Genomic DNA, 72,089 nt, shown 5'->3' with positions numbered 1-72,089 from the left:
CGTTTAAATGTCGGGTTATATAAAGGGTATAAAAACGTTTTAATAACATTCCAAAAACATTTTTGAAAACGTGATACAAAACATTCTAAACCGAATGTTATTTTGGGGTTGAAAAAATATTTTGCGAAAAATGTTTGCCCAAAATATTTGCAATAACGTTTTAAAAACGTTTTCATGACCTTTATATAACCCGACATTTAAATGTTATTAAAACGTTTTGAATATAACATTTTAAGAACATTTCTGTGTTTGCTGAGTGCAAATATTTTAACATAATGTTATTTAAGTGTTGACAAAATATTTGGCAAAAAATGTTTGCGAAAATAGTTTACAATAACATTTTTAAAAACATTTTTAAAATATTGTTGTAGTGTGTTTTCATATAAAACGTTTTAAAACGTTTTCATGACCTTTATATAACCCGACATTTTAATGTTATTAAAACGTTTTTACCTAAACCAAAAGCCAAAATATAACTTATTGAAAACGTTTTTAAAACGTTTTTGTGTTTGCTGGGATATTACTTGGCATGAAAAGTATCCGAACACTTAAAAACAAAAGCAATTTTAAAGACACCGAACCTAAATTACCAAATGAAATGTCAATCTGATGGATACTATTATTCTGCGTATTTAGATACCTCATTCAGTACGGTACGACTTTATTTTCCATCCAAACTTATACCAATTTGAATTTTTAAAAAAGAGATCATTTCAAAAGTAACAAAGATTCGCATATACTGTTTTATCAAAACGGACCGTTATGCGCACAACGAGTGAGTGTTGATCTGGCACGCTGCTGTAACGAACCCGTTGTATTAAACAGCCGCTGGGAATCGCCTTGAAGGAAGAAATATCCCAAATATAGACTTCTGAAATGCTCTCTTCCATTCAAATTGGGATAACTTGCATCGTGCCGAATGAGGTATCAAAATACGCGGAACAAAATCATCCATCTAATGTCGATTACTTTATTTGGTCATTTATGTTGTGATGTGCCCCGAGTAATTTAAGTTGATTATTTATCTCTGTTTACAAAATTAAGAGACACTTTGGATTGTTGGAAAATCCCCTGCTCTCTACAATGGGCAGTGTATTACACCATTAGGGGAATCCCCGATATTGTAGTGGATATGACATCATATGGGAATACCCATAGGAAGTGTTGTAATGTGACAGAATGGTCTATTAATATATTATAGGTTTTTTGATGAGTACAAAAGTGCAAAGCAAGTGAGTTTACTCTTGGCAGATATGAAGAGAGATTATAGACTCTCTACATACGAGTATGTTGGTCGTTGTTGTGCTTCAAATAATGTGTCAATAAAGTGGGGCAGTGCAGAATGAAGCATGTTTCCTGGAGAAAGAGAGTGATTGGTGAAAGAAACACCATTTTTGGAGATTGTCAGCTGTGCAAGTGTTTGAAGAAGTGCGCAAGGAGTTAAGTGTTTGGAGAAATGAGCAAGGAGTTAAAAGTGTTTGGAGAAAGCAGCACCATTTCTGCGCAAGGATTTTATATGCAAAGGATATATAAATGCAAGTGTACAATGGACTTTTTTGAACAGTGATTTTCGCAGGACAAGTAAATAAGGATACATCAGCCGTCCAGAGCATTGCAATGTAACTCTATGATCACCGAGAAGAAGACTGCCGGCTAAGTAGTAATTAGTTAAAAGAGTGATTATATTTGTGCATTTGTTGTCACGTATCAAGCATATTTTACTTTCAATTCAAGACTTAGATTTTGTTAACTTAATCAAACAGTGTATTATTATTGTGCATTGGAGTGAATTTTGGTAAAAGGTGATTTTGGCCTTGAGTCATTGCGGCTCGTGACAGTGTCTTTAACATGTTACTTTTGTTTTAAGTGTACTGATATTTTGTGCGCAGCATAAAGCACAAATAAATGTGATTTGGTAGGCTATCCCAGTTTAGGATCACGCAAGTGTGTAGTATCCCAGTTTAGGATCATGCAAGAGTGTAGTATCCCAGTTTAGGATCACGCAAGAATATCTTATTTTCAACCGAATAAACAACATTGTTTAGGCCTATATGTGATGCTCTACTAAATTTATTAAGTAGAATAACATGGTCAACAGTATCGAAAACTTTATATATATCTATCAATACAATACCAGTAAAAGATCCCAACGGCGGATATTTGCTTATGCATATAGGTGGTCAGAATAATGAACATCCCTGCAGCATTTGGTCATGACTCAACATATCACTGATTTTATTGTTTTCACACTCTTCCAGACACCCCCGCACACGGACAGGCCAAACACCTATAATACATCCCCTCAACGCACTCACACAAACCCCCAGCACACATTCGCAGACCTCACACACCCAACACCCTCACCTCAATGTACATCGAACAGCTGACACCTACCCCCCCCCACACACACACCCCCCACCCACACATTAAGGAATGCTATTGATGCGTGGACAAGTTTGCAAACAGCGTAGTCTTACCGCACACTGAAACACCACTGAAAAAGTCTCTCATTTTAATATCCTGATCTACAGAGATACTTACAAAAAGCCGGTTTACAAACATACCACCACACACCCCACCAAAACGTCTTCGGACAAGCACACCCACCTGCTCTCTTCAAAAACACCCCAACAACAGTGCACATCACCTCAACGTACCATTTGTTTTTACAACGGTGACGTTCACACCAACAGCCAGGAGAACTGGAAGTAGATCATAGTTTGAACCAGCCGCCATGATGTGACCACCTATGGTCTGGAGAATCAGAAAGCTTTTATATAGATAACGTATTATATTGATATGAGTTTCAAATGGGCTTACACACTGAGTGTAATCAATCGGTTTATGCATATTGAAATGTCCCCGCTCTAATGGCATTTGCACCAGAAACATACGCATTATGTCAGCAACGTAGCAAAAGATGAGATATTTTCCAGATCGGTCGATTTTCTCTTAAAGCCATATTATAACATTTTCAAACAAAATAGATTAGCATTTCTTTGCCATAAAATGTTAGCTTTTACTGTCAGATATATCCCCTTTTATTTTTGAGCCGAACAACTACGTCAAAGCAAAGAAAATTGGAATTTACTACCAGCGCACATGTCGCCAATACGTACCACTCCTTCGGTCATGTTGTGGTACGACCCTTTGTTGTGTATATCACCGTCCCGCACGCCGTGTACGTACTGTGTGTTATGAACATCGTGTATGCGTTCGACTAATAATTCCATCGTAATAATAAAGCGCCGAATCCGGCGTTTTATTCAAAATCTCGGATTTTGACAAAACTACAGCACCTAGAGTCTTGATTTTTGCAGGGTATATTGGTTTAATAAAGTACAATTTAATCGTGTAAAAAACGAATTTTAAAAATTCCGTGAGGGCGTCTTCCTCAGCAAATGTTATAATATGGCTTTAAGTCCTTCTAGACAGTTATACTTACAGCAACATTTCGTATTTGTTGCGATCCATATCTGTGCAATATACTGCTAATTTCACTCATTGTCTTTGTTTTTTCGGCTGAAAGGATACAAGTTTAAAGAAAAGAATGCATTTTTATAACCCTCGGGTTGGATAAATACCGGTAATATAATGTGGAGTATATAATAGCTCTAACACGGAAAAGTCACTTCTTGGTGATTTTTTGTTTGTTTGTTTTGTAAGTCATCTTACTCCGTAAAACTCAGGTATCCAGTAAAAATAAACAAGGAAATACATGTATATATTGTGGATAAATGTAAACTCACTTCACAAACCAAAAACAAGTCGATCGAGTTCAAATCAAGATACTAATTTTGCAGAATTGAAACGCCAACTCCGAATTGACATTTGTTAATCCCTAATTAACAGATTGAGATGTTTCAAGATTTTTACCTAGACTCAATAGCTAGGCACGTATTCTGCTCATAAACTTATAGAAATCAACAAAAAAAGCTTCAGAGAGTCGCTTCCTTATAACCTATTAGCAGGATAATGTACTTTATAGCATAATATTTTTTACTAAAACTTCAAGTTGAACAAATTATTCATCGATGTTCCTATTAAATTTTACGAGAGCATGTTTTACCTGGCAGGACTTTCATTATATCTTGGATTTCTTCTCTCAGTTGGCTCATTGTCACACACGCACCGATATCTAATCCTGTGTCCGTTGGAGTGATCTTACAAAGCTCCTCAACATCTGATATGTTCAGAATTGTTCCGGCTTGTTTCAGCAAACCTGTTTCTCAAACGAAAAATACTAATTAGTCCATCAGCATGAAATAGCATTACAGAAACATGTCGGAAAATTAATAACAATTTGAATTACCGATTTTAAAACTAAATCCAGAAGTCACATTTTATTATAACTTTCAGTATATAGTTTTATTGCATAAACTAAAAGTCTATATCCCCAATATAATACGTGCAATTAGACATGTGAAATTTTATGTATAATAATGCTGTTATATCAAAACTCATTAAAAAAAACCGAACCAAATGTAGTGCTTCCGGCTGCTATCTGCGCTGAGGGGCAACTGCCTTTGAGTTTCAGAGTATCTTCAAAACTATAAAGGTTGATCCATGTAAGTTGGTCTGTCGAGAACTTCGTGGTTCGACGCAATGATGCACGATTTGTCTGATAGATAAAAAAAACACCATGTTAATGTTGCTTTTAAGTACATTGAATGCAGTGTAAGACATTTTTTTAATTGTTGCTCAAGTGTGATTTGTTTTCATTCCTGGGCCACCTTGAAAAGGAAAGAATAATTTTAATGACATTTTTAAAAATTACAATGACACCACGCTGACAGATTTCAAAACCGTAATAGTAAATAACAGTGAGAGTAAGTAAGTTTAAAACTCACAAGTAACTCAGGAGGAAAGATGATATCTTGCGTCTGGTCGTATGGTGTAAAGTCAGATGCGTCGAAGGTACTGGTGCACTATGGAATGATTTTATACAACATTGTTATAACACGATTCAGATTCAGATTCAACTTTATTTAACCACGGAGGGCCCAAATCAACCCAAAGGTTGTTCTTCCTTGGGGCCGTGGACATAAATACAATACATGCATAGAATATACACATTTTTACAGAAACTTACTTAAATACAGATACACATATGTGAGGACTTAATTATTTACATTATTTTCAGAGAAAAACTAAATTTATATAATATATAAATTTAAACTAAAATAATAAATTAGAACAAAACCTCCTTCAGCTTATTTTTGACAATATTTAAATTTGGAGAATTCCTGACATTGTTATCAAGGTTATTCCAAATGATTGCACCTCTGTAGGATAAGCTTCGTTTCTTAAAGTCAGTACGAGGTTGTGGAATAAAGATGTTGTGAGCACTTTGCCAAAAATTGTATTTTTTATTTGAAAAAGCTGACACAGTAAGAAGGTAAGGAGGTGCAAGGTTGTTTAAAATTTTGAAAATCCAAATTGAGATGTTATATTGATGCCTATACGAAAGTGGCTTCCAATTAAGCTGATCAAGAACAATTGCACTGGGGGTATCCCAGGGGGCTCTACAGATAATGACATTTAGCGATGAATTGTTTTTTTTTTTGTGTAGTCTATATACTGTGTGGTAGTGGATCACTCATCAGTGGTCTGGTTATGGCACTGCCCATGATCAATAGACGAATTAATCAATTCGTATGGATATGTTATTGACTGACAACTCATGCAACAATTAAGAGACAATATCAATCACTTCAAATCACTTCAAGACATTTCCCACTACTAAACATATAAAATAGATATTAACATCTAAGAATCATGCTCAGTGTTTGTTTTAAGTAATAAATACACATATCCGTGCAAAATATTTTCTTAGTTACTTGTATTTTTTCATTAATGTGTATTCACTTTGTAGATATTAATTTATTACCATGTTTTACCCACCATATCCGAATCGTCAGTTCTACAGCAAGTATTTCCCTGTTGTCTTCCACAACAACCTTCCTGTTAACAAAAAAAAAAAAATTTCAACAATTTGTACCTACATCAATTCTGTACCGAGGATCATGATTAACTTGAAATCAACTTGCCCGTTGGGCCGATTACTGTGGCACAAATGGACGGACGCAAATAGTTGGACTAGTTTAGTTACTGTATTGGCTAATTATTTCACTAAACTGGGCTAAAAAAGAAAATTATAATTTTTCACAGGGTCATATCTTAAAATCCTGTCCATCAAAATGAACCACAATTACACACAGGATTACTTCAATACTCTACTTTTAACACATATTAGTAACAAAGTAGATGCCCAACTGAGACAAAAGCGAATGTCAATGACATATACATTTACATATACATATACATTGACATGAAACATCTTCCTGGACCACATGTTATAGCCCATTTGATGTGTGTGTAAACTGTAAAAGCAATTGTAACAACAATGTGGACTTTCCTGTCTCAGGATTGCCTCACAAAAATAACACTATTCGTTATGTCAACGAAAATAAACACATCCCGACTGATATTGGCTAATACGGACACATACGCCCCCCCCCCCCCCGATCCCCAACACTCTCTTACGAATACCTTTGACTTCTTCATGTGCCTTAAACTCTATAAGGTTATGAATGTTTTAAAAGGTTATGAATTTTTTAAACTCTATGTTGGCGAAATTTCCAGGCTGTGACATGTAAAACAGCAAGCGGTTCCATGCCAGTAGCCTACATTTTTCAGTTGTGTCAGTGAGGTAAACGTTTGGATATTAATGTATCATTAGAGTAGAGTATTGAAGTAATCCTGGGTGTAATTTTGGTTCATTTTGTTTGATGGACAGATTTTAAAGATATAACCAAGTAAAAAATTACGAGTTTCTTTTTGAGCCCAGTTTGCATTATAGGGTAAATTGTATCATTTTGTTGAGTAATATATTGCCTTTACCCAATTCAACATCCAACACTTCTATATGAAGTCATTTCGATATATATACACCAACAAAATTGCATTATTTTTTACCTGTGTAAATGTATTGAATGCATTTAAAATAGACCGATATCCGGCACAGCGGCACAAATTTCCCTCCGTAACTTGTAGTACTTCTTCACTGGTTGGTTTCGGGTTATTTCGCAGCAGTGTGTACATGGACATTACCATGCCTGGAGTGCAAAATCCACACTGGGAACCATGGCATTTTGCTAGACGTTCCTGGTAAATAATTTTGAATGTTTATTTTGATAGCTTATACTAAATTAATTTTTTCACTTTATGATCACACATTTAGACGAAAGAAGGCACAAGATAACATGTCTATAACTGAAACTGAAATACTTACGCTTGTGTTCTTTTGACTAGGCCTAAATACCATTCATTCTATAATTTTTCGTCGTGGCGAAATTCGTTACAAAATTATAATATAGGCCTAATATAATTCGCCCGGATAATTCGTGAGGTAAAAGTGATGCAAGAAGAGTTGAAATTTGTTTTGAAATCTCGAATGCGTGTTACAAACTCACTTGAACTGGATGCAATTTAGTCTTGGTGCTGCCTATCCCCTCTACAGTTGTTACCGCCTTACCGTAAATATCACACAATGGATACAAACAAGCATTTACAGCAATGTGCCTGGGGACGAAATTTAGTTGATTGTAAATTGGTGATGTATGTGTGATATATCATATCATACAGGTTGGGGTGTGTGTGGATTTCCCAGCTACCTATGCACCCCCCCACCCACATACACATGAACATTGAACAAACACATACACCTAAATATATAAAGGTGATAAGATGTGTGATCATGGTGATTATATTAATAGAAAGTAGGCCTAAAGTGCATAATTTTCAAGCTGACGTAAAGGGCAAGTCTACTACTAATGTAGTTTTACCGCACCCGGCAACACCACTGAAAAAGATTCTTCCGACTTCTTACTAGTTTAAAATGACTATGAACATATCCATGTATGATATCGCCCGGGAAATGTGTTTAGGGATATACTTTAAAGTGCATGTGAGTTATTTCAAGTCAATTGCACTTACTTTTACAGTTGGAATCAAAGCTAATACGTGGGGTGATGTGGTGTGCGTTTGTGTCCCCTCTCATAACACACACAAATGCGCCCCCACATATCCCTAGATCTCAAATATGCTGGGATTATTTCAATATAGTGCAGTTAAAATCTGAGATGAGCTTTTATCATGTTTATGTCAAGCAAACTAAGCTACACTATATAGCCTACGGACTCTTCATATTATGTAACGTTAGGAAATCTGCAAAACCACATTTACGCACACACCCCTATACACCCCTCTCTCACGCACCCCTATATATTACAAAATGTACCTTATTAGTTCGTGCTGTGTTACCCATGATACCATGACTGTACATGTTCCACAGAAACCATTATTGCAACCAATCTTACAACCAGTGAGTCCAGCTGTAGACAAAGCAGATCAAACCGAATAGATTGGGTTCTTATAAAAAAAAAACCGGGCCCGGGGTAACGCAACGCCTTACCCCCTCCCTCTGTCGGCGGTGCGCGGGTTCGATTCCTATGTCGGCGCATTCTCCGATTTTTTTTTTATCTTGAGTTTTTACGGCGACGTTTTTTAATTCGTTTGCCCTGGTTCGTTTGCCTTAGTTTTAATTGTATGTAATACATTACGTGGTTTTAAACCGTATTTACATTCTTGTTTCCCAATGTATTTGTTTGTTCCAGTACACGATTACAAAAATACCTTACTAATGATATTCTTATTTTTAAATTGGAACATCCTTGAATTATTTATTATCATTTATATACAATAAAATAATAGAGGTCCAAGAATTTACCCTTGGGGTACACCACAACTAGTTTTAAACTTTAACTTTGAAAATTTAATATTATAGTTATTATCTGTATAATTCTCATTAACAATTTTTCATAATGTTGGCGTATTAGGACTTCTTGTTGTTAAGAATATAGCAAATAATAAGCATGTTAACCAAACGGTTCGTTAGTCCACCATTCTCATTATTTTGTTATGTGACGTTTTTTTCTGCCACAAATAGCTACATAACATATATAGACTTTTAAAGTGCATATGATTGATTTTTTGTTATTTTTTTAACCTAGCTAAAGTTCGATGAAAGTACACACCTTCACTAATATAATGTCAAGTTAAGGGGTGGGGTATGAACGTTTGGACAGTATTTATTTTGGGACATTAGAACACATCAGACATATCGAATTGCATTCTGAATACGAAGAATATCATTCTGATATCAAATAATTTTGATTTTTTGAAATTCGCAATTTAATACACATTTTATGGCAAATCATTAAAAATTGATATTTTTGATATTTAACAGTATTCGAAGTAAACTTTATAAATCTGATGATTTATACTTAAAGTGTATGTAGGTGGGATGAAAAGCCGACGATCAATTGAAAATTTGGACCTTTCGTATTAAATGTATGGATTTTTTTCCAAAAACACCCAAAAAAATTAGGTCTTTTTGGGAAAAAAATCCATATCTTCAATATGAAAGGTCAAAATGTTCAATTGACCGTCGGCTTTTCCTCCCAGCTACATACACTTTAAGAATATATCATTAGATTTATATAATTTACTTCGAGGACTGTTATATATTGTTGTGGCGATATATTATTTTATAGCCCGTGCCTTCTATTTTAATTTATTTATTTATTCAAAACTATGGTGTCATTCACCTCGAGTGAGATCACTCTCTCGTATCATTTCGAATTAGACTATCGTTAAACGTCACAATGGTCTTTTGTGAACGAATGTCTTGTGTACGACGCAAACTGAGAATGAATTGTAGTCTGTGGCATTCACTCAGATGGTTAACATCTCTCCATAAACTCTCCGTGTGCGTCAAGATTTGAACACAACTTCTTAGTTTAGAGCGAGTACAATTCTCGCTAATTATTACTTGATAATGGAGTTTGTTCTACTCCTAGTTCACGTGTTAGTTTTAATATAAAGTTTCATACCGAATGAAGAAGATGTAGTAAGTAATAAATATAACTTAATTAACAGTAAATTGGGTTTTGATTGTCTTCATGTTTGTGTGTTAATACTCGTGCTTGGCTGATTCTAAAAGCCTAAATAAGTCCCTGGTTGAACCTCTGGTTCTATGAAGAACTTTATTTTAGCGCCCCTACTCAGGCCAAATCTATGATGAAGAGACGATGAACCGAATACCAATCTGAGGGACTAGAAGAGACGAGTGAACTAAGACGCATCTACCAAGCCGTGTGATTATTCCCTGGTACCTACCTCGCCGGTTAAAAGATTTAGCGAGTCCTATTCCCAAAGTTCTTTATTAGAAATGGTGGAGAAAGCCAAGGCGTTTTGATATTTTTATATCAATGTTATTTTAAAGATCACACTTACAAGAGACAATTTTTGCCCAATATATTAATACATCTTGTTCATCGCCGGCCGAAGACGTCAGCGGAGTTTCTGAGTGATGCTACGGGCTACCCTTACCATTTTTGTTTCAAAATTTATTTTTGGTAAGTTAATATGATGGTGGTAAGTTTTGTTTTGGTGGCATCAACATAATTGTATGTTTTATCTAGGCACGTAGTAGGTAGGCCTATATCATTTCAAAATTTGGCGTGTTGAGTAATTTTGCGCTAAACATGGGCGTTGGCTGCCAATCGATACCAGCTGTGTATGTGACGGGTTTGCATTTATGTGTAATCAATGGAGTGTACAATTGTATTCATTGAATTGAAGCTTGCTTTCTTTAGTCAGTCCTTATAAGCTTGGCTTTGTATTGTGTCTGATTGTTCATTCAGCCGTCATAAACTGTGGCGTGGCATGTATTTAAAATTCGCGCACAGTATACTCATTCAATTGAATTGGCTTTCTTTGTCAGTCAACCGGGTTCATTGATGGTCATCATGTTTGTAGTTTACTATGATTGCTAATATGAATTATTTGATCAATGAATTAATGGTATGTAAATAGATAGTGGAAAACTTGTATGTATGTAGGTTATTTGCAAAACTTTGATGTAAATTAATAGGTTGACTTTGAAAATATTCTAAATAATTTTGCTTTATTAAAGCGAGTCAATTTATCAACTTATTTTGATGACAAATATTGTGATGGATTTAATTTTTGTAAGCATCCATGGCTTCTGGTGATGATGAAATTAAATTAGAAGAAAAGTTGAATGATAGCTCTGAAGAAATTTCTAATACATCTGATAGTAGTTCTGATGATGAAATATTAGATTTTGATTTAAACATGGCTACTAAATACGACATGTACGATTTAAAAATCAAATATTCAGGAGATCCTGAAGATGATTTAGATTCTTTTATTACCAAATTTTCAAATTATGCTGCACTTCGAGATTATACTGCGCCAAAAGCAGCATTGGCTCTGACAATTAAAATTGAGGGCAATGCTAGCGTCTTTCTTGAGTCAATACCCGAAAGCGATAAGGACACGGTTGATAAGATTAAGGCTCTTCTTAAGGAGAATTTTGAGGGTGATTCGTGGCGTTGGGGAATTGAATCAAAATTGCTGTCGCGTAAACAACTCATCAATGAAACTTTGGATGTGTACGCGTCAGATATTATGCGCTGGTGCAGACAAGTTGGTAAAACAGATTCCGAGCAAATGTCAATTTTTGTCAGAGGTCTATTGCCTCCTTTGCGTGGATTTGTGTTTTCCAAAGAACCTAAGACATTCCGTAATGCCTTAGACGCGGCACGATTAGGTATCGCAGTGCAGCAAACCGCTGAAAGTGACACATCTAGTACTAAAACTGTAGAAAACTCTAGTAATTCAGTGGATGAAGTAAATGTAACATTGGATTCTGTAGCAAACATGGTTTCTAATATAAGTACTAGACTGGAAAAGTTAGAAAGTGACAAAGATAGTAAAAAGGTTTCCTTTACAAACTCAAATCAAGATCATGTGCCCATCAATAGGTCTACCAAACGAAACATAACATGTTATAGATGTGGACGAATAGGCCATGGGTGGAGAAAATGTTATGCAAAACAGGGAATTGACGGTAAACCTTTAAACTAATGTACCCATCTGCGAGGGATCGTAAGAGAAACAAGCATGTTCAAAAACATGCAGGTGGGAGTGAGTATAGTCGTAAGAATGAACATGTATTTGCCAATTGTGACAAAAAGGGAGGACATAGCCCTTTACCACCTTATGGACAGAGTGATATGAACAATTCCGATTTATTTGTTGAAATTAATTTGTCTGATTCAAATACCATTTCGGCTTCCATAAATTGTAATCCAGTTGAATGTTTGGTTGACACAGGCGCTTCAATTAATTTAATAAACCATGATTGGTTGAATTCAAACCTGCATTCTGTTCATCATATGATACAAAAACCTCGTATTAAATCTGCTCGAGTAGCAAATGGTAGTGATTTAGAGGTAACAGGATTTATTGTTTTGGTCATATCTGTCAATAGTGTACTTTTTCCGGTGCCTTTGAATATTGCACGCAATCTTAGTTCTTGCATCATTTTAGGCAAGAAGTTTTTGAAGAAACATTGTGCCATTATTGATTGTGGTGATAGTAAGTTGAAGCTCAAAAAGCGTAGTCAGATTAGAGTGCTAGAGAAACAAGAAATTCCTCCTCACACTCAGTCTGTAGTTTGTGCAAAAATAAACAATAGGCTACCAGTACAAACCATTGGTCTCTGTCAAGGTGGTAGGCGTGTTACTGCCCTGGGAATTTTAGTTGCCAATACGGTGTCAAGTGTAATTGATCAATGTGCTCATTTAGTTGTAATGAATACAACTGATGAACCAATCATTTTGTATCCTAGGACTAAATTAGGCACTTTTACACTGATTGAATCTGAGAAAATAGTTCCATTTCCTAACTTGAAGGAAGAATTTGTCAATGAAATTCACTCATCACCAATAGATAGTAAGGATGAGGATCCTAGGCTTCAAGAAGTACTTTCAAAAGTATCTGTAAACACTGATCATTTGTCATCTTCAGAAATGTCAGAAATTACTAATTTGTTCAACGAATACATTGATATATTTAAAGTGGAAGGAGGTCCGCATGGAGATTATTCTGGTGTAAAACATGAAATAAAAACAAATGGACATCCACCAATTAGATCTCGACCATATAGATATACTCCACATATTCAAGCGGAAATCAAGAAACAAGTCAATGAAATGTTAGATCAAGGAATTATTAAAGAGTCAACTAGTCCATGGTGTTTTCCTGTATGTATGGTACCCAAGGCTGGTTCTCCAGGTTCTTATAGATTTGCGATAAATTTCAAGAAATTGAATGATATTTGTCCACGTGACAATTTTCCTTTGCCAAACATTAACGACGCACTAGATAGCTTAGGCGCTGCCAAACCCAAATACTTCTCAACTTTAGACCTTGCTTCAGGTTATTGGCAAATAGGCTTAGAAGAGAGTTCAAAACCTCTCACCGCTTTTGTGACACAAGATGGTCTATTTGAATTCCAAAGAATGCCATTTGGCCTTCATAACGCTCCTGCGACATTTCAACGCGCAATGCAAGAAGTTTTGAGAGGTCTTAACTGGCAGTTTGTTCTATGTTATCTTGATGACGTCATCATTTTCAGTAATTCATTTTCTGAGCATTTATGTCATCTAAAACAAGTGTTTGACCGTTTTCGTCAAGCTGGTCTAAAACTACAGCCAAAGAAATGTTCATTTGGTCAGAAAGAAGTGAAATACTTAGGTCATATAGTGAGTGAAAATGGTGTTGCGACAGATCCTGACAAAGTCAAAATTGTAAAGGAGTATCCCCCACCTACCAAGGTCTCTGAGGTCAGGTCATTTTTGGGTTTTGTAGGGTACTACAGAAAATACATCAAAGATTTTTGTAAGATTGCAGAACCCTCACCAATTTAACAAGAAAAGAAGTGCACTTCGTTTGGGATGAAAAGTGCAAAACTGCTTTTGAAACACTCAAACAAAAGTTGCAAGAACCACCAATTTTGGCCTATCCTAGATTTGATGGCACGGAATTCATTTTACAAACCGATGCCAGTGGCGTAGGGTTAGGATTCATTTTGGCTCAGAATCAAGATGGAAAAGAACGAGTCATATCTTATGGTGGTAGAGCTTTGCACAAAGGTGAGAAGAATTACACGACCACAGAATTAGAGGCCTTGGCAGTTGTTGAAGGAGTCAAAAAATATGCCCCATATCTACAACATGGTGTAAAATTTACAGTAGTCACAGATCATTGTGCACTGAAATGGCTTTTCAGCAAGAAACAAACAATTGGTCATTTAGCTAGGTGGGCAATTAAACTTCAAGCATATACATTTGATGTAGTACATGTCAGGGGACGCAATAATGGTAACGCTGATGCACTTAGTAGGTTAAACTATGACTCTCTAAACACTTGTATCGATTGTAACCATTGTAAGTCTGATTCACAAAATTCTGAAGAATTAAACAATGTATGGATAAGTTCAGACTTAGACAAGATTTCGGAGGACGTCTTGTCTGAGCTGCCTAATGACAATGTAGATAGTGATGTTAGAAGTGACACAAAACCTGAAGTGAATGTTGTCAAAAATATACGTTATCAATATGGTAAACGTGTTGGGAATGACAAAAAGGTGGAAAACAAAGATGTACCGACTCTTCCAGCTGAAATCAATTTACAAGGGTTTAAAGAAGCACTGCTGACCGATACTTTTGCTAGTTCTATGTTGAATTTTCTAGAGCACGACAAATTGCCAGATGATGCTCTCAAAGCTAGAAATCTGTTGTTGCAGGCTGATCAATATTATGTCCATGAAGGATTATTATATCACATTTGGCATACTCCAGCAAAGAGGCACATGCCAGAAAGGAATACTTATCAGTTGTATATTCCAATCACTTTTGTTGATACAGTTCTGAACAACTGCCATGATCACGTGTTAGCTGCACATTTTGGATTTCAAAGAACTTACAGCAAAATTCGTCAGCGGTACTTCTGGAAAGGGATGTATCGTGATGTAGATAACTGGGTTAGATCTTGCATATCCTGTTCTCAACGCAAAACGCATAGGCACAAAGTTATCGCCCCAATGCAAATCATGAAAGTACCAGGTGCTTTCCAACGCGTTAGTGTTGATATTTTAGGACCTTTACCAATTACAACCTCTGGCAACCGTTATGTTCTTTTTGCTTTACGGATCACTGCACCAGGTGGCCCATTTTGGTACCTTTGAAAGTAACAAATGCTTCAACAATAGCAAGAGCATTTTCGATAATGTCATATGTGTCCACGGTTGTCCAGAAACGTTATTAAGCGATAGAGGAACAAATTTTCTGAGCAAGATCGTTTTGGAAGTGTGTCGAATCATGCGAACACAGAAATTGAATACTTCAAGTTATCACCCACAATGCAACGCGATACAAGAGCGGTACAATGCTGTAATTTTAGACACCATTTCACACTATGTAAATGAATTCCATACTGATTGGGATCAATATATCACAGCCATACAGTTTGCATACCGTACAACTCCTGCTGAAAACTCCGTTGGATTCAGTCCGTTCTTTCTTTTGTATGGTAGAGAAGCGAGACTTCCTTTAGATGTAACGCTCACGTCAGACTGCAATTATGCAGAACAGAATCTCAGAGAGCACATTCATCATCTAATCTCTCAATTAGAAATTGTAAGGAAGATCTCACAACGTCACGCAGAGCAAAATCAAAAAAAGATGAAAGAACGTTTCGATGAGAGTGCAACGGAAGTTCCTTATCAAGTTGGAGACTCAGTATGGGTATATATTCCTGCATTGCAGCAAGGACTTTCACGCAAACTTCAGAAATTCTGGTCGGGTCCATACCTGCTTGTTGAACAAACAGGTCAGTCAATTTCCGTGTACGTAATCTAGAAAACAACAAATAGAGTACTACACCAATCCACGTCAATCGTATGAAATTTGCATATGATAGGTATGTCCGACCAAGCAATGATACTGAACCAACAGATTTAGAACAAAGAGATCCAATTCCAGGACTTGTTCCGGACGATTGTCCTGAGGACTCTTTTCTTCCTCTTTTAGCCACACAAGAATCTGAGAAAACAAAGGTTCCAATCATTCCAGGTCTGCGACCAGTTCAGGATAAAACTCCTGAATACGTAATTGAGCATATTATCAGAGGACGCTATAGAAATGGGCGTCTAGAATATCTCATAAAGTGGCGAGATTTTCCAAAATCAAGAAACACTTGGGAACCAGAGACAAACTTGAACGCAGCTGCTCTTGAGTCTCTGAAGACCAACCCTGTCAAAATTACTGGTAAACTGTAAAGGCCAGACTATGGAAGCAGTATCATTGTTAGATCAGTTGTAAACAACTTGATCAAAAGGCTGTATAAAAAATATAATGTCTTAAAAATGTGAAATTAGGCATATTATAATTATTATGTGATTTGTAATTATCAAAGAATACTTATATTTTGTGCATTTACAAATTTATGAATGACTAATATAAAAGTCAAAGGACGTCAAAATGAAAACAAATATATTTGACATGTGATAAATGTAGAAAGTTATGTTGAAGTGATTTTGAATTGTAATTTGAAAGTTTGTCACAATTGTACTATTTGTAATTGTGTGGAATTGGATTATCACAAAATAATGTATTTTGAATTATAATGACAATGAACCCGAATGTATATTTGGTTGGCGCGTATGTTGTGGATTTGTACAATATTGGAACAAATTGTTTGTAGGTAATAAAGTAATGAAACATTTAAGAAATTAAGAAATGTAGAATTGTAAGGTTGATGCCACCATCATTTTATTTTGATTCAATTAAAGTAAGGTATATTATTGTATTTCGCAAAATGTACTACAGCGTGTTACAATGTATTGCGATATTGAAGGAAATCAGTCAGAAAATCCTCAAAAGAAACATTCCCATCTCGATGTAATCATTTTGGAACCCCGGAGAAGAGTTTTGCCTAAGAATGTGAGAATATGTAAGGGATATGTTTGTGTAATGTAAATACAATGTAGTCTTGACTTTTTCCGTGAAACCGAAATTACCTGAAAATTAGGCCTTTAAAATTAAATTTTCGGGTCAATTCGGTATCAGGAGTTCCACAGATGCAGATACGACAAGGCATTGATGAATTACATTTCGTAACAAGGAAACAATTTAAGCGAAGAAGAACTTACAATTATGATGAAGAACGATTTTCTACGCTAATTTGATGAACTACGATAATTATTATTATGTTGAACATTTAAACATTGTATTTCAAACAGCAAAACTAAGCTGTACGCTGCTTTTTATAAAGAACTTTATATTATCTTCGCATATTGAAATCGTCACACAACGAGGATACACTGACGAGGATAAGAGGATTTATATCGCATGGATTTACCTTCATAAAATTTTGTTTAATAATCAATGAATTATAAAAATGTCCTGAATTGTATCAGAGACAGTCAATGATTGTATAAACATAAATGAGATTTGCAATTTAATTATGAACTGGAAAGTAGAACAAATTTGGTGTTCAAGAAATTTACTTTTGTCAGGCGCCAAAACTTTTAGGGAGGGCGTATGTTGTGGCGATATATTATTTTATAGCCCGTGCCTTCTATTTTAATTTATTTATTTATTCAAAACTATGGTGTCATTCACCTCGAGTGAGATCACTCTCTCGTATCATTTCGAATTAGACTATCGTTAAACGTCACAATGGTCTTTTGTGAACGAATGTCTTGTGTACGACGCAAACTGAGAATGAATTGTAGTCTGTGGCATTCACTCAGATGGTTAACATCTCTCCATAAACTCTCCGTGTGCGTCAAGATTTGAACACAACTTCTTAGTTTAGAGCGAGTACAATTCTCGCTAATTATTACTTGATAATGGAGTTTGTTCTACTCCTAGTTCACGTGTTAGTTTTAATATAAAGTTTCATACCGAATGAAGAAGATGTAGTAAGTAATAAATATAACTTAATTAACAGTAAATTGGGTTTTGATTGTCTTCATGTTTGTGTGTTAATACTCGTGCTTGGCTGATTCTAAAAGCCTAAATAAGTCCCTGGTTGAACCTCTGGTTCTATGAAGAACTTTATTTTAGCGCCCCTACTCAGGCCAAATCTATGATGAAGAGACGATGAACCGAATACCAATCTGAGGGACTAGAAGAGACGAGTGAACTAAGACGCATCTACCAAGCCGTGTGATTATTCCCTGGTACCTACCTCGCCGGTTAAAAGATTTAGCGAGTCCTATTCCCAAAGTTCTTTATTAGAATATCAAAAATTTGAAAAATATCAAATTTTTATAATTTGTCATAAAATTTGTATTATATCGTGATTTTCAAAAAATTAAAATTATTTGATATCAGAAAGACATGCTTCGTATTCAGAATGCAATTCGATAGGTTTGAGGTGCTCTCATGTCCCACAAATAATACTGTCGAAACGCAATAAACGCTCATTAATGGTATTACCGTATGTTTTATAAAATGTTAATGCAGAAAAGATTGGTTGAAGTTAAAAGTTATTCATGTTATGAGGGTAGATTTCAAGTAAAATGTAAATCATTTAATTGGCATGTTATTATTTTTTAATTAGCTACAGCTCGATGGAAGTACACACCTGGCTCACTATTTAAATGTCACGTTAACTATACTATGTTTAAAAAATGTTTAAAAAAACGGGATTATGTTTTATACAATGTTAAGCAGAAAAGAAATTGGTTGGGTGGTGTTATTTAGAAGGGTAGGTATTTTCATTTAAAACATACTGCAGTTACTGTCCGTTTTCCTATACACAATACACAGTGCTCCCACCGTTGACGCGCGACCTTTACAAATAGTGTATGTTAGAAGTATAGGCATTTGCCTAGTTAACATCACTGTGTGAAAAATAACCGGCCAATATTTAAAGTATTCTCCAAACTTCTAGCAAATATATTTCTCTAACATGACCTAGAATTATAGTTAGGTTAGATGTTCAGAAATATTCGCACTTTGGTAAAACATGAGTGAGGGCAAGGCATAGCTAGCTCATAGCTAGCCAACTCCCCGTGTTAATTGAATGGAGATTTGACCGAAAATATTGGTAACGGACCGCTCACTTCTGAAGGATGCCACAAAAAACACGGTACAAGTTACATTTAAGTATTCTCTGAAATTCTAGAAAATATAGTTTTGTAACATGTCCTAAATTTTTAGCTAATTTAGGTGTTTGGAAGTATTCGCACTTTTGTGTTTTAGGAAGGATATGTAAACGACAGATAACACCAACAAATATGAAGAAATTATTTCCAAACCGTGTTAAGTCAACAATCATTATGTTGCTCATTTGTTGAACAAAGGCCCACATACCATTGTTACCTTGCGTTTCCTTTATAATCGGTTACCCAACTGAAACTATAATACCAGCTCATTGCGATACCGCACAGGTAAAACAGACACATGTGCACAACCAGAGAAGATCTGATTGAGCTGTTTTCAATGAGTGTTATCTTGGTTTAATAGCTTTTAATGGGGTTTAAGCCCTGCAAAGGTCGTGGTGAATTCTACTGTAGACATGACTGCATCATGATATAGGCCTAAATTCAAACTGCAAAAACGCATACAAACTCTGCCAATGTATACAATTTCTTAAAATTTCGCACAGCCGCATAAAATTATCAAAATGTGATAAGATTTCCGTAAATTTCGCAACTTTAGGGACACAAAGGTGCATATCTGCAAATTGTATATACACGTATTATTACGAGAGATTAAACATACTGTATATATACGAACTAAATATCTGTATATACCCAGCAAACACAAAAACGTTTTAAAAACGTTTTAAATAAGTTATATTTTGGCTTTTGGTTTAGGTAAAAACGTTTTAATAACATTAAAATGTCGGGTTATATAAAGGTCATGATAACGTTTTAAAACGTTTTGTATGAAAACACACTACAACAATATATTTTTAATGTTTTCAAAAAATGTTATTGTAAACTATTTTTGCAAACATTTTTGCCAAATATTTTGTCAATATTTAAATAACATTATGTTAAAATATTTGAACCCAGCAATCACAGAAATGTTCTTAAAATGTTTTCTTCAAAACCTTTTAATAACATTTAAATGTCGGGTTATATAAAGGTCATGAAAACGTTTTTAAAACGTTATTGCAAATATTATGGGCAAACATTTTTCGCAAAATATTTTTTCAACCCCAAAATAACATTCTGTTTAGAATGTTTTGTATCAAGTGTTCAAGAATGTTTTTGGAATGTTATTAAAACGTTTTTATACCCTTTATATAACCCGACATTTAAACATTTTCTGTGAAACATTTTTGTTTGCTGAGCAGTAGATTATCAAAAAATGTTTTTTAAGGTTGTGAAAACGTTTTATACTCTTAATATACCCTTTAAATAACCCGACATTTAAACGTTTTCTGACAACCTTTTATAACCTTTTGCGAATGATGTCGAAAACGTTTTGTGTTTGCTGGGTAGTGCTTGAATTTAAACACTAAGATGTCATCGGCAAACAAGATTGTATTTGTTTAGCAAATTGTTCATATATAGAATCAAGAGCAATGGTCCAAGAGTAAAGCCCTGTGGAACTCCATAGCTCACCTGCTCAGTTTCAGAGTTAAACCGTGTTATACGATACAAATTGCTTAATTATAATTATTAGAAAGATAATTGCTAAACCATTCATATTATACCCCTCTAAACCATAGTGATATGCAGTAAAATGCCATGATCAATCGTATCAAAGGCTTTAGATAAATCCATGAAAATACCAAAGGTATTCATGCCTTCGTCAATCGCTTTACTGATATTATTAAGGGGTACTACACCCCTGTGGTAAATGTGTGACTATTTTTGCATTTTTCTCAAAAAATAGTAACACACTGGTAACAAAAGTTATGTATGTTATTGGGGCAAGGAATCCAATTACTACACTGAAATGTCAGTGACTCAAGACAAGCGGTTCAGTATATATGATAGGAAACGAGGTACATCCTAGCGGTACCTTATTTCTTATCATAAATAACAAACCGCTTGACTTGGGTGACTGAAATTCCAGTGTAGTAATTGGATTCCTTGCCCTATAATATACATAACTTTTGTTACCACTGTGTTATTAGTTTTTGAGAAAATGCAAAAATAGACACAATTTATCGAGGGGTGTAGTACCCCTAAAAAAATCCATCAAAGTTAAGTGATTTGATCTGATACCATACTGTTTCTTAAAAAGTATATTGTTTTTACATATTGAATATTTCGTAAAATTCATGTTTGACTGATTATCACAACCAATACCTTCTTGCACTGGATTTTTCGATTAGTCCTAGGACTCGATTAGTCCTACTTTGTAAAGCAACTTTTTTAATTTCTTGATCATTTGTCGGGTTGAAACCTGTATTGTATAAAAAATATTTTAAGCACGGATTTTAAATTCTCATTGCACGGATTTTTATTCCCACTGCACGAACGTGCCCGTGCTAAGAGAGACGTTGAAATAGCCCTGAATACATACCTTTAGTACGAAGATATACAGCTAAGCTCATCCGAGGATCAGGGTTTGGTTCAATAATCTATATAATTATAAACCATATTTAATATGAACAAATGAGTTCATCTGTCAACTTGAACACAAAACACGAGTGCTTTCATATTCATCACTTTACAAACATTTAGGTTAAATCATAATATTATTATGATAAAAAAAAAGATCACAATTTTAATCCGAAATGGATTTTGCAATTTAACCCACTCCCCCCTGCCATTTATGTGACGATAGCGTATGTTGCACTTACCTTTTGGCCATTGCAAAAGAACATCAAAGCATCCGATTCACCCATTTTAGGTATATGGGACGTCTGTAGATCATAAAAATAAGACGAAAATGCCATATATCTTAGGGGTGGTGCAATAATTATGTGTACCCCGGGTGGTGAATTATAGGGGAGGCAAAGATTTTTGGCAGGCCAAAAGGGGGGCAAGCATTTTTGGCAAGTCAAAAGGGGGCTCAAGCGATTTTGGCAGGTCGAAGGGGGGGACAAACGATTTTTGGCACAGATATTTTGGGCACCGTTTCTATATTACGCTCTAAAAAGGTGTAGGAATACGTTACGAATACGTTCAAATATGCAAAATTTCTTGCTCGCTGCATGCGCTCGCATTATATGGTTTTAAAGGTTTTAAATTCGGGTTCCCCTAAATCTTGCATGTGTATAGGGGGGGGGGGGCAAAGATTTGTTGCCACATCAAAAGGGGGGCAAAGGTTTTTTTGGCACGTCAAAAGGGGGACAAAGATTTTTTTGGCACGGCTAAAGGGGTGGGGGCAAGCGATTTTTGGCAAACCATTTTGGAAATTCACCACCCCGGGGTAGGCCTGACAGTGCATAATTATTGCACAGCCCCTTATTAAAAGAATAAATCAGGGCCAAAATGTATTTTAACTTGGGTAAATATTAAACATGTAGGCCCTATATACCTGTACTGTATATGCCTACGCTACTCCAAGTGGTCAGATTCTATGGAGCTGACATGCAGCTTGAGTATTTTACTGAATGTGATTAAAAGCTGTCGCGGGTGTCGAACAAGTTTAACATTTTCTTCATTTTTTCTACATAACCATAATTTGGAATTAGCATGAAAAAGCTGTTGATATTCCGTTGAGAAAATATTTTAAAACTTTTTATTTTTTATGTTGAGGCCTATGGCTAGCACGCAGAGCGTTAAGGGATCTAGAATGAGCGTTTATGGCGTTTCGACAGTGTTTTTGTGGGACATGAGAGCACCTCAGACGTATCGAATTGCATTCTGAATACGAAGCATGTCTTTCTGATATCAAATAATTTTCATTTTTGAAATTCACGATATAATACAAATTTTATGACAAATTATTAAAATTTGATATTTTTCAAATTTTTGATCCTATATAACAGTCCTCGAAATAAATTTTATAAATCTAATGATATATTCTTAAAGTGTATGTAGCTGGGAGGAAAAGCCGACGATCAATTGAAAATTTTGACTTTTTATATTGAAGATATGGATTTTTTCCGCAAAAGACCTATTTTTTTTTGGTGTTTTGGGAAAAAAATCCATATCTTCAATACGAAAGATCAAAATTTTCAATTGATCGTCGGCTTTTCATCCCACCTACAAACACTTTAAGTATAAATCATCAGATTTATAAAGTTTACTTCAAGTACTGTTAAATATCAAAAATATCAATTTTTAATGATTTGCCATAAAATGTGTATTATTACATTGCGAATTTCAAAAAATCAAAATTATTTGATATCAGAAGGACATTCTTCGTATTCAGAATGCAATTCGACATGTCTGATGCCCGGGTCTGATGTACGTGCTCTAATGTCCCACAATAAATACTGTCCAAACGTTCATACCCCTTCCCTTAACCAGTTCAAAAAATGATAATAAATAAGTGTAGGGTTATATGATCTATAGGCTAGGTCTACGCTATATCATGTAGGCCCTACAGGAAGCAGTCAACTTGGAGACCTACAATAGCCTGTATGAAGCTGTATGACCCTGCATGTCGTTTTACAAGTTTCATATGGGCCTATAATATGCCTTTAGGCCTATAGGCCTACTGCTGCTAAAATAAAATAAAAGTAATATTTAGGTTTACCTTTAATATGCAATGATACGTTGGTCTTAATAGTTGGTGCATATATGGATAATACAATCTAGCCTACTAGTATTTTGAAGATACGGATCTAGGTCAAGTTTATATATTGCAGCTGATATCAATAGACAAACACACAATTCCAATGCCAGCCAATCTTTCCTGTCCGCCTGCGTGGATGTACTATCCCCGAGCATGCACTATCCCTGCTATTTATTTGCTGTTACGTCTACATGGCCTATATGACCTGGCACGTCACGAAAAATCTTTGACTTGTCGCATAAAAAAGTCACAATATAACTGATCCCTTACTTATGTTTATTTATAGTTGAAGAAAAGTTTGAACCAATTTACCACTGAGCCACAATGTGTGATTTGTTCCACAGCGACGCCCACGTTCTTAATTTTACTCGAATTTCTACTTTTTGTATGATTGTAACTCAGTTGCAATGGTGTACTAAAATAGCATGCGACTGACTCAAGTGCTGAAGTTTTAATATTTTATAAAACCGGGATCCTCAGATTTATTCGCCAATTCTCCCATAACTCCACGGTTGAGCGGCTGTGTTTTTTTTGTTTTTTTTTCATTTTGCCTCATTATTTTGGTTTAAAATGATCAGAAAACTTCCTTGACAGTTGATTCTATTATGCGATAATTTTTGGAAATGAATAACAAAATTAAAATATGATCGAATCATACATTATGGCTTCAATTACATCAGTGATGCAGTGACTTTTTTTTTTCATTACTGAATAGTCGACCAATAGGCCTATAATAGTGTTATGGTGCTCTTTTCTTTCTATATTTCCTCATACACAAGATACAACATATAAAAATACAGAAGGAACAATAATATACACAGTAAAAAACTAGCAACCAAATTTAAAAAGGTAATCGGCAAAAAGAGTGGATCAGGGTCAGGCGGGACAGCCGGAGTAGACCCCAGCCACATGCAGGCCGCAGGACCCGGCCGACCAAGGCACTAGTAGGGTCCCAGGCTGGTCAGGGAGCAGGGAGACAACAAAAGTAATAGAGAGTTCCCGTGTTTTGGGTTACCCGCCATCTTGGAGGGAAACCTAAACTCCGTTTACAATTTTCAGAATACCAACACTCGCGCAATAATTAGCAAATGTTATTTTGTAGAATGTAGCACCAATAGGGTCATTGACCAAATCAAAGGAATGAGGAATACGGCGGTGCGAATCACGTTATAAACACTATTGTAGTCCGTTCCGCTTGAAAACACGGGAACTCTCTATTGATCCTCTCCGAGCCCCTAACCAGTCACAGTCCCCAACAGCACCCCATCCAAGGAGAAAGGTCCAGTGATCCACATGCTCCCAGGACACCACCCGGCTGTCCGTCCATACCCGAACACTCATGCCCTGAGAAAGACACTATAAAAATACACATTAAAATACACTGCTATAAGACAATATTGCACTAGTGCCGAACTATGGGCAAGTCCATTCGTGTTAGCGGAAGGACCATACTTCCACCCACCGGGAATGCCGGTGTCGAGTTGGGGGGTCCCCGGTCCCCGCCCGGTCGGGCAAACGCCTATGGTCCAGTAACCATCGCCCCAGGTAAGCCATATTGGAAAACTAGGCCTCCAGGGCGAAAAGCGACAACGCCAAGACCTTCGGCCACCCGGGCAAGAACCGCAAACCCCCGCAACAACATCGACACCCCAGCAGACTGTAGCAAGGGCCTTAAGTCAACACAAATGGGCACACCCGTAGTAAGGCCACATAAGCATGATAAGACGGAAGTATGTTGAAGAACAGTTGCATATAAACACAGCCAAAAAAGAAAGTCTCCAGTAGTTCCATCCCCATTTAATCAGATTCTGATGAGTTTATGGCAAAATAATTTATATAATAATTTTCTATACACTCTCCTTCGAAGATTGATACCAAATTTGATATCAAAAGTTTAATCATCGTGAGCATAGAAACATTTGTTTGGAAATTCGTGCAATTTTAAAAATGACATAGGGAATTGTATCACGTAGCAGAGCTAGCGTGAGTGCCAAGAATTACGTCGCCTGAATAGGCCGGCAGGTTAAAGGTTTGCCCATGCATGTCAAAATGCAAATCAAATACCCCGCTCTTTCAATTGTGCGCAGGCAAGAGTACAATGATTCATGTACGGGCATGCTTCAGGCCACATAATAAGCTGATACCATGCATTGATTTTTGCGTGGTCAATTCGTAATTTGTCATTTTTGAAATTGCACGAATTTCCAAACAACGGCTCCTTTGCTCATGATGATTAAACTTTTGATATCAAATTTGGTATCAATCTTCGCAGGAAAGTGTATAGAAAATTATTATATAAATTATTTTGCCATAAACTCATCCGAATCTGATTAGATGGGGACGGAACTACTGGAGACTTTCTTTTTTGGCTGTGTTTAGTACATAATCACATAATTAAGTCAAGTTTTTCATTGCACCTTTTTACGCAAGTCGGTTTTAAAATTTGCTCAATGTGTTTTCACACAGGGATGATTTTACTTCTAAAATTACTTATTTTTAACTATTTTTGGTGTTTATAAATAAAACTATATACCCACGGGGGGGGGGGGGGCACTCCCACTTTGGAGGTGACGAGTATGTAGGGCTGTTAAGACCCCCTTTTCAGCGCCGCTGTCACCCAAAGACCCCATATTTTTTCACGAACACGGTCACTCGAAAAGCCCCTATTTTTCCATTTGATCTGAAGACCCAAAGACCCTTACAAGTTCAATTTAAAAACTTTCATTTCATATATCACTGATTTTGCCGGGTGATTTTGTTACTTATTTTGAAAAAACAAAGAAATTTGAAGCCAGAACTTCAATGTTCGAGGTTTCTGTGGAGCTATTTCGGCTCAAGTCTCATCCAAAGTTAATTCCATTTAAAAAAGGTCATGTTCTCACCCAATGACCCCATATTTTTTACATTTTGCTCTCAAACTACTGCGAAAGTGCCAGCCGATCCCTATACCTTCTCTATAAGTGAGGCTTTTGTAATATTCCGTGGAAACTTTGGTTTCGTTCTGGTTTTATATTAATAGGCCTACTTTTTAACATGTTTAAGCGGTATACTATCATTGTATACATACATCATTATTATTAATAAATATTATTGAGAGTTTTAAATATGCATGACATTTGAAGTTGTCTTTCTCTGGCTATTTCACTACCGGTACCTATTTTTCTTCCTTATAAGTGCCTCCCTCATATGTATGAGTATTGTCGCACTGCGTACAGACAAGCTGTACTTATTTTTTTACTCTGGAACCTAGAGTAGATGAGTGTATTTTGAAGTACAGTCAACATGACCGGGATGATCCCCTGCTCTTTTCGAATAGCCTGTGACGTTCGTTAACGTGCACACTACATTAATGTGAGAAAATATGCATGTACACGGGACCGACAGCTTAAAGTGCCCTCCGAAGCACTGAGCAAGTAGAGTGAAGTGTCTTGCTCAAGGACACAAAGAGCCGGACCTGGGATTCGAACCCTTGACCCTTGGGTTCACAGATATGCCTTAACCGCTAGGCCACGCTCTCCTCTTACCTATTGGTAAGTTGTTTCAATATACATTGTACCGGGACAGCCTTTGATCAGTTTCTCTTACTCATGATTGGGAAGAGTCATAAAACAAAACAAACATTACAAGAAATGTCTTTAAAAAAGACAATGCCTCCAAGATACCAGTGGGCACCTTTTGTTATTAGTTAAGGAGACACTTATAATGCTAGCTTTAAGGTAACGCTATTGGATATAGATTTTTGTCTGATTGAAATATGTGAGTCCATTCTCTCCTGATTACAAGACTGAAAATTTTATTTTAATCGGATATTCGGTTACCAAAATATATGGCCTGTCAAAATGGCGCGAAACCAAGAAGTTGGCAACAAATTTCTTTTATTTTTGATATGCAATGATGTCAGGTAGGCCTTATTTTCTATGCAAGAATTGTACAAAGTAGAATGTTCAGATCGGCTACAAAATAAGATATAAAACCCATGAATGCCTTTTTCCATGCAAATTTCCATTTGCATAATTAATTAGGGCCCTAATCAACTTTTCTAATAAGTGGCCCAAATTAATTATGCAAATTGAAATTTGCCAAAACGCAACCGTAATTTCGTAGTAGGTCTACAGTGTGTGTTCTACCCATGTACCATGCCTCAGTAGGCCTACTATAGCTCTTTTAATTGTATCTGAAATCTTTACTTTGCATAATTCATACATGTAATTAGAAAATCATCTGGCAACTGGACTTGTCAAAAATATAGAAAATAAAAAGAAAGTTGTTGCCAATTTTTTGTTTTGGGTTCGCACCATTTTGACAGGCCATATCTCAAGAACCGAATGTAATCTACAGGGCATAAGCTTTAACATATTATTTAAATAGAAAGAAAATCTAAATTTGTGCATTAGCCAATAGGGCCACGGTCACCTAAAGCCATCTTGCAATCTTGCAGATAATTCTGATGTATGAAATAAGACCTTGAAACTTTCAGATATGAAGAGTTCCAGATGCAGGCAGCCGTTTCTGTTTTTTAAATGCATATATGCCTAAGTTGTATCAAGAGTCATTTCTCGTGGATTTTTTGACTGAAAATTACGATTGTAACGTTTCAGATTTTTTTAATGCTTGTTTATTATATTTTGTATTCAGGACTAAAATAATATTAATATTATTATATTTAGGGGGGTCTTTTTTATAGGTCATTACTCTTTTGTATGTGTAATTGAATAAAAAATCAAAAACGTTATTGTTTTGTTTTGTTTCCTTCATTTGTGCTTTGTCTTGCATCGAAAGGGCCAATATCAACACCTTGTTTGTAAGAAGTATTGTGTGGGGAAAGATGATTCTTGCATTTTATTTTTATTTTTATCTTAACAAACAAAAAGCAAATTTCTCAGTCAAAGTCTTGAAACGGTCATGGGTATGCATGCAAAAATATTGCAACAGTACTCAGTAGAACATAAAACACAACCACGCATGGGAATTGGGGAAGCAAATACCGGTACTTTAAAACGAATTATTCCGAATTATATCAACGCAATAAAATTGCAATACTTTAGTACAGTATGTATTTGAACAGCAATGCCCGGGCAGCAATGAAGCTGGCCATAGGCGCGGCTAGGCGTATCATACCATACATTGCAGTTCAAATGCATCGGATCATGATTGTGGCCTAGTCGAGCCTAGCATGCATGCCAGTCGGTCTGCTGACTCGCCGTGGCACAAAAATACCTCCAATTATGCACAAAACAATCCATGATGTCAAATTATCACATCCAAAGTGTCGCCATGAACGTCAGCGTCAACTTCTCCAGCCAAAGTTTTTGCATTAATAATCAGGTTTCATGTAATCATGAAATTAAACCTTGTTTGAGGTGTATTCCCATTGCCACAGCATAACGGTTTTCCAACTTGTCTTCAACGATAAAGCTGCTGATCACACCGAAGGCATTGAGGTGGTGTGGCTGCTGATGAGCGCTGAGGTTACAACCTATAATTAAAGACAGAATTAAAAAAGACTAGTTTGCGTCTGACGTCATGACAAAGGCGCGCCGTGATTGGTTGCTGACCTGCGCAGTATGGCATTTTTGGTCTGGTTTACAGGACGGCATACGCAAGCTAGTCTTTTTTAACTCGGTCTTCAATTATACAACATATGAGTTTGAAAATATTCTAATGCATAATTCATTAACTTGATAGACCCACGCCATTGGCGCCACGTGCTAGGCGTTTCTAGAATCCCTATAGAATAAGATTAATTTTAATGCTAATTTATTGCACATGCTGAGGAAGCGTGATTACCTTTTCTAACATTCGGAAATGGCGATAGGCGAATTTATGTATGGCGCAAAGAGGTGGGGATATATATTGGGCTCTCGATATTGGGCGGAAATTAGAGTACTTGTCAGAATATAAATTTGTACAATCGGCCTACATGCCGCGCAATGTGCGGCATTTTAGGTGTAAATTTCAAAGCATACTACCTCCTGCGGAGGCAGAACAAGCTATTACAACTCAGCGATGATTGCTTTTTTAAAGACTATTCTTGTTAATTTTTTGTCGCGTGAAGTGAGGTGCTCCTATAGAATAGGAGGAATTTCCTTTATACTACAATAACAACAATGGCGACTTACATGGGACAATTTAGGCTTATAAAAGCAGTGCAATTAAGCTGTGCATTCGGATCATCAGGGCCTAGATTGTCTCATTTAATAACTAAAACTAATAAAACATACCATTTTCTCGCTCGTGGATATGTTCGAGGCGTCAGGAGAACACCGGTAAAGGTGTTTAAACATGACGAATTATCGGATGCACGTAATGTACAAAATGCACGTGAATCGATATCACAGCAGCCAACGCATGATCATGATGATTACAGAAGTCCACGTCCAGATGTCATTAAACTGCACTCTTTCAAAAGTTTCTCTGAGACGGAAGAACGAGGTGTTCAGAGCTCAAGACAACCTAAACTTAATAAGGTTGGCACAAGACTAGATACAGAAAAGCATACAACCCCAGATAGCAGTAAAACTATACCGCGAGATGTTGATGATGATGATGATACTGATAGTATTGCCACTAACACCAGCTCACAGAGGATCAAGTATGAGAAAGCTTATGCAGATGATAAACGTCTGGGGTAGGTCTACATTTCCTGATGAATTTCTGGAAATTTAGATGGAAAATCTGCATCACTTCAAGTTCAACATGCATGTTAGTTTTTTACTGTAGACTCCAATGATATGCAATAATCATGATAATACAATACATGTATAACAGTTGGATACGCGATATTGGCTGTGTGGTAAGCAAGTACGAAACAAGTCCACATGAATTCAGAGTTCAGAGTATGGTAAAAACGTAATCAAGTGTGTGATATAATTTTACATGTGTTACAGAATACAGTGTTGTTTGAAAGACAAAGGTACAGTGTTTATGTGATCATAGAGAAATGCCATGAAAATAATCCATATATGGGGTTACAAGTCAACTCTCATTACATACTGATCGCCCCTCGTAACTTTTAGGAACTTAAATTGTTTGTTTATTTGTTTGTTTCCAAACAGGAAGATCATGACTCTTCTCAAATCACGTAAAACACGGCAAAAAACTGGAAAGCTGATCTTGGAAGGAAGACGACTTCTGGAAGATGCCCTGCAGTCTGGTGCAGAAGCTGAAATGATCTTCTTCAGTAGATTGGAGATTCTCCAAGAATTACCGCTTCATTTGACTGATGCCCAGCTTATCAAGGTGCCATTCAGAGAAATCGGTGCTTGGTCTGACCTAGTTACACCCTATGGCGTTATAGGTAAGGCCAAAAAAATCCCCTGTGGAAGACAGCGTTGGTTGTTTGCATTAGGCACTTGAAACTTGATGTCGAGTTTAGCGTCCCTTTTTTTCCAGCTCATAATGAGGGAACTATTTCATTATTCATTATTTTCAAGGTTTCATTATACGCGGCCTTTTACTAACGCTTATGCACTTTTGTTCATTCTATTTGGGTCCCAAATGTCACGAATACACAAAACGTTTATAAAAGTATAATTATCTTGTTTTTTGTTTAAATCAAGTTTTAAAACAAACTCAATGTATTCCAAAGTATATCAGTCTTCTTCACTCCAATTTGTACTAACCTCTCTGTATACATTTGAGGATAGGGGGAAAATGCTTCTAGTCTACCCTGGTATCCCAAAGGTATAGTTGAAATAATTGGATAGAGCAAAGGTCACAAATCTGTATATTTTTAATGATCAAATATTTAGATGAATTCTTCCACTAGTTGTCAAGGTTTTCTATAGTTTTTGAAGGGGTTTAAAAATTTTGCACAACAACTTTTCTTTCTGGTTTAGTAGTAATTTGCACAATAATGAATTATTTTCAGATTTCACATCTCAAACGCGGCACAAAATTCATAACTCGGACGCTAAACTCAGAATCAAGTTTCAAGTGCCTTATGGCTGACTGTAGGAATGCATTGTTAAACATGATCTGCAAAATATCAGGGACTGTCTTTTGGAATTTGCAGGAGAGTATTAAATAGCTCTACTGGAGCTCAAGGAGAGCTGTTTAGAGCACTAACAAAAGAATGTAAGGAGAGAATGGCCAACTAAGGAGAGCTAAAAATCACTCCCCTTTATCAGATTTAAGGAGAGCAGTAGCTCAGATTGCACTCGCTCTCCTCAAAAGGCAGTCCCTGAAATATCCCCCATCTGTTCACTGCAGGTACACCAGTTTGTTCAGGGTCACTCAGCATTACCAAAACTAGGGTAAACAAGTTTTTTGATATTACACGTGCCTTGACATTTTTGTGTTCAATTTATGTGGCAATATAATGTAAGTAAAAATGTTTTGGGTCGGCTCAAGAAATAGGGTCAGTTGGTCTCAGGGTTGTTTATTTTGATGGTCTTGATGGAAACTGAAAGTCATCGGACCTTTCTGATTGTTGATTGTTCAGTAGATTTTCATGGGTTGTTTTTCTTGTTGTTTTAACATTTCTAGAATGTGGTAGAACAATGCATGATAGTTGTTGAAGAGATTGGAAATAAATACTTTTTAATCATGAGCTATTATATTTGAGAAATATTATTAAAGAAATGTTCCAAAATCTGTTTTGTGCTTGTTGAATCGTCTTTCAAAACAAAGTCAAAGAGCTGTAAAATGTGCTTCTGGTGTCCCCACAAGGAGAGCCCTTCCAAGAGTAGGTCTATAATTCACTCTCACAAATTTGAAATCACTGTTGCTCCTAGTAAAAGATGGAGGCTGAAATTATATGCAAAAAAATTGTTTGGTTGCCTTTCCGAGACACAAATTGGAGGGTCGTTGGGTTTTTTCAAGGGCTCTTCCTCGATTTCCCCTCCATTTCGAAAAGGCTAGTATTGACAAATGCTTGATCATTTTATGGTAAAAATTGTGTGTTTATGGACTGGATTTAAATGGAAATACTTCTTGTTTTTAATCAAATATGCATTTAATAAATAAAATGAGTGAGAAACAAACATAAAATGTCCTTGATACTGTCCAAATTTACGATTTAAAAAAATGACTCAAGATACCGGTATCTAATTTTTTGGGTAACAGTCTCTGAGGGGAACCAAATATTTTTTTTTGCCTTATGCACTTGCTCTACATGTAACTCTCAGTCTAGAGCGAGGACGCTCAACACACTTTCAAATTCAATTGCCAACCTTTTCACCTCCACTCGTCATTTGATCAGATTTTTTAGAATAGTTTGTAAGCTAGTTGAAAAGCATCATTTTGCATACGATTCAAAAAAACATTTTTCATATTCAAATTGAAAAAAGTATTTGCCATAAAATATGCTACTAAAAAATGTTCTGTCTGATTTGTCCATAGGTATCTTTAAGCAGCCCAAGTATTCCTACCCTAAAGTGACACCAGATGAAGACCCTGCATCAAGTCTCCCGCTCACGTTGATATGCGACAACATCCGTGATCCTGGCAACATGGGCACTATTCTTAGATCAGCTGTTGCAGCACACTGTGACAAGATCCTAATCACCAAAGGTAGGTGTAGTGGTATTGCCCAACACTAGCTTCCCATCATGCACTGTGTTGCAATTTGGCAACTAATATGTTATAATATTTATCAGAAATATAACATCAATAAGCTCGACCATCTCAAGTTGTTTTACCATCTCAGTTGCTTAGTAGGTTTGGCGACTTTTATGTGACTTGAGCAAATTGGGGCCCTAGCCTTTATTGTCTCTGGCAGAGATAAACTCTCATTACTCTGATTGTTGCATCTGACGTCACCTGTCACTCTCAGGTAGGTCAAGACCTGGTTTTGCAGGTCTCGATCTTGGCTATCAAGGTCTCGGTCTTAGACCTCAAAAGTATCGGTCTCTAACATCTTTAAGATTGAGACCTGTCGAGACCTGTCGAGACCTGAAGAAAAAAATATGATTTTCTGTTGTTCATTACAAATTCTTACCCAAAATTTCAATGAATGTTGAAACAATCACTCATATACGGTATGTAAATCATTGAAATTTTTAGCCAAACTTGAATGGTACCGTACTGCCAATCTTTTATTTTTTGACTGCATATTAAATTAAAATGGCTTGAATTATTAGTGAGTAATCAAGATTAGAATTGACAAATAATATATAAAATGGCTTAGTAAGTTTGTTTTTTTAAACCCAAAACAAACAAAAAATCCTGTGATCCATTGACCCTCTGGATGTTAGGGTCATGAGATGAATGAAAAGGATTTTTATATTCAATTATTCATGCAAGAAGCACCTTGGCGTTATTATTGAATCATAAGTGATCCATGTTCCAATATCAGTTCATGATTAACCTCCTGTGGGCACCTAACACAAATAACCATACGGAAAGACCCCTGTTTTTTAACCACATGACTTCGAAAGACCCTGAATTTCACCAAAAGAGCATAGTGAAAGACCCCTGACATTTCAGCTCTAAAAGACCCATAAATTGCTCATTGCTCACATCAGATTTTAAAATTTGTGCAAGCTTTTAGCATGTTTATAAGACATTCATAACCTCATTAATATACGCGAAGCCTGCGATCCAATCAAAAGTAATTGATTGCCTGACCGCGCAATGAGTGCGCGGTCATTAAAAACTCACAATGACTCCGGACGCGCAACAATGACTTCTGCGCGCGCGTGCGTTATAAGCTAAGCGTTATGTCTTAACGCACACGCCTACGCAATGCCGTCACGCTTCTGTGATTGGTAACTCTTGTTGTCAGCGCGAATGTTATATTCGCCTGGTCGATTTTTTGTTGGGTAGGTTACAACAATAATTAAAACTGGTTATATTTAACAGCGTTTTATGGCATAAAATAACATAAAATGCCATTTTGATTTGTTCACAATAAGATACGACGGTAATGAATGACAATAATAACTTTGCACCATCTATTTTGAGGTTATTGTGTGAAATTGTCGGGTTTTGTTTTGGGCCCCGGTATTTTTCCGAGGGAGCGGCAGCCCAAAACAAAACCCTCCGATTTCACACAATGACCTCAAAATAGATGGTGCGCAGTTATTATTGTCTAAATATTTGTCAGCATATACTTCAGTTCTGGTCTCTCTCCACTTTCCACAATTCTCAGCTTCATAACATGTAATTTTTGATTCCCTTCTTTGCCACAAATCCATACCAAAATGAACATTTACATGTTGTGTCCTCAGTCCTGTGAGTTTTAACCTATTACCAGCATGACTACCAAGATATTGCCAGCAATACCTCAGTGGATATGGATAAGCCAATACATTTCTGAAATTGAATTGAAAAATAAGATATTTTTTATCAAGAATTTATTTTGTTCACTTCCCACATACAGGATGTGTTGATATCTGGGAGTCCAAAGTCTTACGTGCCGGGGCTGGAGCCCACTTCCACGCACCAGTTCTAAACAATCTAACCTGGAAAGACATCACCAATTTCATCGACCAATCAGAAACCACTTTCCATATAGCCGACAACAACATCAGTAAAGCCAGCACCGTGGAAATCTTTGACACTCGGGATGAATCAACTGATATAACTCTAAATGATTCAAGTACTCCTCACAGACTGGACACTAAAGTGTATTATGACATTGACTGGAAACGACCAAGTGCTTTAATAATAGGCGGGGAGACCCACGGTATAAGTTCAGAAGCATTAGGACTATGTGATGATACCTATGGCTACAGGGTTTATATACCCATGAGTCAATGCGTAGAGAGTTTGAATAATGCTATGTCTGCTAGTATAATATTATTTGAAGCACAGAGACAAATGTTGGAAGGTAAAAAGAATAGTGTTTCATCTTGACAAGCCATGCATGGACTGGGGGACCATGCAAGTAACGAATAATAGGGAAGGGTAAAGCCTGGGGGCACTCAACTTAAATTTTGGTAGGGTGTTCGGCGACAAACTTCGGGAACTAAGAACTGATTTGAGGGCAAAATAGGGGCTTGATGGACTAAAACTTTTTGTGAGTCTTGGTGAACCAAAATTGGGCCAAATGATAGACTGTAGCTAAAAAATCCATTTGTCGGCGTTTGAGGCTCAAAGAACTGGAGCATGATCCAATTGGAAATGCCCGCCGCACATACCCGTACAACCATTACATGTGAGTGCTCCCAGTGAAGCTCATCTTGGCAACAAGGGGAATGAACTATAATAATCAATGGGGTTAGCCTGGGTTTAATCAATATGTGCTGTCCGAAAGACCGTATATTTTTCATATCCCCTCCCTGACACTCTTTGTGTCTTCACTGTGACTGCCTTTTTCAAAATTCCTACTGCTTTACCAAAGAAATCTTGTAAGTGTCATTAGGATATTTTCAACTTCCTTTGTAGCGCTGTAATTTTAGCATCTGCTCCCCAAGACGCCCATTTGTAGGATTTTGAAAGTTGCACTTGCACATACATTTGTACGCATTCATATTGGAGACTTGGAGTGCCTCCAGCCTCAGAGGTGTTAGCTGCTGCTGTGACGTAATAGACCACAAACCAAATGGGTCGTTTTGTAGGGGGTTATGACTATATGTCTGTAATCATGTTACCTGTGTTTGATATCAAAATTGTACCAAATAAAAAGTGAGAAAATCAAATAATTTTTATGATAATTATGATGTTTTTATTTTAAAATGACATTACATCTTGTACAATTCAAACATGTTACACCAACACAATGATCCACAGAATTAAATTCTGGTTTGTTTTCATTTATGGTTTCAATTAGGGCTCAATCGCCGCATAAACATTTTCCCTCAAAAATGTAAGTGTATCCCTTAAGGGATCTGGAATGAGCGTTTCGACAGTATTTTTTGTGGTACATCAGAGCACATCAGCCATATCGAATTGCATTCGGAATACGCAGAATGTCTTTCTGATATCAAATAATTTTTTGAAATTCACGATATAATACGAATTTTATGACAAATTATTAAATTTGATATTTTTCACATTTTTGATATATAAGTTCTCAAAGTAAATTGTATAAATCTAATGATATATTCTTAAAGTGTATGTAGCTGGGAGGAAAAGCTGACGATCAATTGAAAATTTTGACCTTTCATATTGAAGATATGGATTTTTTCCCCAAAAGACCTAAATTTTTTTGGTGTTTTGGGAAAAAAACTCATATCTTCAATACAAAAGATCGCCGGCTTTTCACCCCACCTACATACACTTGATTTATAAAGTTTACTTGAGTACTGTTAAATATCAAAATATCAATTTTAATGATTTGCCATAAAATGTGTATTAAATTGCAATTTCAAAAATGAAAATTATTTGATATCAGAAGGACATTTGTCGATTCAGAATGCAATTGATATGTCTGATGTGCTCTAATGTCCCACAATAAATACTGTCCAAACGTTCATACCCCATCCCTTAACAAATACATGTAATACTTCAATACCCATTTTTGAGATTTTGGTATATTTAGAAGAAAGCTTGCATTTTCCTTATTAACCCAGTTAATACCTGAGATATGTTTGTTAAACTGTGTGAACAAAAATGTGGTAATGGGACCTCGTTATGCACATAATTTGCTTCCGATTTATATAAAAACCACTGGAGCAATACGACTCAAAATTTGAAAATTGATTGTTTTAATGGTGGGCCTCCAATCCATATAAGATTGAAAACATTATCTGACCATACGCCTTTAATGAGTATATCGACTTTGTCAGTGCTAGAAGTGGGCAAGTGTAACAGCTGCCCTGTGAACATAAATTTACCAGGGTTGTCGATTTTTTTGATTAAAAAAAATTGATTTATTTGATTTAAATCGGATTTTTTTTTTTTTTTTAATTGCAAGAACTGCTATATCCCATGATAAAGTTAAAAGAGACCAGTGGCATGCTAGACATATGCACAATCCTATCATGTATTTACAAAAAGTCAAAATGCATTTTCAGATGTGAAAATTTCACAGAAAAAATTTGGTAAAATCATGGGAAAAAACCTGTTGAATTCTGCACCTTGAAAATGATTTTTTTAGCAATAGATAAAATGACATCATAGAGGTACAGTGGAAACTCATTATAACGAAGTTGTCAGGGACAGAGAAATTAGTTCTTTATATCCAAATTTCGTTATATCAGGGTTGTAAAAACAATAAATAACAAAAGAATTTTGTATCTTGCTTCTGGAAAAATACTTCTTTATAACAGGGTTTTCCTCATATCCGATTTCGTTATTATAATGAGGTTTTACTGTATTTAATTGTACCCGAAAGGTGTAGAAGCATTACAAATGAAGTAAAACAATCAATTCAAGGAAGAAATTAACTTAAATTTATCAAAAATGGTAAAAATTAAAAAAAAAAATCATTTGATTTAAATCGCGATTTAAATTGATTTAAATCGCGCCAACCCTGAAATTTACACACAGTATAGTGTACTCATCTACACATGGCAGCTATTGCACTTGCCCACTTCTGGGACTGAGCAGTCGGTATATGTGAATATTCCAAACATTTCTGCTTTGTACCCAGGAATTTCGCACAAGGGCTAATCCCAAAGGGATATTCGGGGGGACAAATCAAATGTTTAGTTAGTTTTCCACAATATATATCTTTAAAAAAACCGATGCGATGCAAAGTCAAAACATGATTAAACGTTCATAACCATCACTTTCAAATAACCAATACAAAAGTATTTTCTTCTCTAGTAAAAATATTATAAATCTATAACAACCTATTATCACTTCCTGAAATAATCAACAACATCAGCAATCTATTGTGCACTGGGGAAATGCAGATTTTACAGATCCTAGTTTGATCAGCTCATAATCGGCTAAGTTGTTACCACTACACCGAAAAGTAGTCCCACCTAAGAGTGAATTAGTTGACCTGCTTGGCCTACATTTTGCTTGTTACAGAAAGTAGGTATAAGTATAGGACTTAATTTGTGGTAGTTCTTTCAAGATGTCACAAGAAAATTCTTGAAATAAAAATATATTGATATTAATCCATGATGTCACAAGGCCTGCCAATTATGAGCTGATCAAACTAGTTGAAATGCTGACTGGCAAGTTGTTAACTGGACAAATAGAAATGTTTGTGGCATGTTAAGATCGTTCTGGCAGGAAATTTTGGAATTTTATTTTCACTATATAAGTAATAACAAGTATACATTTTTAGGAATTCAAATTTGAAATGTATCATCAGAATTTGGGGGAAAATGGAATTCTTGAGAAAGATTAAAAAAACGTGACCAAAGTTTGAGTTGAAACATCCAAGTTTTTAAGACCTTTTTCAATAATTCATAAGTTTCCAAATTTTGAGCTTAGTTGAATTCCTTTAATAATTTCTTTCTATAGAAAAATTATTTAATTTGTGTACATCGTGGAGCATACTCTTTACGTGGCTGTGTGTAGTAAGCTGTTATACACAGATAACCTCGCTAATATGGATGCGTAGAGTAGCGATGTACGCTCGTGTATTAACATGTTCCACGATGTAAACAAATTAAATAATTTTTCAATAATAATATACACTTTCATTATTAAGTTATTGCGAAAATAAAGTTTCAAAATTTCCTGCAAGATGCGATCCTGTAGTGTATGCAGCCGTACGAAAACTACTTTTAAAGTACCCTTGGCTGTACATGACCCAAAACAACTTGCTGAAAGCACACTTTCAAAGAGAAAAACTAACTATTTTCATTTTTATCATAACTAGTATTAACACCATAATATAAATAAAAATCATTATGTACAATATACAAACTATAATACAAGAAATGTACAAAATAAGTATCAAACTATTATACAACTTTCTTACAGATGTACATAATATATAAACTTGAGGCACAAACAAAATGTTTTGTGGGTAATGTAGCCATCCCTTACTAAGCCAAATGTTGACAAATGACAGAAAAGTTTTACTACCCTAATATTATTTGACATTTCAAAACAAAGTTCTTTTTACATCTAACACCCCTATGTGGGAAATTAGGTCATGATGTCTTCCATAAGGGGGTGTATGGATTTTAACTGGAATAGCCCAATGTATGAATTAAGTATCTAGGAACAGAGAAATAGCACATTTAGTTTTCCTGACTTAAGAGGCCGGTCGACTGCATATCCGTCAGTACACGCTTTTCAATACGGAATAAATGCTAACCTCATCGTGACATCATCCAAGCAGCAAAGTTCATTTCCCATTGAAAAAGCTTGTATTGACAGATATGCAGTTTACCGTTCTGTAATGATTGCCCTATTCCCTTTTTTTACCTATTTTTTCACTTCGTGAGCAACAAACACAAAGCTAGCAGAATATTGGGTTATTTCAGTTGACATCCATACACCCCCTGAGAAAGACATGTGCACTCTTAATCTCCCACACAGGGTTCACAGGGGTGGATAGATTTCAACTGAAATAGCCATTGTGATTCCCAAAAAGCAAAATACTACATGTACTACTATAGTAGAATTCCATCTACAAGCATAGATGCCTCTAAACAAAAGGCAATCACCCTCCTCAAAAGCATTTTGACTATTTTTGCATTTTTCTCAAAAAATAATAATGCACTGGTAACAAAAGTTGTGTATATTTAGGGGCAAGGAATCCAGTTACCACACTGGAATTTCAGTGACTCAAGACAAGTGGTATGTTATTTATGATAAGAAAAGAGGTATCGCTAGAATGTACCTCATTTCTTAACATATAATGAACCATTTGTCTTGAATCATTGAAATTTCAGTTAAGTATGTAATTGGATTCCTTGCCCCTATAATATACATTACTTTTGTTACAGTGTGTAGTACCGCCTTAAAGCAACTATATTACTGATAAAGGCGGATGTACAAACATACCTATTATTATATGACCAATTGATCTATTGTAATGTTTTAATGGAAGGTGTTGCCCTTTGTCTCTTTCATCAAAAACCTCATTTAGAGGCATATGCTTGCAGATGGAATACTATGGTCATCTCACAATAAATAGGGTGACAGATCTTTCAGAATTGCTGCAGCTAATTATGGAACAATCTACCAGCTTATTTCAGATTTTCACCAACTCAATCTTCAAAACATATTTCAAGACATTTTGTACAATGAAGCTTAAAATATTATTGGACACATTAAAACTATTTTTGCTATGTTTATTATGTTGAATTGTTTTTAATTTAAGTATACATGTTTTATGTAGAGGTTAAATGTAAACACTAGCTCATGGTATCTTTGTGCCAAAAAATCTTCAAAAACATTATAGTCAAAAGGTACCTTGGCGATGGTGTACCTGTGCAGGCAGCCCAAATAGGAATCTTGCAGTGAATGTATCGGTTTCCTATTAATACTCTCAGTCAGACTGCTCATACTCCTTTCCAACTAAAACAAACCAACTGGCAACATGCTCAGGTTCAATGTTTCTGATTGACCAATTTTACCCCAGTATTTTGCTGGGGTTGCAAACGCATTCAAAAGCTAATGACAGCTCAGAACAGCACGCCTGACGCATGCAAGCAAATGTCTGGATTATGCAGACTGCAGAGTATGTATACTGAGATGTTGTATTTGGTACAAATAATTAATTTCTTGCTCAATAAATCATAATAGCCATGCAACCAATCAGCAGGTACCCAGCAAACACAAAAATGTTCTTAAAACATTTATTCAAATGTTGCAATATCATTTAAAGGCCCATTCAGTGATTTGCTCATCTGGACGGTCGTAAAAATCATCAAAATTCAGATTTTGGTAACTATGTCATTGTCATACATTTGTTCATGTGCTAACACATAGCCTGCTAGTTAGTAGCTCATCCGAAATCAGTCATTTTACATGAATCTGTAATTTATATACTGACAGTATATAAATTAGCTACATGTATTTCAATTGGGCTTCAACTTTGTCAATAATGCAATTTCCTTGTTTTTCTACCCACATTTTTCATTTCAGAAATACCTTAGAACAATTTCAATGACCTATCCTTCACTTTTAAGGGATTTATACACAATTTTATTTTTATATACTTTTGGTGGGATCACTGAATGGGACTTTAAATGTCGGGTATTTAAAATCTATGGTTATATAAAGATCATGAATACATTTTTAAAACATTGTAAAATATTTTGAGCAAACAGGTTTGCAATGCAAAATATTTCGTCAACAGTTGCATTACATTAAAAAAATGTTTTATGAATGTAATTAAAACGTTATTATACCCTTTATAGTAACCTGACATTTACACCTTTTCTGTAAAACATTGTGTTTGCTGGGTAGTAAACATGGAATTAAGATTCTTACAAATCTAGATAGGTGTATCTTTGTGAGAACGATACATGTAAACATGTACAGGGTAGGTTTGTGTCACTCTTGCTTTCACATCATGAAGCATTACAAATTATATGCCTATTCTACCATACAAGCAGCGATTAGTGCCAAATGACCCGCAAAACATGAATACCCCCAAAAAAATTTTCTTTCATGCATAAAAAAAACAGGGTAGTCCCTATTCTGTTTACCTACTTCTGTGCTCTACTCCAAGAAATTTAGTCATCTTGTGACGTGTCCCCAATACGTGACTGGTTGTGTTGCCTTGGAAATGGTGTCATGACTTTTTTTGGTGATTTAGCCACGGGAGAAAATTCGGCTAAGTCCGCTAAAACTTCATCAAGATGTGCTTCTAGCTCTTCATTATCAACTGCAGTTGAAGCTTTTTTCTTCCTAGGACCTCCACGCTTGTTACGACCATGAGTTTTCGCCTTCCCTGGCCTTGGATGCCAAGGTTTCTCTGGGAAATTCTGTGTTCTGTGATAGCGTCTTTTGCTTACTAATATGGGAGTACCCGAGAATTTACGAACGGGACTCTCAAATATGGTTTCCAGCAAGTCATTTGTTACTCCATTGGGGTCACTGACCGTTTTACCTCGCGAAAGGTACAACTGTTCAACCTCCTCATCGGTTGCTACGCGACCTTTTCTTTTCTTGCCTCTCTTCGGCTTCTCTTCCGGTGTTTGACATTGAATTTTTGTGACAGATTTTCTTCTTTGCGTTCTTTTTGGGGATGAATCGGTATCAGTAGTATTACTGCTCTCATCCAAACTAGCTATATTGCTGATATCAAGGTTTGTTAATTCAATATAGTTGACTTTAGGCTTTGAAGCAATGCGTCGTGATTTGCGGCCATCATCCTCGTGCAGCTCTGCTACACTTTCTGACTGATCCTGAGTTGATACTTGTTTAGAAGTGCTCTTCCTCCTGTTTGATGTCTGCTTTTGTTTCACAACTTTTTCAACAGAAGAATTTGATAGCGTAGATGAACTTGCAAAATCATCATTTGAAAGGTCATCAATAAGTTCATGAGTTCCAGAGCTTCCATACACCCCTGTATCATCTCTATTTGATATGGACTCTCCAACTCCATCTATCTCTTCCATGTGTACATCTTCAAGGGCATGTCCACCAGATGCTGCCCTCTGGGAAGCTTTCTTTGCATTACTTTGTGGTATATTTGCTTGGTTATCATGCACTTCTACTTCCCCAAAGTCTTCTTCAAGAAGATCAACCTCCATTATACTACCATTATGCATAACTGTTCTGTCTGATGTGACATCGTTGCAACCATCATGTTCTTGAATATCCAAGGCATCATCAGTTTGCTGGTCTTCCAATTTACTGTCCAACTGAACAGGTTGAAAAGATTTTGAAGATCTCCGCCTCCTCTTTTTGACTTTCTTAGCTTTCCCTTCCATCAGCAGCAATTCATCTGTATTTTTTGATGGGGAAGACCCCACCTTCAATTCACATAAAATATCATCATCAAATACCTCTTCATCAACCTCTGCCACTTCGCTCCTGCTGTTTAGTTCCCCATGCATCATTATATTGTCAGTAGGAACCTCTACCACATCCATCTGTACTGGTTTCAGAAACTGAGATGATTTTCTCCTTGTTTTTCTTTGCTTCTTCATTTTCTCCATGGGAGCACTTGTTTCATCTGGTTCTATTCTGGGAGAAGAACCAACCTCTGACATATCATCTTCATTTATTTCAGTACTGGGTGCATTCAAATCACAAGGCACTTCAACATGTTCTGCTGTGACCTCATCCGTAGCAATATCCTTTTCATGTTCCATCAAACCCTTTCTGACCTTGCTATATTTCTTGTGAGTGTCATCAGCAGCAGATGGTGAATGTCCAACCTCCAAATCTGTCAAAATATCCTCCAAATCTGCTGCAGCATCACTACATGTTTCTTTTACAGGTACTTCACTGATTTCAGTCAGAATAGAGGGATGAGCATCTTCCTTTTCTGCCATTTTATCAGAGTCATCTTCCAGTTGGACAGGTTGAAAGGATCGAGATGATCGCCTCCTCGACTTGGCCTTTCTCTTTTGTCGTCTTTCTTTCTTTGATGGTACAATTTGCTCATTGTCAATGTTGCCGTCTTCAGTACCAACTTTCATTATACTTCCATTTTCCATTTTACTTTCAACACTAGCCGATTCCTCAACAGGATCATACACATCTATATTGATATCATCTAACATCGATGGAGCGACGGAATCACAGGTTTCTGTTGATCGGCTTGTACTTCCTTTTCTGTTCTTCAGTGAACTTACAACTTCATCCTCTTGGGACGTCAATTTCTTGCCTAAATCTGTTATTTCAGTGTTCACCTTATTTATCTGTGGATCATCTGATGTCAAACTATCACCTGCTGCTGTTGTTACACTATCACTTTTTCCTTCTTTCAGATTTTCACCTCCCTTCTTATTCCTCCTGCTCTTCTTTGTTGGCACTAGTTCACCAACAATATCTATCCTCTCATTTTCAGCATCTCCAACACTACTACATTTTCCTTCCGTCTCATTTTCACTGACCTTCTTGCCTCGCCTGTTATTCTTGGCGGTCACAGCTTTGCTACCTTGAGATGGCACAGCTTCAGCTCTCTCACTTGTACTTTTCACATGTTCTTGAACTTCATGCATGGCACCTGTTGTACTCAGCTCCAAGAATGACTTGCAACCCCCACGAAGTCTAGACGACATTCGTCTTGATGGCTCTCGCTTCTTCGGCTTCGTCTTCTTTGGTTTCCTTACTGGCTCATCATCATCAAACCCTACGTCGAAATCCTCCCACAATCTTTTCTCCTCCTCACTTCTTTCTTCCTCTTGCAACTTTGGCACCTTAGGTGACTTGAAAATACCACAAAATATCACTTCAGAAGTGGAACTTGCAACCGATGTGACACTCTCTGTATCGTCGGTTTTGGATGACCGTGATTTTGTTCGCTTTCTTGTTGAAGCAGGTATACTTGTAAGCCGTCTAACCTCACTCTCGGTTAGCCCAACACTATTAATTTGGCTTCCATCTGCCACATTTACTTTCTCACAACCCTTACTGAAGCTTTCAAATTTACCCAGGTGCAGCGACTGGCGTTTTGCAATACGAACAGATTTTCTCCTAGACCTTCTCTCCTTTGTGAACTCAGGTACTTCAAAGTCATCAAACACACTACCAGTTTGGCATGAATCGTGACTGGCCAAAGATTCTGTATCACTGCTATAATTAGAACCAGCATAACTGACTGCTCTAGATACCCGGAAAATGTATGCACCACTTGGTCTGTCTCTAGGTGGCTCACTTATTATAGACTCTCTATCCCATGCATCATCGTGTCCGATTGCTTCTTCATTGTGTTGTCTTTGCAGCAGCCGTGTCGACTTCCGCCTACCTGCAACTTTTGATTTCCTACCCCGCTTAGGACGAACATATGTTTCTTCAACTTCGTCATCAGATGGGAAGGGATTGAAATCACTCCCAAGCGGTTCAAAATTTGGCAATTCAACATCTTTCATACCATCTCCTCCCACCGGTACAGTAATTTCACTACCAATTCTCACTCCATCGACTACCTGCTGGTGTGCGTCCTCAGCTACTGAAGATTTCTTGGTCCTCCGCTTTCTTCTTTGTCGAATGCAAAGTGACCTGTTCTATCTTGCTCCCAAGATTTTCTATCTCACTTGTCATGCTCTTTCTTCTATCTTCTTGACCTATCTGCTGAATCTCCTCTTTTGAAAGACTGACACAGAAGTTCTTGGAGTTGCAGACCGCTTGCAGTACCTTGGTGGATGGAGACTCTATCTGCACTTTATATTTATGTGGACTCAAATGCTGCATAAGACTTTGTACAGGGGACTGCAAGCTGACACTTACAGGACTGCAGAACTTCTTGGGTGGGGTATTCACCACTTTAACCTGAAGCTTATCTGGACTAAAATATTTCTGCATGGCAGACTTGGGAGACGTCAAACTGACTCTTACAGGCCTGCAAAACTTCTTGGGTGGAGTATTGATGACTTTAACCTCAAGCTTATTTGGACTGAAGAATTCCTGCATGGCAGATTTGTCAGACTTCTTTGCCAAGTTGACTAGTGGCGTTAAAGGGGTTTCAGGTGGAAATGTAATCTTCTGCCTCTCTGGCGTTCTTACAACAACCATATCATGTGCATCCAAGGGCTCTTTCTTCACGTTATGAACAGCTTTGACCTTCTTCTTGGGCATTTTCTGCTTTGATTCCTTAACTTTTGATGTGATATGTTTACGTTTTAATGGTGATGATGAAGACTCTTTAACAGTTTTATCCATTTTCCTCACCGAGCGCTTTGAGGATTCATTTGTCCTTTTGTCCTGAGTAATCTGCTTTGAAACTGGAGTCTCCAAGCTGAAACTACAGAGCTGCTTTGTAAGCAGGGTAGCAGGCGAGTCCTGGAAGATATTTTCTGCTTTGGCAGGTGGAGTTCCCTTGTCTGATGGAGTGTCATCAAGATCCTTGGTAAGCAAAAGAAACCTTTGGAACTGAGACATGAATCCTTTCTTTTTAGTACTAGCAACCGGGAAATCTGAATCATCATCTTCCTCCTCCATGATTTCGGTAAGGGTTTTCACCGACTTTCGTCTTTGAGACTTCTTTCGTGTGACTGTTTTTGGTTGATCCTCTTCATCGGAGTCAAGGCTGTGGAAGGACTCGTCAAAATCACTATCGTTAGTGGGTTTATCACCACCATTGTTTTTTGACTTCAAGTTAGCCAGTTGCCTTGGTGGGGTAGGTGTGTTTGTTAACATGACCTTGCAATCTTTAGTTAGACTTCTACGCAGTTCCTCAAAATGGTTGTTTTTCATTGTTGGGGACATTGGTGGCGTGCAAGGCATGGAATCCACAACCCCTTCCTGTTGGGACTTTGCATTATCATGTGGAAGTTCCATAGGCATCTCATCGGCGGACACAAAATCTTCAGTGGAAGTGTTGAGTGATGCATTATGTTCCAGCATCTCGACATCCATTTCTGTTCCTACAGATTGTTGGACTGCTACATTCTGTTGGACTGCGATTGTTTCATTGTCATCGAACCTCTCAGATTCATAGTTTTTGCGTGCTTGACTTGTTTCACTACTGTTTACCTCACTGTCTCTGATATCAGTTTCATTGCTCTGATTGGGAGTGCCTCTTGGCAGAGATGCATTCATAAGAGATTCAATTATATCAGACTCGTCAAGTTTGTCTGAGGGAGATGATTCCTTCAAGTTCTCTATGCAAGTGATTTCTCCAGTTTCCACCTCTTTGCTCACTTTGCTGACATTGTCACTCTCCATACCGAGACTAGAAGCCTCATCTATTGGAGTATCTCTGCATGCCCCCTGATGCTTCTCACTGACTGCCTCTACTAGGTTGACTTCACAACCTTCACCGCTGTTCAAGGGATCATCTATCAGGACATCCGTCAACTCGCTGCAAGCTTCACTACCAGACTTGCTGACACTATCTCTTGGATGCAGATCTCCAACCAAATTATCTTCAGGCTCACCATCAGTTGCTGTGACTGTTTTCTGTTTTATATATGTGTAATCTTCATGTTCCCTACCCCTTATGTTGTCACTCTTTGCCTTCTCTACACCTACATTCATATTATTCATACTTGTGTCAGGAGTTAAACAAGCAGGAGAAATCGATGCATCTGAAACCGGCGAATCTACCACTGATGAGCCAGCTGCGAGGCATGTCGACAGTTGGGACTCTGAGGTACCAGAGTCTGTCTGTGGTTGTGGGTCAGCTGGCTTTTTGAAGGTTCCTCTCTGATTCCTAGTGGATTTTCTAACAGGTGCTCCTGGATACATACGCTTGTGGAAGATGATTTTATCCTCTCGAGATACTACACAGCCATTTTTGTTTGGGGAAGTGACAGGTGATATCATGGATGTAGTTGGTGAATCTAAGCCAGAGCTGTTGGATAAATTCTGAAAGAATAAGAGAAAAAATATATAATAAATTGAGGCTTTAACCAATTAATATCTAAATTTTGACCCCTGTACAACTTGAAAATTGATCTTCGACCCTTTTTGGCATATAACTTCACAACCACAGGTCATATATGCAGAAAATTTACATTTTTGTGATTCTTATGACCTGATGGAAAATTTGATACTGTATTTCGTCAAATAAATGCCCCTGGGGGCGTTACATTTTCCCAAGGGGGGGGGCGTTTATTAGAGGTCATTTTTAGCACAACAATTCCTGTTAAAATCATTAGGTAAGCTTAAAAGTCACGCTAAAATGACGAACTATGAACTTTTGACACTGACTTTTGGTTCACTTCCGGGTTGCCGATGCAGATTTTCCCCATTTATTGCTGCTATTATCAACCATGTGAGCAACTTGGTAAGCTTACTACACAAGATAGCATAGAAATATCAGAATTTTTTAAACATCTTGGTTGAAAAAAGTGGTGGGGGCGTTTATTTGAGGGTGGGGGCGACTATTTGACGAAATACGGTATATTTATGAGTGAAATTGGAGCATGTTTAATTTTTGACCCCTGAAAACCTATGGGGTCATTTCTGGGTTCATTTTAAGGGTCATAGACTCAAAATAATGTTTGCTCACCACCTTTTGTGGATTAAACAGGTCCAAATTAGTAAAGATAGCTAGGTCATCAACTTTTACTAAAAAATGCTTCCAACAATTTTATACAAGCACAAATTTAAGATTTTCGTCTAGATTTTTGTCTAGTCTATACATTGATACCATACTGCTAACAAAAAAGTTCCTCCTTCCTGAATTGCAAAATTTTTTCCACCTGAAAAAATATACAGCGCTCATAACATTTGAAATGGGCTAATTTTAAACCAAGAAATACCAACTCAAAATTGCCCCATGTGTAACGCTATGGTAAATCCACCATATACGGATTTGCAACTCATAGAGGGCAAATAGTGTACCGTCGGCGTTTATCAGGATGAGCCAGAGATCAAACAATATTTGCGTCTTTAAGGGAACTGGAATGAGCGTTTTCGACAGCATTTTCGGGAACACATCAGACCTATCGAATTGCATTCTGAATACGAAGATTGTCTTTCTGATATCAAATCATTTTCATTTTATGAAATTCACGATATAATACAAATATTAAAATTTGATATTTTTCACATTTTGGAGATATAACAGTCCTCAAAGTAAACTTTTTAAATTTAATGATATAGTCTTAAAGTGTATGTAGCTGAGGAAAAGCCGACGATCAATTGAAAATTTTGACCTTTCATATTGAAGATATGGATTTTTTCCCCAAAAGACCCAATTTTTTTGGGAAAAAAAATCCATATCTTCAATACGAAAGGTCAAAATTTTCAATTGATCGTCGGCTTTTCATCCCACCTACATACACTTTAGGTAGAAATCATCATTTATAAAGTTTAATGTTAAATATCAAAAATATCAATTTTTAATGATTTGCCATAAAATGTGTATTACATTGTGAATTTCAAAAAATCAAAATTATTTGATATCAGAAGGCCATTCTTCGTATTTAGAATGCAATTTGATATGTTTGATGTGCTCTAATGTCCCACAATAAATACTGTCCAAACGTTCATACCCCATACCTTAAGCTTGAGGATTACAAAGGTATGTGGGAGTAGCATTAAGCACATGTTATTGACACAACACATTAGACTCACAACACAAACAAGTGATCAAATGTTTACCAGGCCCATATTGAAATAATACGGAGGTACACTATTTTGCCTTCATGAGCAAAACACAAACATGGCGAAGTCGGTAGTCTGTGGTTCTACGTCACTGGGTTCTTATCACAACATATTACCATAGTTACCTGTTGGCTTGATGTAGGTGAAACATATCCTGGTACTGAGGCACTGTGTACTTCTGCTAGAATGCTGATAGTCGCACGATGCATCCCTAATAATGTCAAAAGAGGAAAATCATGATAAGAAATAATTAGTGTTAGCAAGACATGTATACATGCACAGGGAAATACTTACACATTTCATGGTTAGATGGGCAAGGGCGTAATTTTGACTTGCACCATGATTTTCACTGACTCAAACTAGAATGACTGCATAATTCAGTAAGCTTACAATAAAAATTCTATAAAGAAAATTATGTAAAAGATATTTCTGAAAAATGTGTCAAATTTTATAAAAGAGAGGCTCAAGTTAAGGCTCAGATTGCACCAAAGACTGAGCATCTATTCTAGAACCCCAGAATGCAGGCCCTGGACTCCTATCATGTGGACTTGAGACATGCACATATTTATACTTTAGTTTGTGACCTATTGGCCACTTTTTGAGCAGCATGCAACCCTTACCGTACAATTATTTTGAAACTGGGCCATAATAAATGTGAAAGAACACACAAAACAAAACACATTTGCTTACCTGAATATAATTCAGCATTGTCATCTGATGATTCCCCCTTACCAGGTAGTATATGCCAGTCTAAATTAGGCCCATCATCAAGGGTTATCTCCGATTTGGGATCTTCTTCTGCAATAAAAAATAAATGTGTAAGATTATAATTGTTTCATTTAAATTTCAACATTTCTGGTTGCTTACATTAAAGACTTAATAATTGGTTGGTTAAAGGGGCACTTCATGATCCACAGCCTTATCCCCTCAACTTACTTACAATGGCACAATTTTTATACCATCAGAAACATCGGACTACATAATGTGTGCGTAAACCTGGGTGTGGGTGCACTGGTCCTAAGATATGCTAGTACAAAAATTTTAAAAAGGGAGTACTAGTCTGTAAAGTTTGCTAGCACCGTAAAACTATCCCGAACTCGAACCATAACCCTAACCCCAACCCTGTCCCTGACCCCAACCTTTTTTTATTTTTCAGACAAGCAAACCCTTTTTTATTAGAATAGCCAACCTTTTGTTGGACTAGGACTAGTGAACAGTCCCGTTTTAACTTTCTTGAAGATTCGGTTGTCTGACAAAGAAATCAAACAAAATCGTATTTTCCCACTGTTGACAGCCCAGAATTGCAGAACAGTAATTACATGTAATTATGCATAACTCACAAATTCAAATGTCCGAATTGACTGAAATTTTGTGTCAATTGAACCATACACTAAAGAGGATGCTATAAACCCCCCAAAATACCCCCCTTTTAATTGCACAATATATTTCTTTGAGTGACCAATTGAAATAAACCTTCTAGAAATTTAAACTCAATCATCTTCAACCCTATCACCATTCTTACCATGTTGCTGATTGGCTCAATAAATCATAATAGTCTTCTTGTTAATCTTGTAACCAATCAGCAGGTACATTCGTAGTACTCATGGGGTAAAAAGTAAATAACCAGGCATGGAAATTTCCACCCGTCCGGTCGAAAATGGCGAGTAAAACTGCAGCCGGTCAAGTAAAGTTTCAAATTCACCAGCCCGACTGGCGAGTATCATTTCACTGCCGGCCTAACCCTTACCCAGGCTAAGAGTACAATTTGACCTCATCAAATGTCGATTGTTCGAATAAAATAAAAGTGCATTTTCGCCGTGATATTTTATCACATTCTGGCTCTAGTCGCTATGATATTTTTTCTTCTTTTCATTTCCATGTCAGTTTTGGTCAGAAACAGGTGCAAAAACATGCGCAAACTCAACAAATCTTTGACATAATTTAGCAAAGTCAGGTAAAATTAGCAAAGTCAGTGGCCCAAACATGTCAGAAACTGTGAATTATTTCGACGTATTAGTGTTAAATAATGAATGTTTTGAGCAAGTTTCATGTAAATTATTAAGGTCGTCTTCAGATTCTGTTACTTTCAACTGTTGAAAAATGGAAAATTGAAGGTTGAAAACGACTTGCGTGTTACACGTTTACCGCAATTGCTAAACATTTAACGGATCATGCGTGCGTTTAACGGTGCATGCGTTTAACGTTCCCATGCCTAGCAGGTAGATACATGTACACATTGAACATGTTGAATGATCAGTAACCTGTCCTCCCTTACAATGGGCAGACTACCGAGCAGTGTTCTAACCACGCCGGTCGGGGATATCCAGCACAGAGTCTTCCCGACTGGCACTAAGCTTTATCTTTGAAATCACAGAACACAAGTTATAACCAAGATGTTGTGTTTTTTACCTACAGTAAGAGATGAATTCGCCTGTGTGGGGGAGATTAAGAGATGAATTCGTCCGTGGTGTAGCTGTGTGTAAGGAGGGAGAACAGCTACACCACAGATGAATTCATCTCTTAATCGCCCTACACGGACAAATTCATCTCTTAAGCTCTCTCCTTACACATAAAATTAGCCGGCACTAAAATTGTGCTGGCTATAATAACTCTGCAGTACTGAGGGCAGACTACAGCTACTGCAGTAGACTACAGAATCTGTTGCGGTGGGTAGACCACAGCATCACATTTGCTCATGACTGCTCTTACCTTCATCATCTTGATCCTCCTCCTCATCTTCATCATTAGTGATAATGTCCTCCATTGGTTTCTCTTTTCTTTTGGTAGCTTTCACTTTCCATGAGTTGTCATCATCATCATCGTTCTCATTACAGCTGTCAATTAAAAATGATTGTAATTCAAATGTGAAGTAGGTAATTATCAACTGATTGAAATGAATTATCAAAGGTAACAGAAATATGTCTCAAAGTTTGCGAAAATTTTAAAAGGCAATCAAAATCTAAATACCGTATATCCTTGAACAGTCGCCCCCGGGGGCATTGCATTTTGCAAAATGGGGGTCATTTTTAGAACGATAGTTCCTGTTAAAATCATTAGCTAACCTTAAAACTCACACTGAAATGACGAACTATGAACTTAGGAACAATGACTTCCGGTTCACCTCCGGGTTTACGGTCAAATTTTCGCCAAATACCGACGCCATTAGCGACCATGTGTGCACCTGAAAAGCTTACTACACAAGACAGCATGGAAATATCAGCATTTTTAAAACATGTTGGTTGAAAAAATAGTGGGGGCCTTTAATTGAAGGGGGCGACTATTCGAGGATTATGGTAAGTACTAGCGGGCAATTTATCAGTGTTAAATTTCGAATGCATTGTGGGACGATTTGGGCAAATTTTAGTATAGCTGAGCTCTGATATATCAGGATTTTTTGGTGCTTACAAAACATACTTTAAAATGTTTTACAAAGTTGTTAAAAACACAAAAATATTGTAATCTTTATATTTACATGTTTTTCTAAACTTAGTATTAAAAACATTTTAAGCAATATTTGTAAGCTCAAAAAAAGCAATTTTCCTGATAGGTCAGAGTTCAGCTTATTCTGTGTTACTGACCTGACTCCACCTGCTGCACTCATGTGCACAGTCTGGCCTTTCTCAGTCATGTAGTATCCTTGTAACTTCCTGCTTGGTTTACGCTTACGAGCTGATTTCCTGATATCATCTATGTCTGCCATCTTTAACCTATAATTATAATAATATTTTTAAAAGCAAATCAAAACTATTAAACTGCAGGTAAAAAACATATCCATGTACCACTTATCATACACGTATGTGACACCGATCCATATAAATGGAGGCCAAACTTGCCAAAGGCGGCAAATGAAACTGAGGTAAAGGCAAAAATATGGAGTAAAAAACAATAAAATACAAACAAGATAAAATTTTTTATAGACATCATAAAACTACATACATTTGTGTAACTTTAGAACCATCAACCAAGTATGCTAGACCTTAGGTGTTTTCAGTATTAGATAGACTATCGCCCGACAGAAATTTTACAAGCCCGAATTTTAGAAGGAAATAATGCCACAATAAATGCAAAAAAGAAGACGGAGTAAAAAACAATAAAATCCCATTTACTCATCTGTCCCGCTAGAATAAATGCAGAATTGCGTCACGTAGTAAAACGATGTCCAACGCGCTTAATGCATCAAATGTATGTGGCTGCTATGCGAACCCTATGAAAATTGATAATTTGTATTCATGTCATAGTCTATGATTTCAAAATGCATTGAATTTGAATGCATTTTGAAATAGAGTATGACATGAATACAAAGTATCAATTTTCTTTAAAAAAATACAAAACATCTTGAAATTATTTTTTTTTTTAGGTCAACCATGAATGATCCTAGCATTTAGGTTTAGGTCTAGGGACACTACAAAACCGAAAAAATAAAAAACAAAAAAAAACAAACAAATTTTTTGTTGTTGCATTTGGTACCCGTTACCCGCCGAAAAAATGCGCTGGTACCCGGGTACAAAATTACCCGAAAATGCCAGGCCTAATATTGATTGAATTACTCGAATCTTTTTGATGAAAGTCGATCTTTGAAAAGATGTAACTTTTGCCACGGAAAGTCAAGTGCTATGACAAAAAGGTTTTCAGTTTTGGCTCTCTTTACTCAAGGGCTTTAATTTGATATATAAAATGATGCAGTTTGATGTGTACGTGTAAGTGATGGCAAATTTAAATTCACCTGGCATACCTAGTAGTAGACTGCGGAACTCAGTCTTCCATGATAGTCGTCATTTATCATTTGGTCGTTATATGACTATCAGGGAGAGACTGAGTGGTTATGCAATGTACACGGAGGTGCAACCTTTATCGTGTTGGTTACCGGATCTTAATTCATCTTCGTTAGCAATTACGCACACTTACTATTGTACTGAAATTGTCTCTAGTCGTATATGAGGTAATTACGGTTTCTTCTTGCATGAGGAAATATTTGTAAGGATTTTTGATAAGATAACTGTAGCTAGACTTACAGTCATTAGTATCCATTTGACAGCTCTCCAAATCCCACCTGTCACTTTGATGTATCTACCCAGTGAAGATACTGATCTACCCTAATTACCACAGCATACCCCAGCTTTGGCCTTAGTTGATCTTGACCGACCTTTATAGCTTATGTGGGGAAATAGTATGTGTGTGTATAAACTGGTGGGGGTGTGCATGTACTAAGTATATAATTTAAAGATCTGTGACTTTGAACTTGTTTACATACTTGGAAGTGTTAGGAAAAGAAGTAACATGAAAAATGGAGATACTAACTAGAGGAGGAAATATTTATCATTATATTTGCAAGTGTAAGGAAATGAAGTAACGTGAAAAATGGATATACAATAAGTGAAATAGAGGAGGAGAAAATATTGTAGCAGACTAGCACCAAATGAGAAAGGAGTTTTATTGACTGGGGTATAACGACGTTGTGAGGTGAAGATGATGTGGAAGAGGGAAAGATGGGATGGCCGGAGTAGTGTAGAGAATTGTGAAAGGTGGTCAAGATTCAGATGAGGCATTGGCTAACATGCTACACATAGCTAAAACCACTCTATAGAGGTAAGGTCTTCTTTTGTTGTTACAATTTAATTTGTTCCTGTAAAGTGTAAATTACAGTGAGGTTTGATGTGTAGGCCTATGTTTTGCCAAAGCTTTTTAACAAAAAACAAAACTATTCATGAAGTTCTTACAGTACTGGTTATTATACACGTAGCGTTTGTGATATTCTGTATTAATTAAAAAATTTGAAATTAAATTTAAATGGTATTTTCTACTTTGAAACATGGTTTGCTGTCGATTCAATATAATAATAATATAAATAGAAATAATAATAATAATAATAATAATAATAATAATAATAATAATAATAATAATAATCATAATAATAATTAATATTTTAATAACAATAAAATTATAAACTGCAGCATGCATGAATTTCTTTTTTATTACATGTATAAGAATTAACATTGCAATTTATCAACAGCAACTTTTTGAGTGAGAGGGAAATTTGAGTTAAATTAAAAGGTCATGTGTGAGAACAGTCTAGTTTTAAATTACTTTAATATTTAAAAACAAAATGGAATAAGTCATAAATGAAAGTAATATGACAAATTAAAGAATCTTAAATTCCAAAAATTAACTACACCGCCTTAGTGTGTGCTTACTTGTGAATTCCCAGGTCAGAATTTCATTGAAAAAAAACAAACATGGGAATTGGGGAGGGGGAGAATTTCATTGAAATCTTGGGACAATAGTAAATAGGTAAAGTTAAACCAAGATTGTTTATTTAAATCCAATTAGTCATTTCAAATGAACACAATTATCTTCTTGAGAATTCCCACTGCTATTATTTCGATTTTTCTTCCATGGCAAGCAAATACACTCTAAGAAATAAATGTTCTAGACAGAACCTTGTCTGTCCTCTCAGGAGAACCATCCCTCTTGAACCTCTAAAATAGTTCTTTAATTTTGGAGAACCCTTAAAGGTTTTCAAGGAACCAAAATGGTTCTGTATCACATTTTGGGGCAATTTTAGATGGTTTTGGAACCATTTTTGGTTCTTTAGAGAACCTCTAAGGGTTCTTCTGAGAGAGGACATGGACAACTTTAGAACCTTTTTAGAACTTTTTAATATTTCTTAGAGTGAACGGGCTTAAATTGGTGGGAATCCCATGTCTGAGTTAGAGTGCAATTAATACTTTTAATTTCTGTATAATATCAATTATCTTTATCATTTTACCTAAAGGCAATGAAGAAAATGAAGACTCAGTGGATGGCAGGTATAAAGATCATGCACATCACAGCTAATCACAAGGTATGCAAATTGGAATTATTGATTTTATATAGGTTTCATTTCTGTATCCCAGACAGGAAACAAAATGCAAAATTCCATTATTCCACTGTATGCCTGTAGAATAATTGACTGCCAATATAGGAGACTTTTACAGCTCAACTGATCATACTTTTCCTACATTCGACCTTGCATGATTTTTGAGTTGACACGGTAATGAAAATAACTATAGATACTTGACAAGACCATTAGTAGCCCAGTTCTGAACCTTTTCATTGATCATTCATAACAATGGTATCTGATGGATCAGTGAAGATAAGAAGGGATTATAATATCCGTAACCTTGATATTATAGTACATCTCGAGGAAAAAGTGCAATGGACATGTTTTCATTTTATGTTTCAAATATCCCAAGATGAAAATTGAGTATTTAACCCAAAATGGAACAATTTATTGGAAATCTGTTTTAACAGATTTTTTTTTCATCTTTTTCTGCACTGTATTATACCTAAATTAAGAAATTTGATAAATATTCAAAGAAAATATAGGTCATCCAAAAAATTGTGATTTTTACACATTTTGGGGCAAAAAAGGAAAAATAAGCAAAAATATCAAAATCTGTCTAACAGTTTCATTCATCAAGTCATAACAAACGGCCTACATGCTTAATTTCTAATAAAATAGTGAAATTGTGAAAAATATAGGTATTTATTGATTTTCATGTTTTTTCTTGCAAATATGCTAATAACATGCAAATTATGAAATTGAAAAATAAAGTTTCTTCATAGCATACATCTTTCAAGTATGATGTTCAAAATGACAGACATCAAAAAGAGATTCGATGAAATGTAAAGGTGTAGTAACAATTTTGGCATGGACTGTCTGGTTAGGCAAAGTACGGAAAGTTGAGCTGTATTCCATCTTTATTTGCCCGCCTTGATACATTAAATATCATTTCCAATTTATACATTAAAGATCACACCAAATGAACAAACACAGAAAAGCTTTTGATTTTCTTCAAAACACAAAATTACAGTAGTCTCTAGGTCAAAAATGATTTTATAACATTTCTGGCAGAAAACATTGCACATTTATAATGTAACTTGAAAGTTGACAAAACACTTTTTACCAAAGACCAGTGACTTTTAGATGCATAAAAAGATTAATTCTGATTATAGATTGTAACGATCTGAAGAATTCTTTAGTTAGATCAGAAAACTACCGATAATAAGAATAAATCATTTTTTGTATAGACAAAAATGTAAAGATATATATGTGAAATGTCTTTTCATTCTACTAACATGACTACATGGTGTAAATCAGAAAGGTGCCATATAATGATAAGATAGATCCTGTTTTCCTACAAATTGAACAAAATGATCTAGATAGGCTGTATCAAAATGATTGGTACACATCAGTTTTGATATTCATTGAAAAGCCTGTATCTTCCAAACGCATGATTGAATCCTCTAGAAATGACCAGATGTTTTGTTTTTTACTTTTTATTCTATAAATTGGGATATTCGGATACTGCCTTTTGATGTGTCAGTCTTGTATAAAATCACAGTAGAAATGGTTAGGTATACCAATCATTTTGATGCAGTTATATATTACAGACCTATATGAGGTGAACATAAAAGAAAACATTATTAAAAATATCAAAAATATTATTAAAGAAATCAAAAATAATTGTGTAGTTTCCTAATGTGTCAATACAATGCATGTTATTTAAAGTTTAATCAAGTTTTTTTAGGTGAATAGCAAAGCAGAAACTGACTGAATTTTGTTTTCTTTAATTGAGTCCTATACTGGTTATAGATTTGTTGTAAATAAGGCCAGCATTATAATGTATAAACTGTGTTTAGCTATTGAACATACCGGTACTGTATTATTGCTTTCACTTTGTCAATATGTTTAGAAGCTAAACGTTTCATATCAAATTCCAAAACATCAATTAAATGTTCGTGGCTAAACATTATCTCTCAATATGTTTAGTAGTTATACACATTTTACACATTATAAAGTGAAGGCAAGAATGCGTTTAGAAAATTTAGTCTTTAAAATGATTGGTACTCTGTCTGGACACAGTGTAGAGGCATCTAACATGATTACAATACACATGTTTTAGATCTAGGCACTATTTCCTTAATATTTTTTAAAGGCCACTTATTTACCAGGTGATTGTGTCATTTTATTGCAGTTATGAAAGAACCCAAAGAAGACAGTGATGATGAAGAAGAACCAAACGAGGATTTACTGTGGTACAAAAATGTAGGGGATAGGACAAATGCCTGCTGATAAGGAAAATTTTGTCCTATTTGCAGGACAGGTGGCAACTGTACTGGGACAAAGTGTTATGGACTTTGCCTAATATATACTTCCAAAGGCTTTTATAACGTTGTCTGTGATTGGACAGTGAAGGAGGCTAGTTTATTACAATCTTATTTTGACCTTCTCGAGGAGTACAACGCACTTCTTGAAATGTGTCCAACGTTTTATGGCATTTTCCTCAAAATGTCCAAATTATATAGTGCAAACATCCAAATAGTGTATTACACTGTGATTCAGTATCCGCTGGTATCATGCTGCAAAAATTTAAAAATAAAAATAAAAATCGGGTATTTCATCAGCAGTCAGCACTTTGTTGTGCAAGGTATCCCTCTCATAGTTCTTCTCATAGACGCAGGTATGCACATAAATTGACAGTGTTTTTGTGGATTCTGGCCTGAGTGCAATTGCAATAATTGAATCAATGCAATTTACTGTGAAGTCCTTCTCATATGGTCATTTTCACAGTAAAGGGTGTAACTTTTGATTTAGGGTCAAAATTTCAAACCACTTAAATATGTTTCTGTTTACTGAAATCATGCATAAGCAACTTAAATTCCAGTAAAATAATGTTTCAAGGCTTAAACCTTTTGATTTCTAATAAAAAAATTTACATTTCCATAACATTTTGGTTAACATCTAAGAAAAAATGTATTTTACATAACTTCAGAAAATTATGACATGAAAGCTGGAATACATGTGAAATCCCATTCCAAAGTAAGTCAACAGATATAAGTTAAATTTTATACCATGTTTTGCTATGTTTGTAATTGCAGTTTTGAAAATTTTTAACATCAAGTGTCATTTACAATGGAAATTTCCAAAGCATAAACATATTTTTTAAGTTTTAATTGGGTTCCTAAAATAATTTGAATGTCTAACTTCATGTACAAATACTACTTGATGAAAGGAACCTCCCAGCCAAGTTTCACAGAAATTGGAGTTATTTTTTAGAATTGGCAATTCAAGCGATTTGTGTTTCGGAGGCTTCAGTTAACAACACAGGTGATCATTAAAGTAAAATATTTGGCTAACTACTACAAGTTGACATAAAAATAGGTAAAAATATCACAATTACCAATTTTCATGCTTTGCTTCTAAGTATTGAATTTCAGTTGTGACAAAATTAAATTATCACAGCAAGTCATTTTTTTTTTGTTTCGAGGCTTCATGTTAACAATTGTTAAACATTGCAGAAGTAGTAGTTTTGAAAACAACAGTGTTGGGATCATCTAAGCTGTTATTTTCTTGTGTGTATTGAATCAATGATTCTATGCGGCAGATATTGTAGATTTATCACATGTTAATTTTTTCACCCATTTGTTAAGTATGGTGTTTTTTGCATGTGAAGCCTCCGAAACAGGCTTTTTTGGGTGACAGTATATTTTTCAAACATTAACCATAATGTCAATTTTTTTTAAATTTATGACATTCTGCACATATCAAGTAATAATTACAATGCAGATATCAGTATGAAACACACCAATTTAGATGTGCATAGATGATAATTAATCTTATTGTTGTTTCGGAGGCTTCATTTGTTTCGGAGGCTTCAATTGTTAACGGAAAGTTTGTATTGGGTCCCATTTTCAAACGGTGATATATATCTCCACGATTTAAAAACATGTGACTTGAGGATCTACTTTGCTACATTTTGATAAATAGATTGGATGAGCTCTTTTATTTATATTTGCACAAGCTTACTGAACAGTTTGTTTTTCGGAGGCTTCAAAAAAGTTAATGGAAAAACGGCTCTTTGAAGTCAAGATTTTATAAAAATTTTAAAAGCTTGCAAATGGACTAATTTTTGTTACCCATTTCAAGTTAAGATAACAACTGTTATGAATCAAGAAGAAGAAATAATCAAGAATTATGAACCAAAGCTACACCCACAAAGTTTGTTAACAATTGTTAACGGAAAATGAAGCCTCGAAACGACAAATATCGAAGTCCGGTTCTCAAAAATACAGGGCTGTTCACAATTAAATCTAATGTGGCAGTGTTTACTGAACAAATGACTGTACTTTCAGGATAAGAAAAATTATCCATGAACTAACTGAAGAAAACACAGGGTTTTACAAAAAATGTTACTGTTTTTTATAGTTTTTCAAAATGGCAATATTAAGTACATTTAAGCCTGCTAAAACTGAACGCAGTAACTCCCAAAGCTGATTATGCTACCCAAGGTAGCTGCTAACTAGATGACTTACGTGGCCAAAAATCATGGAATTCTGTGGCTTTATTAGAACACTACGGATTAAAATGTTAAAACTCCAAAGTTACACCTTTTACCGTGAAAATGACCATATGCAATCAACTGCGAAAACTACAGCTATGGAAAGTTTAAATGAGTTTGGCTCCTGTCATCATTATGCTCATCTTGAATACCTGGTTATACTTTGTTTTAGAAAGTTGTACATGTAAACATGGTAAATAAAAACGAAAAGTAGGTGTAAATCAACTAAACTCATATATGGCATACATTGAAATTATGTAAGTTACTCTCACAACTTAACTATAATTAAATTTGGCTTTTCCACGAATGTATCATTATGGTTATTGCACAGTCCATTATGTTTCGAAAACAAATAAGACATATTACATGAATCTAAATTATATATCATTTCTCTAAATTAGCTACATTATGTATTTGAATGGAGTTTCAACTTTGTTATACTGCTGTTTTCCTTGTTTGTTTTTGCAAAATGTTTGATTTCAAAAATACCTAATGACAATTTTAATGACTTATCGTTCACTTTTAAGCAACTTATAAAAACAATTTCAATTTTTTACACCTTTGCTGGGATCACTAGGCCTTTAATGACTTTTGCAGTTTTTAAACATGGATTGCAGTTTCTTTTCTTGAAATGAGATTTTTGATTTTAATATAAGGTCAAAAGTAATAAGTGTAGCATTTTATGCTTTTAACATACAATAAATATACTGCTCTTTTTTATGTTCATATACTGCATGCTCTCGCTATATATATTAATATTCAAAGATGTTGATGAGCTAGCTCTATGTCAATAAATTGATATTATATCGTCATAGTAACAGGTATAAATTGTTTGAAATCTCTTACTTTGAAAGTGTGTAGAGGACCGATAGTGCAATATACTTGTAATTTAAAAACTGATTATCTTATCATGTTCAAATGTAGTGTATATTAGGGGGCTATCATTTTCTTCGGAAGGGGGGGGGGAGTAGTCCCAAATATGTCGGTGACCGCGCAAAAACTTTGCATTATATAACGAAAGATTATATAAATTTTTGATATAATTTTAAATTATTAAGGATCATAATGTACGTTATGTTATGTTTATTATTATGTTACCCCTATATTATGTTATGTGTAATTATTTTAATAGTTTAATTTATTTTTATTTATTTTTTATTTGGGGTGGTAAAAATGTTTTCATTGAAAAAGTTTAAGTTCAATTAAAGGGGGGTAACCCTATTGGTTTTGGATATGGATTGTCTTTAAAATTACATAATAATATCAAATATCGCCTCCTTTATGCTGCTTTGTGAAAAACGAGAGCATTTTCGGCGTAAATGTGAATAAATAGCCACATTTGCAATCCAATACCTTGGTATACGTGAATTGCATTCTGGGCAGGCAATGACGAATGCTGACATGCTGTACAATGCCCGCCCGAAAATGTTTTTTTTTTCGTACCGCTTCAGAAAAAAGGAAACAAAATATATTTCCCTTGCAATATGTACATTTCAAATGAATATAAAAAAGTTTGGGTAAAATGGAGAGGAAAACCCTTCCGAGACCGGTTTTGAACCGGTACCTCTCGGGTAAAAAACAAACGCTAGTCAATTGAGCTATTTAGCACACCACGCTTACCGCTGCCGCTTTCATAACTATATACGGCGCACCGTCCTTGCGGTGACTGATATTTCGCTCATAATTCCCTCCCAGAATTCCAAAGTATTTACCATTGTTTACAAACTGGTATACCTGTAAAAACCGCTGTGATTCATGATTTCTCCCGAAATACATCGACTTGGAGCGTCAAATTTCAGGATAGTAATGAGAAAAATAGTATATATTATGTGATACCAAAACCTCATCAACAATGAAAAAAATCGGGGGGATGATGCTGTCGATCGGGTTACGGACCTTTAACAAATTTACTTTGATTCATTCATTCATTCATTCATTCATTTATTTGGATAAATATAATCCATTCATTCATTCATTCATTTATTTGGGTAAATATAATCCGGGAGATCAATTTCCATGCGTGAATGACACCCGGGGAATGAAATTTACGACATGTACTGAAGCTCACATTGACGTCATACTTAATAATATTCATGACCTCCTTTTAAACCGACCTTCTAGGCAGTGTTCGAAATAAGCACTTATCCTCTTGTCCTCTTGTCCAAAAATCACTGGGGACAACCATATTGAGATATGTACTTATCCTCTGGACAACCACAATATTTTACCTCTTAAATATGACACATTTTGGGGACAACCAAAATGTTTTGAGGACAAGCAGAATTTATGCTCTGGTTGTCCTCGGGACAACTTCTATATTTTCCTTATTTCGGACACTGCTTCTAGGCACCCCGATCCATTGCTTACCGGCAGCTTCGAGGTAAAGGCTGCGATCACGGCAAGAATATGAAACTACAAATTCATGTTTGAACAGAAAGGAATATAATCTGCAGATAATGGTAAATTTAGAATCATTGTACACTATGAAGTCATTAGATAGTCGATCTTTATGTAGGTGAATTCAAATTTGCCATCAAACTGCATCATTTTATATATCAAATTAAAGCTCTTGAGTAAACAAAGCCAAAACTGAAAACCTTTTTTTCATAGCACTTTCCGTAGTACATCTTGTCAAAGATTGACTTTCATCAAAAAGATTCAGCTAGCAAAATTCCCCAAAATGGCATTTCGGGGGTGTTTCTAGATCTTAGTCTCATTATGATAGCAGCTTTTTTTAATGGAACTGCTATCAAAATCCCTCTAAAATTCCATGTGCGATTGTCTTATCACCATAAAAAATCATATATTTGGGTCAAGTGAAGTATAGAAAGCATATTTATGTAGGTTTCTTTCTTCGGCCAGTTGTTTTAAATTTCTATGTAAATATGCATTGACATTGTCGGCGAATTTGACTGACTAGCAAATGTGTTAACTACATTTTTAGGTTTGCCTGGGATTCCTACTTTATGTTTTGGTGTAGGCCTATCACATGTTGTTACAAAATAGGAATTTGTTCAACAAAAGTCACAAACAATGTCAACAACTTCCACGTGGAGTAGTTCGTGTTGGTCATCAGGTCATAGCCTAGGTCATATGACACCAATTTGGTGTCTTTCTGCGCCTCGGAAAATGGCGTCTACGGTTTTAATATGACTAACCTAGTATAGCCAAAATAATAAATTCTCGATCATGAGAGCCTACTTGGGTACGTACAGTTATTTGCGCCGAGCATACTATGCAAAGACCGGCGCTTACGGCGCAAACACAGCCATGACAGCCTTTGAGAATTGACCAATCACACAAGGTCGAGGTTCGGTCATGCAGGTCGCGCGATCGTGTTATTCTATGAAAAGTACACTGACGCAGAAGGTACATCCTCTCATGATCGAGAATTTGTTATTTAACTTATTTTGGCTATACATGTAGTACATGCTGTAATGTAGTGTAAGTGTTAGTTCCAGTAACTGTAACTCGTCATACATGTATATACCTAGAGTTACAGTGCACTCTATTGCTATCTTTTCCACAAATAAGAAACATCACAATATGTGGGCTCATTTTGGGCTCTAAGGATGTAGCTGAGGAACTCTCTCAACAGGACAGTTTGGGCATGCACTGATGATTTTAATCCCATTGTACCAGGGTTTGGACGTGCCTGGATGATTTTAATCCCACTGTACTAGTCTATAGGTCACCCCGGTCATCCGGGTACTTATTTTACATGACGCTACAGTCGGCTACACTTACGCTTTTCAACCCACAATAGATCGTGCAGCTGAGCAACTACTTGAAGACTTGTAGCAGAGCCCATTTGGTTGTTTACGTTCTGTTTTGACCTTGAATCGAGCAAATCTCTCGGCCGATTTCGGTAAAATCAAGGTTAAATACTTGGCGAAAATTGCATTTTATGTGAAGCTGAACACATGAACATGTAGCTAGGAGAGTCTTTATTTTTGTTGTTGGCTCGAGGCCCCATGTCGAGAAGTTATAGAAATGGTAGTATTTTGGCCGATTTGAAAAGGGACAAACCACAGAAAACTACAAATTTGACTTCTGAATCGGATTTGTTGTCAACGGAGGTCAACGGCTTGTGACGTCACTCCGGGGTCACCTATACTCACAAAGTTGAGGTAATTGATCTACATTGATCTCATCTTTTGAGTGGGTTCAAAATTCCCTGAGTTGGAAAAACCTGCAATCTTCATGGGAGTACATTGTATTTACTTAGTGCAAAAGTGGTCAAAATATTGCTCTGCAAAATGTCTTGATTTTCATGATTTGGATTTATAACATTGAGCAGCATTCTACTTGTGATGTTTCTACACTGAGCTGTGTAGAGAGGGTCTACAGCTGATAGGTATCACAGGGAAACGTCAGTTAACACATTTGTTAGTCAGTCAAAATGGCCTAAACCGGCAATACAAATTTACATTGAAATTAAAAAGAAGCTTTTTAAGAAGGAAACTTTCATTATAATGTTGTCTATACTTCACTTGACCAAAATATATGATTTTTTTTGGTGATGAGAGACTCGCACATGGAATTTCAGAGAGATTTTGATAGCAGTTCCATTAAAAAAAGGTGCTATCGTCATGAGACCAAACACCCCGTAAATGCTGTTTTGGGAATTTTGCTAGCAGAATCTTTTTGATGAAAGTCAATCTTTGACAAGATGTAACTTTGCTACAGAAAGTGCTATGACAAAAAGGTTTTCAGTGTTGGCTTTCTTTACTCAAGGGCTTTAATTTGATATATAAAATGATGCAGTTTGATGGCAAATTTGAATTCACACAGCATCTGAGGTAAAACTGACAAATACAAGGTATATTTCTTGATGCTTGAAGTTTGGATTTCTTAAACATACAGTGCATCCCTATGTACCGCTGCATGACTTCAGGTCCGTAGATGTCATTATGATAAAGACTGAAGTCTTGCTGGCACTGGCAGGACTAGTGTAAGTGTATAAAGCTTACTCGAATCTCGATCATGTCGATTTCGAAATTCATGAATTTGCATGCATGATATGATGATGATGTCGGCCTGTGTATGCAGTGCACTTAAAATTTACAATCTTGGAATGTCAAAATCTTACCGGAATGCTTATTTTTTAGAAATGCACACAAAGATGTATCTTTCTTGAATAAATCACATATTTTGATCGCAAAACTTGCCAAGTGTTCAAAATTCGGCAGCTGATGTTTATCGCAAAGCATCACGGGATAATTCATAGCGCCACCAAGGGACGAAATTGTGTCCAGTCAGAAGTGAAAAGTCAGAGCCAGAGGGATAGCGACAGTTCCTAAAATTTGACGCACCAAATCATTGAAAGAACAAGAAAGACACTTTAAAGAAGGAAATTCAGAAAAAATAAAAATATTGTGAATAAATTTAGAAAGGAAGCGAAAATTCAGAATAAAACAAATATAGAAATTTCAAAAAGAAAGAAAAATACCAGAAGGAATAATTCAGAAAGAAAGAAATTCAGAAACAAAGCACAAAACAATTCATAGGATGATCAAGTTTTTATAGCCATGGGTTCTCCCATACAATATGGGGGAGCGAGTTAGCGCAGCGGTAGTTCCCTCGCCTTGCACCACTGGGGTTCCAGGTTCAAGCACCGGCCGTGCCCAAGGCCTGTATGTGCATCCCAATCCATGCTCGCTCTCGCAATAGTTTTCTCCGGGATCTCCGGTTTCCTCCCGCTTTCAAATCTTTCGGTGATTAGATGTTTGGTTATCAAAAGCTTCCTTCACGTCACCCAATGGAATTTGGGGAGCTGCAGAAAATGGGTGGATGTTACAATCTAAGTGCGGATAGGTTTGCGCCAGGTTCCAGGCGGGTAAATAACACGTTAAATTCAACTTGCCCATATTAAGTGCCCACCCAGTAAATTATTTTGCCCACAAACAATTGGGCACCATATAATAATTTCCATCTAATTTTACTGCTTTTTTCCTACATAGGAGTAATGGTGACTGATAATTAATAATAGATTTCTAAGTACCCAAAGTGAAATATAATATGGTACACAATTGTTTTTCTTGAAAGTTGCTACATGAATATGCTAAAAATTGGCAGAAGATGCATTTAGGGAGTGTGTAATGTCCACTTTTACATCAAAGCCAAATTGTACGCAAAAACAGGTCTACATTTCCGAAAATCCAAATGCCTGGATGGCATTAATTATCACTGCCCACCCAGTAAATTATTTTCCATTTTTTGAGGGCAAAAATAAATTAAATTGCCAGTAAATTATCCTTATTTACCTCCCTGCCAGGTTCGGCTGCAACCAGCCTAGTTGATGCGATCTGATTGTGATGAAGTCACTATCTGAGCCCTTAAGGAAGTGTTCATAATTACTTTGGTGATGTGGGGGTTGGAGAATAAGGAGGGGTCTGCACAAGTTTAGCAGAGAAGGTGGAAGTATTGAGTCCCCCCCACCCTAGACAAATCCCGTCCACTGGGTAAGTTATTTTAGCCCATTATTTTTTCGTACTAAGCCACTTTCAGGGATAATTTTGTCCCCTTGGGAAATTTTAGCCAGATGGCTATTACCAGGCTGGCCAGTTGTATAATAGCTCTGTACAGAAATAAACCAGAATTGTCTAATCTTCATTTTGGGCTGCTACAAACACCTGGTACCAGGCGTGTCGCAAGGGGGGGGGGGCTCACTATTTTGCAGCTTCGCTCGCCCTGCTTTTCGGGATTGTAACTTTGGGTGCCCAATTTTTTTTGTCACCTCGATACGTGTCTACCCAACATGTGGGGCACAAAATTATTGTAATAATAGTAAATTAAAACCCACATTATTTTACCTCAATTTTAGGCTACTGCTACTATACTAGTACTACATTTACTACAGGGAGTGGGCAGGGTTAAATTTTGTTAGGGGGTTCAGTAACAACCTAACAGCAAGTGCCAGATTCTCCAACCCCCACCAAAGTATCAAGTTCTTACATCATATTAAAAACACTTACAAAAAACAATGGCCAATGCAATTTTTGTGTCCATTATTGAATTGATTTATTAACATTATTTCTGAATGATCACAATAACTCAATGTTTGCAAGTGAAAATAGAGTGAAATATACAAAACAAAGAACTATTGTTGTCAAGTTTACTTTTATTTGACATATAAACTGTACCAAGAGCAAAATGAATAATTATTGAAGTGCGGTTTTTCCAAAACTCGGTCAGTCCACCACTTTACAAAATGAAACATGTTGGCAGCCAAATATCATTTTCAGATTCTATCTTGTTTGGCACCTTTAAAAGTTCTGTTTTGGGAGAATTTTGCTATTCAAAACAAACAATTTCAAAAAAGATGCTTTGGCCTACTAGCCCTCAGCTTAGTCAGCATTGGGCCTATTTGAGTTGTGACCACTGTATGAACGTTGACACTCAAAACAGCCAATGCTGACAGAGCAAAGGGTCAGTAAAATGAAGCTTAAATTGGTGGTTTTGAGAGGCGATATGTATCAACACAAAATTTCAGCAAGGTATATTGGCCAGCAGCTGATCTACCCGACTACAAGTATATACTATATTGATTTGTCAACACTTGCTCAAATGTCATGCACAATCTTGCAAGTACCGGTACCAGTAGTATAGTTTCAAAAATATTTCAGTCAAAGACTGCTCATTTAATGTAGCCGTGTATAAGTTCATTACATATTTCCATTTTAGGTGCAAATATTTAGCCTAGAAGTGCATATCGTCACCATGCTACAATAATTACTTTAAAACTCATTATTTTTTGTAGTTTTGAAAAAGTACAAAATATGGTTCAAACATGCATATTAACATATTTAATCACAAATCTTTGGACAAGAACCAACAAGAACAAAATGATGAGTCAAATTAAAAGGAATTATCATAAACGATTAGGGTGATTATAACCAATACATGTAACTTTCAATGACTTTGGCCTGTGACATAGGCAAAATTCAGAGCAAATCTTCAGACAAACAGCTGAGTTAGGCATAAATTCTGGTGTATGCCAAAGTCACCATTTGCCACCTTTCAAAATTGCCTAACTCACCCCAAAATCACCTTTATGATTGGTCAATGTCAATAGCATTATTTCTGCAGGCGCATATACTAATATAGACATGATTTAGCAAAAAACTCAATTTGGCTTAAAAGTGAGTCGGGCAATTATCAAAACAGGGTGACGATATATCCTGGATTATAAAAACACAATATGCAAACCAATGATGAATTTTTCCAGATATAAAAAGTTGAATGATCTGAAAACTACAAGTGGTAGACTGGACAAGCTTTGGTAAAACACCTTTCACTTTATTGGTTAATATCATAATGATGCCTTGAAATCCAATTAATCTGTCATTTCTATTGGTAACAGTAATTTCATTTTTCTTTTCTACAAATTTCATATAGACAGCACATACAATGTTGCAGAAAGCAAACTGGTCATGTTAATATCAAATTCTGACCACATAATGTGGATACAACAAAGCAAAGTTCACCTGACATTCTCCAGATTTTGTGATCCTAACATCCTCTTTTTATGACATTTTTCAGTTTACGAAAAAAGCTTATTCCCAAAATTTTAGTTGATTTTGCGTTTGTGAGTTATGCATGATTATGTGTATTACACTGCTCCATGTGCCACTGTTGTAATTTCGTTCTGGTATACCAAAACGAAATTCAAATTTGATGAAATTTTAACTGAACAAATTAATCTGCAAGAAAATTTTGGTACATAAACATTATGTAGCCAGAGGTATCCAGTGGTAGAGAAATCTCAACTATTTTTGATAAAAGTGGGGGAATGAGACTGTAAATCACAAAATGCCCTTATAAGGCTCTTGAACTTTTGAAAATTGAAGGTGAGCTACATATCACTCTTCAGAGGATTCTTAGTTCTGAAACTTGCAGGTGATCAGTGCATCACTCTCCTGATGAACTTACATGTAAGGTCAACTTTTAGGAGAGTGATCACTCTTGCTCACCTCAAAGGTTAGGGAAGGAATCAAAAGTTTGATGACACCCTATAAACAAAAGTTCTCCTTTAAACATACGTTTTTTGACCCACTCCAACGAAAGGACTTTTGTACTTGTGTACAGGATGTATGTCATTGAGCTTTTGTTTGTTCCCTTAAAGCCACTTTACCTATACAAGATACTTCACATGTGGAAATTTGTTGAGCAAATATTTCTGGGTGAATTCCTGTGACAAAAATTCTAGCTATACAACAAACTTACATCATAGATTTTAATTTAATTTGCAAAGTACAGGAGATATTCTAAGCAAAAAAAATGACACAACATAAAGCACATTCAGTGGTACAATTACCTTAATAATCTATATCTACTCATACAACATGAAAACAAAATGACAGAATGGGCAATTATACTTTTATTTAACCCAGTGGTGGTAATTGAGAAAGTTCTTGGAATCCTTCTACAAACACATAAAGGGTTCACAAAAAATAAAAAAAATAACCCCCCCTAAAATCACAAGACATTTCTTTGCATAACTTGACATAGATTTCGTTGTTTTGAAAAATCTAAAAACCTGTGAATAAAAGAATCATTTTCCTACCCTCCCAAAGTTCTTTCATTAAAAAATCTTTTTGTTTTGGCCAAAAATAAAATAATCACATTTTCTAAAAATGATGCTTTCAGAAAAATTTAATGTACAAAAACATTCTCGATATCAATGTTTTGATTTATTTAATGGTGTTTTTGTTTTCTTTAATTTTTATGTATACGAATACCCAGTCACCCATGCAATCATCTTGCAGTATAAAACAATGACTAATTAACATGTACTGGGTTTTTCTAGAAGATTTTATTGAGCCGGTGTTTCAAAAATGGTAAAATCAATTTAGGGAGTTACAAAACATTTCTTTGCATAACTTAACATTCATTTTGTTGATTTGAAAATTTTTAAAAACCTGTGAATAGAGGCATCTTTTTGCTACCCTACCAAAGTTATCCCTTCTCAAATCTTTTTTGTTTTAGTCAAAAATAATCACATTTTTCCAAAATGATGCTTTAAAAAAAGTTGCGCTTTTCAACATCCCATACATGTAATGTACAAAACTTTCTCGGTATCAATGTTACGATTGATTTGATTGGTTTTTTTCCTTCACCTTTTTGTCTCTGAACTCTTAGTCACCCATGCAACCACCACGTAGTGCAAAATAATGATTTGTTGAAGCTAATTTTGACATAAATGAGGATGTTGAAAAGTGCAACTTTTCCTGAAAGCATCATTTTTAGAAAACGTGATTATTTTTAGCCAAAACAAAAAGATTTTCAGACGAAAGAACGTTGGGAGGGTAGAAAAACAATTCTTTTATTCACAGGTTTTTAAATTTTTCAAATCCACGAAATATATGTCAAGTTATGCAAAGAAATGTTTTGTAATTTTAGGGGGGAGTTATTTTTTGTGAACCCTTTATATGGGACTATTTGAAAATGGGATTATTTCAGTTCAAATCTATATACCTGTATGGAAGACATGGCCTTACACCACAGGGGCTGTGGTGAATCCAGATAACCACATCTGAAATTCTCTCTTTCTGTGGAAAATTAACTGCATTTTTGTATTTTGTTGGTCCTTATTTCACCTTTGGCCTCCGTAGATGAGATTATGTCCCAAATAGTTCAAATTAAAAAAACACACAAGTAGAGTAGACTAAATTTGTGTTGTAAATTGTTCTTGATTTATCAAGTACATGCTTTTTGTCAAATTCAACTCCTGACCCTTGACCTTTCACATATACTTATTCATTTTGGTTCATGTGACTGTGCAATAAGGCCAAGGGTCTTGTCAGAAAGAAATTTAGAATAACATATTAGTAAAACAATACAACAGTATTCTTATAATAAATTTAATTACGGAACATTTGAATACAAAAACAAAGTACCGGTACTATTATTTCCATAATTCATTCCAAGTTTTCACAACATAAACACATTCTAATATTTGGGGCACTTGAAGTTAAATTCACAAACACCTCCAGAACACACCTTCATACATTTCAATTGAAGTTCAACTTTCAGCACTAGTATTACGGACAAACCCAAAGGTTCCTAT

General features: G+C 35.9%; 3 protein-coding genes across 3 annotated transcripts in view; 1 reads left to right on the top strand and 2 right to left on the bottom strand.

The window, feature by feature from the left end:
• Nucleotides 1-21,833, bottom strand: part of LOC140167788 (xanthine dehydrogenase/oxidase-like) — a 46,521-nt gene extending 24,688 nt beyond the window's left edge. The window contains exons 1-11 of the mRNA XM_072191081.1: nt 21,775-21,833; nt 21,495-21,552; nt 8,303-8,396; nt 7,476-7,584; nt 6,979-7,167; nt 5,905-5,964; nt 4,851-4,928; nt 4,480-4,621; nt 4,070-4,222; nt 3,446-3,522; nt 2,658-2,754 (exon numbers count right to left, since the gene is read on the bottom strand). Coding sequence (XP_072047182.1) covers nt 2,658-2,754; nt 3,446-3,522; nt 4,070-4,222; nt 4,480-4,621; nt 4,851-4,928; nt 5,905-5,964; nt 6,979-7,167; nt 7,476-7,584; nt 8,303-8,396; nt 21,495-21,552; nt 21,775-21,819 — 1,102 coding nt within the window. The 5' untranslated portion in view covers nt 21,820-21,833. The remainder of the gene's footprint in view (nt 1-2,657; nt 2,755-3,445; nt 3,523-4,069; nt 4,223-4,479; nt 4,622-4,850; nt 4,929-5,904; nt 5,965-6,978; nt 7,168-7,475; nt 7,585-8,302; nt 8,397-21,494; nt 21,553-21,774) is intronic.
• Nucleotides 21,834-29,749: 7,916 nt separating this feature from the next.
• On the top strand, nt 29,750-36,251 carry LOC140168575 (rRNA methyltransferase 3, mitochondrial-like). Its single transcript, XM_072191976.1, has 4 exons — nt 29,750-30,288; nt 30,716-30,957; nt 33,003-33,173; nt 34,984-36,251. Exons 1-4 carry the CDS (start codon nt 29,768-29,770, stop codon nt 35,457-35,459), a joined length of 1,410 nt encoding a protein of 469 aa, XP_072048077.1. The 5' UTR covers nt 29,750-29,767; the 3' UTR covers nt 35,460-36,251.
• Nucleotides 36,252-45,527: 9,276 nt separating this feature from the next.
• LOC140168574 (uncharacterized) lies at nt 45,528-66,207 on the bottom strand. The gene is made up of 6 exons (XM_072191975.1): nt 66,111-66,207; nt 53,216-53,344; nt 52,347-52,471; nt 50,328-50,435; nt 49,763-49,848; nt 45,528-47,891 (listed from the first exon to the last, which is right to left on the bottom strand). The coding sequence occupies exons 2-6, from the start codon at nt 53,335-53,337 to the stop codon at nt 45,528-45,530; spliced, it is 2,805 nt and encodes a 934-aa protein (XP_072048076.1). The 5' UTR covers nt 53,338-53,344; nt 66,111-66,207.
• Nucleotides 66,208-72,089: the final 5,882 nt, after the last annotated feature.

Source organism: Amphiura filiformis, chromosome 13 (assembly GCF_039555335.1).
Source record: "Amphiura filiformis chromosome 13, Afil_fr2py, whole genome shotgun sequence".
NCBI classification, from domain to species: Eukaryota; Metazoa; Echinodermata; class Ophiuroidea; order Amphilepidida; family Amphiuridae; genus Amphiura; species Amphiura filiformis.
Note: the sequence above shows the minus strand (reverse complement) of the source record. Positions and strands in the feature narration are given on the sequence as shown.

What these genes read in the sequence shown, in the direction of transcription:
- LOC140168574 (XM_072191975.1), bottom strand. Translation starts at nt 53,337, where the DNA reads ATGGCAGACATAGATGATATCAGGAAATCAGCTCGTAAGCGTAAACCA. An exon ending in AGTGCAGCAGGTGGAGTCAG is followed by an intron (nt 52,472 to 53,215) that starts GTCAGTAACACA and finishes TTTAATTGACAG; the next exon opens with CTGTAATGAGAACGATGATG. An exon ending in CAATGCTGAATTATATTCAG is followed by an intron (nt 49,849 to 50,327) that starts GTAAGCAAATGT and finishes TGACATTATTAG; the next exon opens with GGATGCATCGTGCGACTATC.
- LOC140168575 (XM_072191976.1), top strand. Translation starts at nt 29,768, where the DNA reads ATGGCGACTTACATGGGACAATTTAGGCTTATAAAAGCAGTGCAATTA. An exon ending in TACACCCTATGGCGTTATAG is followed by an intron (nt 30,958 to 33,002) that starts GTAAGGCCAAAA and finishes ATTTGTCCATAG; the next exon opens with GTATCTTTAAGCAGCCCAAG. An exon ending in CAAGATCCTAATCACCAAAG is followed by an intron (nt 33,174 to 34,983) that starts GTAGGTGTAGTG and finishes TCCCACATACAG; the next exon opens with GATGTGTTGATATCTGGGAG.